Genomic DNA, 72089 nt, shown 5'->3' with positions numbered 1-72089 from the left:
CGTTGGCAAAGCTAAAAGGTTCCACCCTTTTGGCTCTGTCAGTGCCTTTTTACGTCGAGCCTGGGCAGCCATGTGCTGCTCTGCGAGGCATGCTGTATTCAGCTATGGCCTTGAAGTGCAGCCCACTCTCCGCCCATATTTTTCATTGGTGTCATTGTCCTTTGTAAACTGTGGCTTTTCATTGCTCAATAGGCTCAGTTGCTGCCTTGTCTTATTTTACAACCTTCCGTGAGGACACCACCTGTTACATGTGTAGTTCCTTGGTAGGTTTAAATTATAGCCTTCCAACACTATTTGCTTAAATGGCTTTCTCCTGCTTGCTGTTGCAGGCAGGATACGCTCACCCCATTGCTTGAATTTTTTTTCTTCATAGCATGGCATGCTCAATAAGAGGCGGCTGTACTTTTGGTTTATTAGCGGCACCAAAAGCAGGCAAATGTTCTTTTTTTCCGTATTTACTCTTTTGTTCCAACTGCCCCATGCCACAAATTCACTTTAAGCGCAGCCACGCACCGTTCTTCAGACAATCCAAGTCTGACGAAAGGGGTGTGGCTGCCATTAAAGTGAAACCGCGGCATGGGGTGCTTTTACAAAAAAAGCATTTGTTTGTCGAGTTGGCAAACAAATTCTATTTTGTAAAAGTGCACCACACCGTGCTTTCACTTTAATGGCAGCTACTCCCCTTTCTTTAGACACAGCTTGTCTAAAAAAAGGGCGCGGACAACATTAAAGTGAAAGCGCTGCTTGGGCGCTTTTACAAACACTTGAGAAAGAAGGGTGGGACCGGGAACCGATATTTACGCAGGTCCTGCACACAGGGCTCCTAGAGATCTGTGTTACGAAGAGGTATGCAGTTCCTAGAGTAGGAGGGGGAGGGGGAAAGACAGGTCTTTCTTCATGATGCCCTCACACACCCCGAGAGGTGTCATGCTTCATCATTGGACTTTGCTCCTCGTCGGGCTGCTGCTGCAATGCCCGACAAGCTCACCGTAAACGGGGCTCTTTGCTCAAGGTCTTTTTAGAAGAAGCCGCGGGGTGCGTGCGGGTAAGAGGGCAGGGGAGGTGTAGTGCACGTGAAGTGAATTTTAAAAAAGGTCTGGCTGAGTCTTATTCTCAAGCAATTTTAATGATTTTGATAGAACCAGCCTAATTAAAAATGAATGGACGCCCTGTGGGAATATAATGTTCCTAACGGACAATCACAGTGTGTAGGGTCGACATGTTTCGTGCCTAGTTGTTCATAAAGAGTCGTGTGGCACTGCTTCAGGACCTACGTGACGGTATAGTGCACAACTAATGACAGGCTCCTATTATTTTGGACGGTAGCCTGACGTGGGGCCCTAGTAGATCTGTACTGGGCGGTTAAAGACCCTCAGTACATAATCTACAGCCCAGCAGGAGTGTGACAGAGCACAGTGTTGCTCTGATCGGCTGGGTGGACAGCAACTTGCTGGTTTTCTACCCTCGCTGTGGGTCCCGCTTTTACAAAGAAGCATATGCAATGCAATAGTTGCTGCATTTATGAAAGTTTTGTACATGCAAGTCCTATTTCACTGCAAATGCTTTTTCTAACTTGGTTTCAGGCAGTATGAACAGTAGGCTGAGCCAGGGAAGCTCAATGTTTCTTGGAAAGTGAGAGACTACCTCTTCTGAGACTCTGAGAGAGTACAAGTACTTCTGGAGGTCTTGTTGAGTACTGTACCAGACACAATAGAGAAAGAGCTAAATCATTAAGTGGATCCCCAAACGAGTGCACTAGCCACATACAGCCCTAGTGTACTCTTGTAATCTTGCTTATGTAAAGATTGCAGCAACTTCGACATGGCTAATAAGAGGGATCATATCATTTGAAGTTACATAAAGGAATCTCCATTAAAAGAAAGCTCTGCTAGAACAGAAGAAATATTTTGTTCAAGACCAATAATTTTGCACCAAATCAGTCCAAAAAGATTCTTTTGAAGAATGATGCACAAAATTACTCTAGGATTTTCAGGTTGGAAAGCACAAGACAGCTGCACTGTGTATTCAGTGCAATGTGTTCTTAAGAATGTTTAATCATATTAAGTACTGCTGAGTGTAAGTATACTTTTTTGATAAATAGCTGCCAATGGTGAAAAAGCTTGGCTTGTAATCGATTAACACAATATCTGGAACATAACTGCAGACCATTTGCCAAACTAACAGAACAAATAGGGCTCTGGGATAGTATTTGAGATGTTAGGTTTATGGGAAGTATAACATTTTCAGTTACAATAGTAGGAGGAGGTTTGAGATAAGTAAAGGAGAGATGGAGGAGGGAAGAGTCTCTGGAAGTGAAATAGGGAAAGAGATGAGGTATCGGATGAGTCTAGGAGGGAAACATCAGGGAATGGTTTAGGAATCCTTGTTTAGGAGATCTGAATAGTAAATGAGGTTTGATATAAGGCAAGGAGGGGTAGAGGAGGGAAGAGCCTAGAAAGTTTTATTTTGGAGATCATAGTAGTAACATGGGATATGGGCATGACTCAGAGAGCATGTAGCAAGAGGATATATTGAGAGAGGTATTGGGTGATAAATAGGGTAGTGCATTTGACAGAGTAGTGGAAAGAGGTTTGGGATGAGTCAGAGTGGAGGTAGAGGATATATTGAGAGAGGTACAGGGTGAGCTATAGGGTAGTGCATTGGAGATTCCCAATTAGGAATAGAGAAATAAATATAAAGATACACACGGAAGGTACATACTTATAAGGAAGGTAATATATCTAGATCTAAGTTGTAGTTAATAAACTTTCATGTGTTGCTGTACTTTAAGCTAATTCATTTATTTTTAATCCTTTTTATTTCCTTTTTAACAATTCATTAGTTAAGCAATTGTAGATAGTAATGATAAACATGTTCTTCCTTATGCAGTGACCTATATACATGTTAAACATAGAATAATATAACCATAAGTAATATGTACATTTGTTAATGAGACCTAATGAATATTTATATATTTATAAACATAAGTATTATACACATTTATGCAAAGGAATAGACATATCTAGATACATACATATAATCCAAATGAATGCTTTTATGCACAATGATTTGCTGCATGTTTATGTTTGGGTATGGTGGTTATGTGGGGAAGAGCCAACTCTTGAGTAATCTTATGAAAACAAGAACTATTAGATAGTTATCCCTGGATCTTATGTTTGGGGGTAAAGAGTTCCATAGGTTGGCTCCTTGTACAGAGAAAGATGGGCCCCATTTGGTTTCTTTCTTGTATGGTGTGTTTTTGAGGCGAGGTGCCAATCTTGAGCGGAGGTTGCTTTGTTGATTATATTTGGTGATTCTATTCTTGATGAAGAGAAGCCCTGTTCCATGTACCACTTTGTGGGTGATACAAAGGAGCTTGAATGTGGATCTTCTGGCAACTGGTAACCAATGTAGGGGGTGTTCAAGGCAGGGGAGATGTGGGCTTGTAGCTCTGCAAGTAGGAGTGGTCTGGAAGCAGAGTTCCGAATCTGTTGAACTCTTTTCATAATTGTTAAAGATTATCCATGGTAAAGGCTTTTGGTTGTCGAGTTTAGACAGTACAAAAGAGATAGTAGCATGGCCCATGTGTAGAAATCCCAGTTGGGGGAAGATGCGTTGCAGAGATTTTATAGTAATCTTGCTAGTTTGTCCACTGGGGCATTCATTGATAGCTTGGAGTCCATGGCAATTCTAAGGTTTCTTACTTCTTTAGATACTTTAGGTGGTGTTCCCAGGTCGTGAACCCAGGTGGCGAGTGGGTCATAATTTTTCTAATCGCCACAAGTGAGTATTTCTGTTCTGAAGGCAATCAATTTCAGATGGCTCCTTGTCATCCACTGATCCTCGAGCCAGAGGCAACTGAAACATTTTGAGTTTCCATTTTCTTCAGTGCTTCCCAGTTTAAGGAGTATTTGTGTGCCATCTAAATAGTTATAGCATGTGGGTGAAAATGATTGATCAGAGCCGGTAATGACTTTGTGTAGATGTTGAAAAATATGGGTGCAATAACAGAGCATTGAGGGATACCTGCTTTTTAGAAGTATGGTTTGGATGAGAAAGGGGGTGTGTTGATGACATGTGCTCAGTTTTCAAAGTAGGATGTGATACAGTCAAGAGCAGTCCCCTCTATCCCGGCTTCATAGAACCTTTGTATTAGAGTGTCATGGTCAACTGTGTCAAAGGCTGCTGAGGTGTGCAAAAGAAGTAGTGCAGCAACCCTGTTCCGGTCAACTATGTTCCTAAGGTCATCCCGGATGGAAACGAGGGAAGATTCTGTGTGGGGCTCTTGGTGGCGCACCATCGTTTCTCCAGTTGGTGGCAGTTGCCCTTGGTGGTCCTGATTTCTGGGGTTTACCAGCCAGCATGTTTGGAACTCCTGTTGGTTTTGAAGGTTTCAGTTGGGCGACTCAGTCGGTGAACCAGGTGGCAACGTTCTGGATGGCCATGATGAGGTGTGTGAGGCCTCGGTTGGGAGGTGGTGAGGGTCTGTGACCACTGAGTCTCAGTGACCTTGCTCCAGCTGTGGTGGGAGGAGATCTGCTGCCTAGTGTTAGTGCACTGGGTATTGGTGATGTTGAAGTGTACAATGATGTGGTCAGTCCAGGTGAGTTCTGTGGTGTGGCAAAGTTTCGTTCTGTCACTGGAGGTGAAGAATGGGTTGAGTGTTTTTCCTGCTTTGTGCTTGGGTTCAGTGACTAGTTGGGTCAGGCTGATGTTGTTCAGGTTCTCCAAAAGGGCAATGGAGTTAGTGTCATTGGGGTCGTCATTGTCAAAGTTGAGGTCACCAAGTAGGACGTAATGGTGTAAGTCGATTCCTAGAGGGGTGATGAGGTTGGGGATGGTGTCAAATAATGTTGCTTGAGGTCCTGTGGGTCTGTAGGCGAGGGTGCCTCTTTTTGTAGTCTTCACATCAGTTTGTAGTAGGAAGTTGAGGTGTTCCATGAGAGGTGTGGGGTTGTCGTTGGAGATGGTGCCTCTGATGATTTACTTGAAGATGATGGCAATGCCTTCGCCATGTTTGTTGGTACGGTCATGGTGTATTATCTTGAAGCCTTCAGGAATGGCTTTGGTGATGTCAGGGTTCAAAGAGGGATTGAGCCATGTTTCAGTGATGAAGGCAACATCTGTGGAGAGGGTGGTTTTGGTGTCCCAGATTTTCATGGCATGTTTGCAGAGAGAGCAGGCATAGAGCAAGATGCAATGGAACAGTTGCGGTGTGTTCTTTGTCTTGTGGGCAAGCGTGGTGCTGGATATTTAATAGGTTCTGCTGCAGGAGAAGTGGCAGTGTTAGCAGGTGATTGGTCCTTTGGTGGATTGAGGGACGGAATGTCATAGTTATTTTGAAATCCAGGGTCCAAGTTCAAGAGTTTTTTGTTGGTGTACCTTTTGGGTGGGCCATGGCTTTGGGCGTTGTACCACCGGGAGTGCGTTGGCGGTGTGCCCACTGCCCGTGTTTATTGTGTGGTTGTACTGCAGACTCCGTTAGTAGTCCTGGTGATGGTACTGGTACAGGCGATGCAGGGGCAGCAGGCAGCGCAGGAACAGCAAGCAGGGTAGGAACAGCAGGCAGTGCAGGGACAGGCGGTCCACTTGTAGTTGGTCTGTTAAAGCAGTACTGGGTTGTTTTCTTTAGTAATGGGTGAATTTGTGCCTTTTTTAGTTCTTCTGGAAATACTGCTGTAGTTAAGGAATTGATGGTGATTCTTCTTACTGGTGTGGCAGCAGGCACAGTTAGAAGAATTTTCTTGAAGGTTTGTGGTGGACATGGGTCAGAAGGGCTGTCGGCAGGCTTGCTTGGTTTAATCAGATCAATGAATTCATTGTGTGATATTTGTAGGAAGGAATGCTGGTAGTTTTCCTTTGTTTTAAATAGGAGTCCAACACGTCTGCTTTGGTTCTGTAAGGATTTGCCAGTTTGTCCATGAATTCTTAAGTAATGGTATGAGTTCCTTCTAAGCAATTTGGTTTACTATATTCAGTGAGAATTTGATTGAATTCTTTATTTGCACATTTAGCATTTTGAATTCTGTTTGAATAACATCATTTTTCTATCTTTTTGGATTGTTGACTTGTATAATTAGTTACGTTTCTGTAGATGAAGTTTGTCTTGACTGGTGCTTGTTTGGACCCAAGTTTGTTGCAGCTTTTTAATTTGCTGTTTTATCTCTTTAGCTCTGTATTTCTCCACGGTGCCTGTTTTTGTCCTGTTTTTGTGTCCTTAGTGGTATTGGGATATCAAAAGCTTCCTGTAGCCACACATATAGTTTTTGAAGGGAATTTATTGTGCCTAGATCTATATTGGATGTTAGTTGTGTTTCTTAGTGTTCAAAATTGAGTTTGTCCCATGGTCGATGGGCGAATGCATGTAAGGTGGTTTTAGGTGTGTTGCTTTGTGTTGTTTTTTGTTAGAAAGCAAGCACATGGTGGTCTGACCATATGCCTGGAATCATCGTAACCAGTTCTGTATTTGCAAAAATTACATCAAGGATGTGTCCAACCATGTGTGAGGGTTTGTGGATGATCTGTGTGTAGGTGTAGGGCGTCTAGGCCAGTGATGATTGTTTTCTTACCCCCCCCTCCCCAGGATCCACTACCCAGTAACAGCTGTCATCAGGATTCTGCAATGTTATTTCCAAACTGGCATGAATTTCAAGTGGATTTTAAACAGTTTCTGCAACCTATTTTGTTGTGTTTCGATGCTATTGAACGTGAACTTGAAGTGTTATTAACTAACAATATGATGCAACATTCATTGGAGGGTGTAATTCACAATTTTGACAATTTCATCCATACATCCCAAACTATGGATAATCCACCCTCCACTTATATTTCTAATAATTATATGTCAATGGGTTGTAAACATAAGGCAGTTGTAATTCCACCTCATCAAGGCACATCAAATAACATGAGTCCCCCAGAAATTGCAACCTATCCAGCTACCATAGGTACTACACAGACTATGAGTACACGCAACCCCAAATGTTCCACTTCTTTAACAAGTAATAATTATCAGTTCATGAATTTTCTTCCAGCATCATGTCCTTTTGGACTTATTTTGGTAAATGTTCCACTACTTCTGGAAAAAAAAAGAGATTCAAACTCAGGTAGAGCAAACTGGGGTCTACTCACACTCATAGCTAATACCATTCCTTTTGAAAAGGTTACATTCATGAACACTTCACCATATTTTCACATGATAGTAGCTGTTGGATGACGGAAGACAGGCCTAACTTGATACAATTTTTATAATAACAACTTTGTCAACCCTACACTAGTGGCTGAAAGCTGAGAAAAACATTGAAGGATATGCTTTTTCATCACCCCGCAATGATATTTATTGTATTGTAGTAAATCTGATCAGCGTATACGTGGGGTAACCAATTCAAATTAGCCATTTTCATCATCGAAGTTATGGCAACACTCTAAACAGTCTTTTGTTGACCTGTGACTTAGTTATAATAAATTCATTACACCCCTTGAAGGGTCAAATGCTCCCACCTTTCCAACTGGGTGGAATTACTTTGACTGTTGATTTTATAGTTCTTCCTGATAATTTTAGGATTTGTACGAAGAATGTTTTGTGCAGATGACTTAATTTAGCAACCACGCTTTCGCATGGGCCTATTCTAATAAATCTAGTCTAATTTTGCCCCATAACTGCTCCTATCTAGGAAAAATGGTTACATCCTAAAATGGGAGAAAGTTGATCCACACTCCTTATTGTCTAAAGTTGTATCAACATCATTACCGGAGGTCCTTCTGGTTTAGATCAACAAACTAACAGTTATCAAGTTGTGTTAGATTTTAGCCAAATGTTATCATCTATTAGAACTCATCTATTTCGACCAGGAAAATAAAATACTCTACCGCCTACCAGGTGGTTTGACAAAAACTCCTCTCAGGCATCTAGTAATCTTCAAAAAGCCCTTAAAATGCACCAGAGAAACCAAATTCCTATAAGAAATTTGAGGGATATATACAAATCAGAAAGGGACGAGAGGAAGGCACACCTACGTGAAGAAGCATGGGAAAATTTGAGATAAGTCTCACAGAGTAAAGACAGTAACGCTTTCTGGAAAGTGACTAATGCACCCTTTTTGCAGGGGGAGGGTGGGTCATCTCTAGATCTCCATACAGATGAATCTACATGGCTAATCCATTTCCAGTTTGTAAATAAATCTAAAACCTTTGTTATGGTGGTTGGTGCTGAAAAGAAAAAACTAATGATGGCAGAGCTCTGGAACAAGTAGAGAATTCTATGTATTTGGGGATATTTTTGATGGAAAATTAAAGTGGTCCGCAATGGTGACAAATAGAGCAAATCTCGTGAAAAAGAGTACAGCAGCACTATGGAAATGTTCCTAAAATTTAGGAAAGAAACTGATCAAGGAAATGGTGGAAATGTGCTCGGCAAGATCAGTATCAATAGCTCCCTATGGTTCGGCAATCTGGGGTATAGCCCAAGTGGAAGCTCTGCAAACTATTGATGATACATTCATAAAAAGATTGATGTCAATCCCAGGTTCATGCCCGAATAAAATTGTCCATAAATAACTAGGTCTCCCCTTTATAATTGATTCCATTAAATTAGCTCTGCTATTATTATGGCTAACACTTTGGAAAAGGAATTCTGTCAAATTATATCAAATGGTGCTTGGAGGTGATGTTACTCTTGATTGAGCTTCCAGAATTCCATGGTTAGCATACGTGAAGCGGTCCTTTATAGATTTGGGTTTAGCAATTTTGTATGACTCACCATCTCACTGTGTAACTATTCCCAAATCTAGATTACGAGAACTTTTGTTGCCAAAAGCAATTATGATAGATGGCAGCAAAACCATTTTAAAACCTATCAGGCATTATCTCTGTGGCATTTCGACACACTTTTTATCTTTCCTTTGTTTCCAACAACATGCACCGCTTTTTACTGATAAGGCTCAGATTGAATATCTTCCCCTTAATGGTTGGTTACCCATCATAAGTATATTCTTTTAATCAGTTGTCTCTTTGTCCTTGTGATGAGCGGTCTACTCAATCTATTTCTCATATTTTATTCTTCTGCTTATTTTTAAAAACCGAGAGGAAAACATGTATTGCGCCACTGTTGAGAAAATTGAGTTTACACTCACATTCACAAGCTCTCACATTAATAAATACATTGGAAACTCCTTTAATATGTTTTATAGTATCAGGTTTCTTATACTCAGTCTTAAGGACTAGGAAGAGATCATCCTCTAGAGGGATAATCTTACCCAATTTGTAATCACTGGTTAACCCCTTCTACGCTCATGACGAGCTCAGCTCGTCATGAGTTACGCCTGTCGTACGCTCATGACGAGCTGAGCTCGTCATGTAACGCGAGTTTCCGCAAAAGTCAGCGCACAGCGGGAAAACCGCTAGCGCGCAATGGGTTAATGAATTCCTGAGATATGTAAGTTTATTGTTGCAGTCCATATGTTATTGTTTCCCATTTATGTTCTTTGTTTATTATTTACACTGCTTAGGTTACAGTATATGTAGTCTTTTTTATCTCATTTTAATATTTAATGCAAAAACAACAGTTGATGGACAGAATGCAGAACAATGTACTTCGACCCCAGTACAGAGATCTGGGCCTAAATCCTCATTGTTTTGCTAACCATGCCGGTCCTGGGCTCACTGTGCCACTGGAATCAAGCTATCCTGCTGAAGAGGGTGAAACCCCGAAACCGGTCCTAGGATCCTTGTTTCCGGTCCAGGGAGGACCTGGCTTCGCACTTCGGGCTGCACTGTTCCCATGAAGCACAGGGTCAAGACTGATTTGCATATGGCCAGGTCTAAACTGGGGTGGCATGGTGAGCAAAAGAATGATGGATTTAAACCAGATCTCTTGACTGGGGGTGAATGTTTTGATTTGTTCTGCATTCCGTCAATTAAATGTGTGTCTTTTGTTTTTAATATTTAAGACATTTATTAACTGATTTGTATTCCTATGTTGGTCCTCTATTATGTTGTATATTGTAATTGTTTATATGAACTTTTATGCATTTTTTTAAATGCAAATAAACTTGATAATGATGATGACAATGAGGTGTGAAGCACCTCCCCCCCAAGCCACCTTTGTCCCTGACCCACAGGAGCACAAGACTACCCACCTAAGGGGGTCAGAAACATATCTTTGTGTGGCAGGCTGGTGCAGAGCAGTCAGCTAGACACGAGGTAGTCAGTCCTTTTTCAGGGGGCATCTTCAAGATGCACTTTAAGTGCATTTTGTAATTAATCCACCAATGGCATCAGTGTGGGTTTATTGAGCTGAGGAGGTTGATTCCAAACTGCTTAGCATTCAGTAAAGCCATCATGGAGCAGTGGCGTTTGTAATGACACATTCTCAGCCCATGTACTCAATATGGCTCAGGTGCACTAACAATGTCTGTGAATGGCACAGACACTGTAGGGGCACATTGCTCATTCAGCTGTGCCCTCACCTATGGTATAGTGCACCATGCCCTAGGGCTGTTAGGCTGGCTAGAGATGTGACTTACCTATGCCACAATCAGTGGTTGGTGGGCATGGCACACAGGAATGTGTGCCATGTCAACTCTGATGTTTTGTCTGCACCAAAACACACAGTCTGCAATGGCAGTGTGTATGTGTTTGGTGAGGGGCCTCTGAAGGTGCAGAAGGTGGCACAATTCATGCTATGGAAAACCCTTGTTACCTCTGGTACATTTTAAAAGGGACTTACATGTGAGCCAGAGGTGTGCCAATTGTGAAAACAAAGGTACAGTTTTAGGAAACAACACAGGCACTGGGAATCTGATTGGCAGGGACCCAGTGCACACTCATTCAAAGTGCTTCAGATCAGGCAAAAGTGGGGGGTAACCATGCAAAAGGGATACTTTACTACAAATGGCACACTGGCTGGATGCACACAAAGGCTGCTAGCCAGTGCCACATTGTCAAACAATAACAATCAGCAAGGAGGCATGGGAAACAAAAAACACATGCAGGCCTATGCAACAGCAAGCAAGGTGGCATGGGGAACAAAAAATTCAATTTAGAATACGGAGATTTGTCCCACAGACCGTTATTAAAGGCTTTTAGTGTTATGACACCCCGCAAGTACTGTATGGAGCCGAAGTTCTCTACCTAAGTGGTAAAAGCAGATGAGACTTAGAAGAAGGAAAGTGTTTAAAAACCTTATTGTCATTGCTCTGCAATGATCCAGGCCATTAGAATTGAGTTAGGAATAATGGCATGGAGCATACAGACTCAAGTGGCATTAGTAAGGTTTTGGAAACGCCAGGACCCTGGAGTAGTGCAGAAGGTCTCACAATGGTGCAGAGAGGAGATTGAGTCTAGTAACCTAAAATGGGCTAAGGAAACCAACAATAAACTGCTCACTGTAGGCAAGAACCTAAAAGTGAGAATCTGTCAACATACACTGCATGCAGAATTTACTAAGAGCACACTCAGATGCCAAGGGCAGGAATTGTCCAGAAATGTAGACATGGGGTATCTGAGTATGAAGAAATCAGTACAATGTATGAGAACTCCATGGTTGAATGAAGCCTGGTATACTTACCTGTATACACTACCCAACTATTTGCTCAGATGTGAAATTTGAAGGTTAAGAATTGGCATCAACTCCTGACTGACAAATGAGAAAATAAAAGAAGAAATGATTCCGCCAGATGGAAATTTCAAATGTATGTTGGGAACAAAATATGACATCTTTCATATTTTGGTAGATTGTATTTCAGTTTTGGCACAACAGAAATTCATTGAATTGAATTGAATTGAAAAGGTTCTTCTATAGCGCATGGCTACTCGAGAGCATCCCAGCGCTTGATAGTTAAACAGAAAGAAAAGAGTGAGAGGAAATAGAGATCTGACGTAAACTAGGTGAGATTGTCTATGTATTGGGGAACAGAATAGTTTTTATCTTTTTCCGGAAAACAGTCAGACTGGGCTCTAAACGAAGTGGAAGAGGGAGGGCATTCCACAACCTAGCCGCATTACGCGAGAACAGGCGGTCCCCTGTTCGAGCTCTGTAGGTCCTGGGAATTGTGAGGAGGTTTTGTTGCTTTGAGCGGAGATCCCTAGATGGTATGTATGGTATGACCATGTCTTTTAAGATGGGAGGGCCATTCCCATAAAGAGTTTTGTGGACCAGACAGAGGGATTTAAAATGTACCCGCTCCTTTATGGGGAGCCAGTGCAAGGTCCTAAGTGATGGTGCAGCTGATATGCGGTGACTGGTTCCGGTAAGTAATCTTGCTGCGGAGTTCTGGGCGATCTGAAGTTGTCGTATGACTGAAATGGGGGCGCCCAGATAAAGTGCATTCCCATAGTCCAGCCTTGATAAAATGAGGGTCTATGGTTTTTTTTGCAGCTTCTGGTAACTGGGGGAGAATTTTCCGGATTGTTTTGGTTAGACCAAAGCAAGTGGCTACTGTCTTTCTTGCCTGGATTTTGAGAGACAGTTCCGTGTCAAGCCAGAAGCCAAGGGTTTTTACTTCAGATTTTGGAGTGGGCCCGGGGCCCATACAGGGAGGCCACAGGATGGTGTTGTTAAAAGTGGCCTTCCTTCCCAGCAGCATTAGCTCAGTTTTTCCCCCATTCAATTTCAGATGGGACGCATCCATCCATTTCGCCACCGCCTCCAGGCAGCTGCAGAGATTGTTTGGGGGGTGGTTGGCTCGATTTAGAGAGACTACTAACTGAGTATCGTCAGCATAGCTTATCAGCTGGATTCCAAAAGGGGCTACAACCTCCGCTAAAGGTGCCATATATATGTTAAACAGTGTGGGGCTAAGGGAAGAACCCTGTGGTACCCCACACTGCAGTGGCACGGGGAGGGAGCAGTTGGTATCCGAGAAGACCCTGAAGACTCTGTCACTAAGGAAGGACCGGAGCCATTCGAGGGCCTTACCCATGACTCCAATCCTCTCGAGGCGAGCCAGAAGGAAGCGGTGATTAACCGTGTCAAATGCGGCACTGAGGTCCAGGAGGATGATGGCCGCGCTGCCACCTGCGTCCAAAATCCTCCTGGAATCCTCGACCACTCTTAACAAGGCTGTCTCGGTCCCTTGTCCCCTTCGGAATCCCATTTGGGTATGGTGTAGCAGATCATAGGTCTCTAGGTATGAAGCTAGCTGTTTATTTACCCATTTTTCAGTAAGCTTACTGATACCGGGAAGGAGGGAAATTGGGCGATAATTTGAAAAATCGTCGGGATTAAGGTTTTTTTTTTTTAGCAAGGCCTTTACCATAGCCAGTTTCCAATCTTGTGGTACCACACCGGATTCCAGTGAGGCATTCACAAGATTAATGATGTGATTACTAGCATAGGGTAGGGCCAATTTCAGGATAGTCATAGGTGCAGGGTCGAGTGGAGAACCACTTTTTATGGAGTTGAAAAGAGCGGGAAAGAGTTCACTATTGAGCGGATGGAAAGATACCAGGCCGGGTAGGGTGGCATTTGAAGCATCCATCAGCGGCTGATTTGGTTCAGTTGCGGGAAGGGGGGGGGGGGGGAGAGAGAAGAATTTTTTTGATTTTTGTGGCAAAAAAACTTGCGAGTTCATTGCAGCGCGCACCAGATTCCTCTGGAGAAAGTTCAGAGGAAGGTGGGTCAGGGGCTTTTATCAGAGTTTTTACTATTCTAAACATCTCTCTAGGGGCATTAGCAGAATTTTCAATTTTTCCAGCATAGAAGATGGATTTAGCTGTGTTAAGGGCGGATTTATATTTTTTTATGGATGATCTATATATAATTTTCTTCTCTTTGTCAAAATGTTTTCGCCATAGCCTTTCCTCTCTTTTACATTCCTGCTTGAGTAGCCTAAGGTCTGAATTGAACCACGGCTGTTTATTGGAACTTTTTTTGTATGTGATTTCTTTTTTTGGGAGCACATTGTCCAATGACAGCTCAATCCAGCGATTAAAATCTGCGTTAGCCTTTTCAATGTTTTGATTAGCCAGAGGTTCGCTCTGCTTTTGCGATTCAATCCAGTCACCGGATTCCAGTTTTGTCCAGCGTCTATTTAAAATTTTATGGGAAGGTTTTTTGTGGCTGGGTCTGGTGATTTTCCATGAGAAAGGGATGACCATATGGTCAGACCAAGGAATCGGATATGGATCATCTGTGGACAAGTCTAGAACATTGGAAAAAATGAGGTCTAGGAGATTCCCTTTAAGGTGGGTGGGAAGCTGAACAATCAAATTGAGATGACAGATGGCTAGATCTTTAATTAATTTCTGTGCAGTAGTATCCAGGGGATTGTTAAAGTGAAGGTTCATGTCTCCTAGCACTATAAAATTGGAGACCTTGCTGGCCGCGACCAGAGTGGCTTCAATTAGCCCTTCTGCAAATTGACCTATCAAGCCAGGTGGGTGATAAATTAAAAAGCCAGAGAGAGAAACTTCTGGAGATTGTGCAATGGAGAATTGTATACTCTCACAATCTGGGATAGGGCAATCGATCAAGCGGCAAGCTAAGTGTTCCTTGTATAAAATAGCAATCCCTCCACCAACCTTCGGTCCTCGATCCTTATGTTGGATCAGATATCCAGATGGTAGGGCGCGGACAATATCGGGACCAGATGACGGTCCAAGCCACGTTTCTGTTAAAAAGAGAATATCCAAATTTGAATTTTCGATTAATAATGCAACTTCTGTGGCATGCTTTGGTAAAGAACGGCAGTTGACCAAAGCCATATTTAGGACAGCCTCTCCTTTCGTATTTTTAGTACTTAGAGTGGTGTTAAAGGTAGCCTCAGTTGCCCAAAAGGGACAGTGTATGCAGGAGAGATAGCCGGAATCGATGTTAACAGAATGGCTACAGTGGGATGGGAGTTTCTCTTTAAACGAAAGGAGTGTCGAACGGGAATATAATGGGGGGCATGTGGTGAAAGTACCAGGGGTCCTGGCCCGAGGTCCCGACAGGTCGCGAACAGGCATGACTCTGGCACGACTCCGGCGCAGGTCCGGCACGTCCGCAGTACGCGTCCGCTGCGCGGAGTCGTGACCATTCTTTTTATGGCGCTGCTAGAGCGCGCGATTGGCCTGGACCCACACCCAATATGGCCGCCAATACCGAATCCCAGCCCTCGGCGTCGATACTCAGCCGAGGGCGGTTCAGGGAAGGGGAAGTCACAGAGCGCTCAAGAGCGCTGAGGGGTCTCTTGGTCTAAGCGCTTATTAATCAAGCGCTGTCAGGCACACTGAGAACAGTTTAAAAGTGCTTTTTTAAATCAAGCACAAACAGTACAGACAAATTACACAATGTTTAAAAAATGCTTCTCAATCAAGCAGTAATATAAACAAAGTAAAACGCTATTTCAAAGGTGCCAAAGAAAAGTGATAGGAAGAGACCTCCCGGCTTTTCGCCTCAGGAGGGAAGAGTCCTTTCTGATGGTTATCATTCATACCACGAACAATCTTTTTAAAATACGAAACGAGGTCACGAGAACAGGCAGTATCCCTACTTACAGAGATGACTAATCTTGAGATTACTATTGCAATTGGGAACTATATGAAAGCCATAGAAAGTCTCTTTAGGGAGAATCGGCAGATGTTTTAAAGATTTTAATGATTTTAAGAATTAGGTTTATTAAAATGTATTGTGCCCTGTTTTAATTGAATTAAATGTTATTAATTTTTGGGGAACCAAATTGAACTGGACAAATTGATTTGTCATGTTATTGTGCCACATGTGTGGAATATCAGTGCTGTTACTATTCCGTTATAAGCTATTAATTTTAATGGAAATGCAGAAGAATTTGTAGCCGTACTGTTTTAATATTTACATTTGAGTTTTACTGTTATTTAAAGACTATGGTCTAAATAAACATTACTTTTTGAACTTGAACTTGAACTTGATTGTACTAGCACATATATTTCATGTTCAAAATGTTTTCGGGCTAATACTGTATTGTGTTGTCACCGTAAGTGATCTTTCACTTAGGACTACCTTGTAGTTCCTTCCTATCGTGTGATCACAATTGTTTAGTTTTTAATTCAGCAGAATCATGATATCGCAGGAACAAATGGATTGAAACGAATTACAAGATCTTCTTCTTAAGACTCAGTTTGGTGAAATAAAATACATTTCAATCAACAAGTTATTTTTGTTCCAACAAAAGAATTAGGATTATGAGGTGGAATTGTGCAATATTTAGTTAATATTCTGGCCAACTTTTCATTTTGATATTTACAAATATGCTCCTGTGTATGTTCTAATTATGCTCAGCATAAATCTTTCCAATCTATGCCTTTTGGATATTTAGAGACATTACTAGTGACATCTGAACCTTAGCAAAAGATTTCTACAGATTTTATATGCATACATGCATAAATAGAGGTATTTTTCAGTTGTAAATGTAGGTTAATGGCAGAAAATACATATGTGAATATGACCATCATATGTGAGATATAGTACTGAACAGCTTCTAATCACTTGTATCGGACTTGAAATAGAGAGTGTATTAAGTAAGCAATATGAATCAGGCTAAATGACTGACTAACTAGCATACTGATTTACTGAATGACTAACAACATTTGCAAAGCAGGTACTACCAAACTAGATCACTTGGTGTAGTCCAGGCCCCTTGATATACCTCCGTAAAAAACTGTTGTCCAGAGATTTTCATTTTTGTTTTGTATTCATTTTAGTTTTGTATTTTTGTATAAATAGAGAAGTAATTTAGCTTGGGTGGACATTGCTAATCCAGGCCGAACTTTTCTGGGGGACATTTTTAAAACTAGTGGATGTGTTACAGTGATGATGTAATATTTCAGGAACCATGAGACCTATATACTTCATTTTGGTGTTAAAACATAGGTTTTGGGTGGTCAAGTAGTCATATAGAGACAGAAAATAACTACTCAGAGCACCCCTTTCGCCATTTTCCAAAAATAGTGGTTCTACCATAATGTGTTTTAGCCATAATTTTGGTCATTTATTTTAATATTGTTTTTGTTTTAGGTTTTCCACTGATTCAAATTTGTAAACATGAGCAAAGCAGATGGCAGCAGTGGATCTTTAACTCCAGACAGTGTTGCTAACTCCAAACTCTGAGGAGTCCTTCAACAAATAAAAATGTGTCATATGCCAAACTAATCAGAAAGAAAAGCTCACAACAACTGCGGCTAGACAGAAGCAAACTCAAGATGCTGCAGAAATATGGCAAGATGAAGTTTAAAAAAAATTAAAACTGATGAGTGAAGAGGATCAAATATGTTATCATTGTAACAAGTTCTAATTTAAAAAAGCCTGGGAAAGAATTGTCAAAAAATAGCAGAAACCAGTGAATCACAACAAGAATCAAAGTATTCTGATAAATGAGGGCAACCAAACCCAATGCCCATCCCCTTAGAAGATTGATGGCTACCCCTCGTCCACATCCAACAACTGATCAGAAAGCAGAGGATCTTCTATGTGTTATCTGTGGTTTAGCCAAAACAAGGGCCACAGGGATTGATGAAAGAATAAAGTACAAAGTATGTGAGTCTCAAAGTGCAAACATGTTTTTATCAGCAGCAAGTTTCTTCCAAGAAGACGTTTTCAGCCAAGTAGCAGATCTAAACAGTAAGGTGAATGTTTTTGCTCTACATGTGGTGGTCCACTTGAACTGCATGCATACATTCAAAAATATGAATAGACAAAGAGCTCCCAGCAGCAATGTAACTGCCAGCCTTCAGATACATTTGCAATCTTTGAAAAAGCAAATGATGTTGTAAAGCCACTCTTCAGTGCTGACTACGGTTTAACACTCAGTGAGATCAGATAAATATTGGTAAACACTGATGAAACTGTATTGATCCATAATAATGAAATTAAGATTTTTCTGCTCAAAATGTACGACATAATTCATTTTTGTCAGTCTGACAAAAAGAATGAGCCACTTATGGTGTTCTCAACTGATTTGACTCCTGAAGTTCTTGCTGCTAAAATACGATCACAGGATGCAGTAAAATCAGCAGGAACCATTTAAAGAAAAATACTGAAAGATCTAGATTTTACCCCAGAGCTCGAAAAATCATGGGAGTCAACAAGAATGGCTGATGTTGTCTTAACATGTTTTACAACATTGTTAAATATCAGCAAAGCAAAACTGTTACAAGCTAAAATTCTTGAGTTCGGAACAGAAGCCGAACACATTGATGATGGCTTTGAAGATATAAGGGAAGAAGTGGAAGACAATCCCATGAACTGGCAGACTTATGCTGTGCAAATGTACTGTCTTTTCCAAATCATATTTTATTAATTACATCACAGCAAAAAGAAAACTCTGCTACAGATGATGACTACCCACGCAATCTATGACAAGTGCAAAAGTAGAGAGAGAACACTTCAATGAAAAGGATTAGTGTATCAACAAGTTATAATGATATAGGACAGGACAGGCACTTAGTAGCAGCTCATACTGTAAAATCTTGTGAATTCGAGAGCACACCACTTCAATTGATTTTAAAGACAGCTCTTCTTTGTCTAGAACATCCAGCACACACGATCCTGCAATGGTGCTTTTTCAAGACTTTACCAATGAAGTGGCTGCTGGAAAACAAGCTGTGTCAGCTGTATGCACAAACAAACAAACAAAGCAGCAAACTTATATCCCAACTGCCTTGCCAACGTGTGCAAAATCACTACAAACCATTAACGAGTCCCAGACTACAATAAAGTTTCAAAGTGGTTGAGGACATGGATCTTCTTCTACCTGATGCTGGGGTCCGCAAAGCTGATTTGACTGAATTTATCATATCGCTTATTCAGTGCAGGCTGAAGGATTAAGAACAGCTAGTTCCTCCGTGGGCTGGAATTCATGCTCTGATCTCCCCAAATACCATCCCACTGAAGAAGGTTGGGTTTTTACCATTAATACCATCTCCAGTCACAAACTACACAACAGTATACACAACTCTAGAACATTTCCAAACAATGTATGCTGAGCTTAAAGATCAGCCTATCATGCCAAATTTCTGTGATGAAGGTGTTTTTACGTATGATAGTTAAAAAATGTATGAGCAATCCAGTAGAATTTGATGATTTTTATTCAATGATGGGCATTTTTCACATGACAAAATTTGCCTTGTGATGTGTAGCAAGTTATTTCAATGGATATGGCATAGACAATGCACTTATTGAGGCTGAAATCTTTGGAAGCAAAACTGTCCAGTCAGTATTGAGTGGATCTCATTATGTTCATCTGTTACAAGGCATGCTCATCATATGAGGCTATAGAAACATTGTAGAGAGATTGATGGTGTCCTTCTAGTAGTTTTAAGTAATTTATTATTCCAGTGATAGAGTGTAGTGCAGTCTAATGAGTCCGAATACTACTTATTTTGTAGTTTTTTTATTTTATTTTACATCAGATGTTTCCATCATATTCATCTGAATTTCACAAATTAAATGGTTGTAGGAACAGCCGACACGTGTTTCGCCCCCCTAGTGACCAATTGGCCTGGGGCTTTCTCAAGGCTCTTATATTAACTTACATATGAAAGTTGTCAACGTTGCAATACCTATCTCCTGTGTTGTTTCTATCAGTGGAAATATAAGGATTCTTAGGCCCCTTTGGATGAGGTCATGTTCCAAATATTTTTTGAGCGAAGCTCCTTCCCACCATTTTGCGGTTTCTTTTTTCACTGCTCTTTCTAGGGCTTGAAAAGTGTTTTTGGCTGCAAGGGGATTCAGTGCACTTTATTGTTGAAAAGTGCCAGCACCTGATGTGTCACAAACTTCATTTGGTATTGTATTGCGTGGTGCTATACAATGGGTGTAGACTGCAATGTTCCTTTGGTAAAGTAAAAATTTTTCTCTTTTGTAAGGAGACTGGTGAGCTGATGTATAGCAGGTATTCTGTTAATGTCATACAGGCTAAGGGAGAGAGTCTGTTGTTAAGTTGCAATGTTACAGTTATAACTGTGACATTGCAACTATAGAAAAATTGCATTGAAATGCTTTCTGAAACAAGAATGACAAATTACATTTTGCATATCTTATCTCAGAAGTGAACAAGTGACAGGGTGCTCTTCATTCTAAAGTCATAATGCAAAGCCAGGCAATGTTCATTTCATTCAGTTCCAAATCAGAAAACCTCAAACCAAGTTTGTAGAGTTTGTCAAAGAATGTGAAAAAAATCAGAACGTTGCAAGTACTGTGGAAATGTTTTACACATGATAGCTCTAGTAAAGAACTTGGTACATGATGATCGGGAAGCTGATTGTGTGCTGCACATGAAGACTGCGGAGTCACTGATTACTGTGTTTCTCAAATTCGATTGCATAAACTACCTGAGATATGGGCCCTAGTATTTGGAAAGAGTGAAGTAGTTAGAGGTGAAAAAACCATACCTCTAAAAAAATCAATTCAAAGACATTTTGTAGTGAAAGACAGGGACAACAGGTTCAATGCTGTGGCTCCAGATATGAAACTGGAACAGACTATCCAGAGATCACAGAAAAGCTCCAAGGCAAGTGTTGGTCAGGCGCTTAAAAGTGAATATGTTGCTCAATAGCAGCTAGTTTACCATAAACTCTGCTGTCTTCATGTACAAAGCACAACAAACTCCTTTTTACTTGCAATGATTTCAGAGAAGTGACAAATTCAAAATTAAAGGGCCTTGGTGAAACCTCACCACAAACCTCACCACAAACTTGTGGAAAAGAGATGGGAACATTTTTAATAAACATGTTGACAGCCTTCTTCACTTCATGTAGCAGAAAGGGAACCCCTTTGAAATGAATGAGCCTGTGTAGCAACACAACTTTGTTACCAAACAATATGTGGATAACGATATAAAGACATGTCTCCTAGATGTCCTGGAAGATGAATCAAAACTAAACATAGAACTGAAGCAGGAGAGATTTGAATTGAAGAAAAAGCTGTTTGACATAGTCACTAAAGCTGAACGTCCACGCTTTCATTGCCATCGTAAGATTTTCATCCGACCAGCCTTAACAAACAGGTTACAAAAAACAACCTTTGCAAGCACATGGATGGATGCAGCGAAAGAAAGGGGCGACTCTATCAAGGACTTTCTGTCACATTATTTTCTTTCAACAAATGCATTATTTGATGGAGATGCCACAACTAAATTGTACAAGAGCTTGAAAAATAACTTGCACCTGAAGAATTTAAATTCGAAAAGGTGTCCTCCTTTAAAACTGCTGTTATTGAATTGAGAATGGTCAAGATTTCATCCGTGCCAAACTTCAGAGTGTTCTACCGAGATCAAGGTCAGTGTGCACCTTTTCAAGAACTTCACATTGTCCTAGACAGTTATCTTAAACTATCTGTCAAAGAATGTGAGAGAATAAGACAAATGTCTACAAGTGGAACAATTGCCCTTGCCTGCATCAGAAATTAGACTCCTATACCTGTGCAACTTGATAAATCCTGGTCATCAACATCAAACAAGATAAACTTGGAGATGTTTAATGGCCAAAACATTGCTGATGCTTCAGTGAACACTGAATTTCCCATTATTGCAAGTGGTATGATTGTCAATGAAGAGTTCCTGCAGAGATGTATTCAAAAGGTATGGGCCATATTGTTCAAGTACTTGACACGATGAGCAAAATTAGAACAAAGCTTGGAGCTTAAACTGCTGAACCTGTGAATTTCTAAAAGGAATTACTGAGACAGAAGAATAATGTGACTTTAAAGACGTAGAAATGTACCTTGTGCCTGTGGGGAAAATGAGTTCTGTGTGTGAATTTGGTTGGGAAGATATTGATGGGGTGCTAAAAACTACCTAATTTCTGAAGCCTCTGTAATGATTTCCAGGCTGGTTCCGCAGGAGCGTCAGGAATCCAGAGAATAATCCTCAGCCTTCCCCTACGGCCTTTCGACTCTATCAGACTCTAGAGTATCGAATGGATCGCCAGGGGAAAACAGGGAAACAAAACAAGGAAAGGTTGGGGAAAACAACAGGTCTTGGCAGTGGACTTCAGAGTGGACACTTGGTGAAAAGGCAGGCTGTAAGGGAAGGAATATATTACTATCTATACTTGGTAACAACACAATGTATATGCACAATGTCTATTATTTATATATACAACCATCACCTACCACAACTAATCGTCTGGACCTTGGGACATTGCTGGTGGGTAGAATAGGGTGTTCGCATTCTGTACACAACAAGACAAAAAGATAATAAGAACTCTATCCCACTCTATGCTAGCATGTGAAGGTAAGTGATATGTAAGTCTCACTCTGCTATTTTCTGGAGAAAACTGGAAGAACATCCGACTCTTCTTCAAGGCTGGATACGTGTGTGCGAGCCTCTACCTAGGAAGAATGCACAAGGTTATCGGCCATATGATATTCACAATTAGTCATCCACTCCAGTAACACCCCAACATATTGTAATAAAAGCAGCGCAAAGCGCTGTTACCGTGATTCTTTGTAGCTGAGCCTCGAAACACACCAAACACTGGTCCAAGCAAGTGCCCCAAATAAAAGTATACCACAATGCCAGAGGCTGGTAGGGTGATTCACCCAACGGGAGTCAGCTCCTGCCAGTGAACCAAAAAACTGATGCAACAGGCAGTGCCCTGCTGGGCGGTGGGGAAAGACCCGGCCGCCGTGCGGAGCACCAGGCGAAGGAGAGATTGGAATGGCTGTGCCCGGCTGGATGGCGGGGAAGGACCCAGCCGCCGGGCGGAGCACAAGGAAACGGGGAATAGAAGTGAAAACAAACACGGATTGTAATTAGCGTGTTTGTGAGGATTTGTCAAGAAAGCCACAGATTACGCTGACCCCAAAGTAAAGAGCGTCAGTACGAAAGCGTAACCGAAATAGTACGGCCCCAGAATAACAGCCGAACAAAACACCCTCACGGAGGAGGTAGGGAATCAAACAGGAAGCAAACATCCAAGTAACCGGAAGTCAGGCAAAACGAACAGGGACAGAACACACGGAAGTAAGGGTTAGACGCTAGAATGCAAAGCGGCGTTCCGTTGGTGTAATGCGTCTTTTATAGTGCCCAGGCAATTAGAGCTACAGCTCGAGTGGAACCTCGGGGCATGACAGCACACTCCCCCCACAATGCACCCCCCCGGGTTTGGGCTTATCCGGATGTCTCAGATGGTATAAACGTACCAATCGAGGGGCGTGTACGTTATGAGCTGGCTCCCAGGTGCGTTCCTCAACTCCATAACCTTTCCAATGAATAAAGTACTGGAGGTTCTTCCCCACTCTACATGAGTCCAGAATATCCTCGACCTCATATTCCTCAGGATGGTTATTGGAGCGGGTTTCTTTGGCAATTTGGTACCTTGTTCAACCGGCTTTAATAGTGAAACATGGAATACTGGGTGAATTCTGAATGAAGGGGGCAATTCTAGCTTCATGGCCACTGGATTAATCATCTTGATCACCTTATAGGGACCTATAAATTTGGGGTTGAACTTGCGAGGACCACCAAGCGAAATGTATCTCGTGGACAGCCACACCTCATCCCCGGGTGTATAGATAGGTTCCAATCTCCTATGTAGGTTCGCTCCCTCCGTGTATCTTACTTTAGCCATCTCTAGACTTTCTAGTGTTTTCGTATGCACCCCCTGTAGTCTCTCAACCAGATCAGCTGCTGCGGGGGTTGGGCTGTCTGTAGGGATCCCTGAAAGCAACAACTTAGGGTGGAAACCATAGGAACAAAAGAAAGGGGTGGCATTAATAGAGGTATGTGGACTATTGTTGTATGACATTTCAGCCACCCATACGAGTTCGTCCCAGTCTACTAGGGACTGCAAGACCTGATTCCTAATGTACTGTTCGAAGCATTGATTAACCCTCTCTGTCTGCCCATCTGACTGAGGGTGGTGGCTAGAGGACATTCTAACATCTATCTGGAGCAAAGAACATAAACTCCTCCAAAAACGAGACACAAATTGGGCCCCTCTATCTGAAACCAAGACAGAAGGGAAACCATGGAGGCGGACTACCTGCTGCATAAACACTGAAGCCAATTCAACAGCTGTGGGTAATCCCCCCAAAGGTACAAAATGAGCCATTTTCGTAAACAAGTCCACAACGACTAGCAAAGTATTGTTCTTCATCTTAGTGAGTGGCAACTCCACTATAAAATCAAGTGACACTGTATGCCAAGGGCCTGGCGGGGTAGCTAGAGGCATGAGTAGCCCTACTGGGTTTTGGTGGGATACTTTGCTCTGAGCACACACATGACAAGTTTTGACAAAGGATTCTATGTCTTTAAGCATAGTTGGCCACCAAATACGTTCGTGCACAGCTTTAGTTGTCCTCTTGATTCCTGGATGGCCTGCCATGGGATGTGTATGATACCACTTCAAGGCCTGTTCTTGCAACTCATGGGAAGGCAATACCACTCCTCTCTGTACACATACATAACCCTCTTTCGTTGAAGTTTCCTGAGAACCCACTAGGTCATGCATGTTCACTGTGGCTTGACTTGTCTTGACCTGCTTCAAGAATCCCTCTTCCGTGAGTACCCCTCCTATGATGTTCTCCCAAGCAATAATATTGGGCTGATCTATCAATCCTGTTGGGTGATCGAAACCCAGTCTGGACAAGGCGTCCGCCTTGCCGTTTTGTTTCCCTGGTGTATAGTAGACGGAAAAGTCGTACTCACTGAAGAATTGGGACCAGCGTAATTGCCTCATGGACAGAGCTTTGGATGACTTGTTATATTGGAGGTTACGGTGCTCTGTGTACACCACTGCTGGGTATCGAGGGCCTAGTAAGTATTGCCTCCACTCCTCGATGCCTTCTTGATTGCCAGGAGCTCTTTGTCCCCTACTGCATAATTGTATTCAGCAGGGGTAAATTTGTGGGAGTAGTAGGCTACAGGATGACACTCTCCTGACACCGGATCCGCCTGCGCTAAAACGCCTCCCACTGCCATTTGGGAGGCATACACCTCCACCACAAAAGGTAAGGCTGGATCCGGATGACGCAACACTGAAGCACTGGTAAAGGCGGTCTTCAGCAGCCGGAACGAACGATCGGCCTCACCGGACCACAAGAATGGAACACCCTTTTTCAACAAGGCCAAAATGGACGAAACCAGGGCCGAAAAACTCCGAATAAACCTTCTATAGAAATTGGCCAGACCCAAGAAACTTTGGATCTCCTTTATGCTACGGGGTGCTGGCCATGAAAGAACGGCATCTACCTTAGCCGGATCCATGCTGAGGCCCCAAGGAGAGACAACATAACCCAAAAAAGGGACCTTCTGAGTATGAAAAGTGCACTTCTCCAATTTACAATACAAGCGGTTATCCAGTAAACGCTCCAACACGTTTCGTACATGCTGCACATGTTCCGTCATAGAAGGAGAAAAAATCAGCAGGTCATCGATATACGCGATCACATAAACATCAAGCATGTCTTTTAGTACTTCATTTATAAAAAATTGAAACGCCGCAGGGGCATTACAAAGCCCAAAGGGCATCACAAGGTACTCAAAAAGACCGAACTTAGTACAAATGGCTGTCTTCCACTCGTCCCCCTCCTTGACACGTACAAGATGGTAGGCACCACGCAAATCCAACTTGGTGAAAAACCGGGCATTGCCCACTCTTTCAAGGAGGGAGGCGATGAAAGGCAAAGGATAACGGTTTTTGATAGTGACGTTATTCAGCTTCCGATAGTCAATACAACAGCGAAGACCCCATTCTCGCTTAGGGATAAAAACCAAAGACGAAGAAGCAGGGGAACGAGAAGGCCGAATAAAGCCTTTCTCAAGCATGGTGTCCAAATAGTCTCTCAAATACAAATTCTCCTTTTCTGTGAGAGCATAAACCCTACTACAGGGGATCCTTGCCCCTATCTCAAGATCAATCCGGCAGTCGTAGACCCTATGCGGAGGAAGAATTTCAGCTTCCTTAGCGTCAAAGACCGTTTTAAAATCCTGATAACAAGATGGTAAGTCTGAGATGTTATCACTATTCTGTATAGTGTTGGGTACCTCTTCGACAGCTGCCACTAAGGGATTTGGACAAGTAGCAGGAGGAAACGTCAATGTAGAAGTTTCCCAATTTATGTCAGGGTTATGAGACCTCAACCAAGGGATGCCAGGAGTACCGGAAATTGTGGAGAACAGATTAAATCAAATTCTATTTCTTCTTGATGATTTGGTTCTATCCTCATGTGCAGCTGTACTGTACGATGAGTTACAGGTTCAGAGACAAGATAGCTGCCATCTATCATGGTAACATTACTGATTATCTCCTACTTTGTACGGGGTATCATGTTTTCTTTTGTCCACTCCGTATCCATGTAACTCCCAGATGCACCGGAATCTATCATCACTAAAATCTATCATCACTAAAACATGCAGCCCATACTGCCCATGAGTAAGGTACGCCGACACATATAAATGATTAGTGGGTTTTATTTTGTAATCAGAGGAAGAGACTGTAAGGCCAGACCTACCCGGGATTCTCGTCTCACAGGACCCCAGGCTTTCTAGTTTCCCGAGTTCTTTGATTGTGTGGGTTTAATGGGACATAACTTTAGGAAGTGACCTGCTTTACCACAATATAAGCAGAGTCTAAGTGTTCTTCTTCTCTGTCTCTCTTCGGGCGTTAGTGGACCCCTTACTATGCCTATCTGCATGGGCTTACTGTCCTCACAAGTCTTCTCTGGATTACTCTTTTTCTCCTTGATAGTGACGTACCGAGATTCAAACTTCCCTCTCTCTTTCTTCCTTTCCTGTATTCGGTGTTCTATTTTAACAACTAAATCAATGAGATCTGTGCAGGATTCAGGTAAGTCAACTATTTGTGATAGAGCATCTTTCAGGTCGTCCCTCAGACCCCTGTAAAATAACGTACTGCGTTTCTCTTCAGGCCAGTTGGACTCAACCACCAACCTGCGGAATGATGTTATGTATGCAACAAGCTCCTGATTCCCCTGTTTAAGGCCTAATAACTCAGTATCAGAGGAATGGGTATGCCTATCAAACAATTTACGGAATTCCCTCTTGAAAGCTGGAAAACTATGCAACAGTGGATCATCTCTGTCCACCAAAGGAATGGCCTAATCAGCCGCAGAACCACTCAGGTATGATATGACAAAAGCAACTCTGGCCTGGTCAGATGGAAAACATTGAGCTTTACATGAAAAATGCAGCTGGCATTTACTAAGAAATGCTGCACACCGGGCTGCTTCCCCGGAAAACCTCTCAGGGGGTGCTAGAGGGATGAAGGGAGGTGTAGTGACCTGCACTACTGGTGGTCCCATATTCGATTCCCCTCCCGCGGCTCCTGTAGTATGTTGGCGCTGAAGTGTATCTACTCTGGTAGCTAAGGCCTGATTTTCAGCCTGTAAATTCCCTATCATACCGGCGATATCCGCCAGGGACACCGCTCCCAATTCCATGACGCTATGGCAGAACACACCACTTGCGCTTTGCGTTCTGTTATGATTTCCAGGCTGGTTCCGCAGGAGCGTCAGGAATCCGGAGAATAATCCTCAGCCTTCCCCTACGGCCTTGCGACTCTATCAGACTGTAGAGTATCAAATGGCTCGCCAGGGGAAAACAGGGAAACAAAACAAGGTTGGGGAAAACAACAGGTCTTGGCAGTTGGCTTCAGAGTGGACACTTGGTGAAAAGGCAGGCTGTAAGGGAAGGAATATATTACTATCTATACTTGGTAATAACACAATATATATGCACAATGTCTATTATTTATATACACAACCATCACCTACCTCAACTAATCGTCTGGACCTTGGGACATTGCTGGTGGGTAGAATATGGTGTTCGCTTTCTGTACAAAACAAGACAAAAAGATAATAAGAACTCTATCCCACTCTATGCAAGCATGTCAAGGTAAGTGATATGTAAGTCTCACTCTGCTATTTTCTGGAGAAAACTGGAAGAACATCCAACTCTTCTTCAAGGCTGGATACGTGTGTGCGAGCCTCTACCTTGAAGTATGCACAAGGTTATCTGCCATATGATATTCACAATTAGTCATCCACTCCAGTAACCCCCTAACATATTGTAAGAAAAGCAGCGCAAAGCGCTGTTACTGTGATTCTTTGTAGCTGAGCCTCGACACACACCACACACTGGTCCACACAAGTGCCCCAAATAAAAGTATACCACAATGCCAAAGGGAAGGCTGGTAGGGTGATTCACCCAACGGGAGTCAGCTCCAGCCAGTGAACCAAAAAACTGATGCAACAGGCAGTGCCCTGCCGGGCAGCGGGGAAAGACCCGACCGCCGTGCGGAGCACCAGGAGAAGGGGAGAACTTAGAATAGCAGTACCCGGCCGGACGGCGGGGAAAGACCCGGCCGCCGGGCAGAGCACCAGGAGAAGGGGAGATTGGAATGGCTGTGCTCGGCCGGATGGCGGGGAAGGACCCGGCCGCCGGGCGGAGCACTAGGAAACGGGGAATAGAAGTGAAAACAAACAATTAGCGTGTTTGTGAGGATTTTTCACGAAAGCCACAGATTACGCTGACCCCAAAGTAAAGAGCGTCAGTACGAAAGCGTAACCGAAATAGTACGGCCCCAGAATAACAGCCGAACAAAACACCCTCACGGAGGAGGTAGGGAATCAAACAGGAAACAAACATCCAAGGAACCGGAAGTCAGGCAAAACGAACAGGGACCGAACACACGGAAGTAAGGGCTAGACGCTAGAACGCAAAGCGGCGTTCCGTTGGTGTAATGCGTCTTTTATAGTGCCCAGGCAATTAGAGCTACAGCTCGAGTGGGACCTCGGGGCATGACAGCCTCTGCCCACAGAACTTGCACGTATATGTACTTGCAAAATCTGTGCTACATAAAGATGTCCCTGTTGATATGCTCTTCTCAAATGTTCAACATTCTGCAAATGTACTAAGAGCGATTGCCAAAACAAAAAAAGTGAACTATGAAAATGTGCCTAAAACAGAGGTAAAAAACTTTTTTTTTCCATATTCAGATCATAAACATACACATTGTTTGGGGTATGCATAAAAGGAGTAAAAAAACATTATTATTTGTTTCATTTCTATGTAAGTAAGTAAGTAAGACATTTATTTGCAGATTAATAAAAATCATTACAAATTTAAACCACATGGGAAGATAAAATAAGAACGAATTGCTAAAAGGAGATCAATGTTGATAGTGTTGTACTATGCAAAAAGGATGACTGCATTCATTACGACCGGTATTCCGTTAAACCGCTACGAGCCCGCGTGCTATCAGTATTTGCAAGTATGTATGTGCCAGCTTCAGATTGGGAGGCTTCAGCAAAGGTTTTGCAAGCTGGCATGGGTAGATTTGGCCAGGCAGGTTTGAGAAGACTGCAGCCTGTAGGTGGAGGGGGGCTGTATATCTGGTGATAATTTGAAAATGCCTCCTAAGTCAGCTGGTGTGTTACAGTTACTTCGCCTGTAGTGCCCCTGCTCTTGGGGGAGGCGAATTCCTGTCTAGTGTGACAGTGTACTGATAATAATTTGTTTCTATGTATATTTCTTCTTCCTCTAATTATAGCCGCCATTTTGGACTATTGGACCACAACACATCTCCCATTTTTAGGTCTCGCCTTGGCAGCGCATGCGCTGATTGCGCTGTCTCAGCGAGACAAAAAGTAATCTGTATGTTGGGTGAAACTCAGTATAATTTGGTATACCGCTTGCGATGCGCTTAACTGGGGGCATTGCTATTCTTATCTTGCTTTCTGTTGGCTGTTGATCCGATAGTAACTTCCGTGTAGTCTGGAAGCAGTTGTGCCTAAGTACAGTTTTCGTCCGCTCGCACTGGTTTAAACTAGTGCACAGGATGTTGAACTGAGGTCGGGGCTCGAACACAGATCGCAGCTCTGACTGCTGTGCCACATTCTCTCGCTCTGGGGATCCATGCTGGAGTCTCCCTTTGTTTGCCTCAAGCCACACATTTACAGCAGCTCGCTCTCTGGCTTTTTGTTTAATTTTTGTAGCGATTCTACGAACACCAGTAACATTACACAATGACAGTTTCATATTTTTTGTAGACACAGGGAGATTAATCAGCAGCTTAGGACATTACTTAAATGTCTTTAACAGACCAGCCGATTAATCGATCAGTGTCTACAAAAAATATGAAACTGTCATTGTATAATGTAACTGGTGATCATGGAAAGCGCTGTCGGTCACCATTTTAAACAAGCAGTATTAGTGGCAGCAAAGCCTGTGCCACCGGCACAGTATGTGTATTGCTGCCAGCTGATCGTGGCACAGGCTTTCCTGTCACTGACAAGAATGCCTGTAAACTGACTCCTCCAGTATGAGTAATCAGATGCCTTTGAATATAAGCATGGTCGCCAAAGGTTCTTTCTGAAACTGTTTGCTGTCAGAGATGGCAGGATAAGCTCTTGTAATCCTAGCTCTGGAAGCATCTATACTGCAGCTTTCAAACTTCTGCAGGCAGTGAGGAAGGGATTTTTGGAGCCACTTTAGCCTGTTTCTGGCTCAGTGAAGTGAGAAATATAAGCAGAGATCTGCTAGCCAGCTTTTATTGACACTTCTGGAAGCCAGAACCACTGATTCTGGTCGAAAGCCCACCACTGTGAATAAATATCTAGAGACGGGCTAATTAAAATGGCTGTGCTCATTCGTTAAGCCCATCTGCCACCACATGGGATAGTTGCATTTGTGTACTTTTGGAGATGGATGAGGGTGGGAGTACAGAGACCCGTGCACATCCAGGCTTGTATAATATCATATCCATCACATTCCAGTGACACCGTAAGGTGTTTTTCTGCTCTATTTCTATAAAGGTGTCAACTTTTATTAACAAGATATTTGTCTTTAGCAAGAAAACGTGTTAACTGGAGGACCAATACACATGGGTTTCAATTACGATCGCTAGTTCCACAGGAGCTCAAAATTTCACTATTACTACACCTCCTGTTACTGTCACTCAAAAGGATGTGGCCTCACGGCTAGAGCTGCCAACTTTGGAGCTGGGGAACCAGGTTCAAGCCTTGGCGTCAGCTCAGCACCCTGTAATTCTGAGCAAATCACTTAATCTACGGCGCCTACCTTATTTGGAATTATTTATTTATTCCATACTTTCATTTCAGTTTCTTGCAAACACTATTTAACATAGCCTTGATAAATTTCTTTAGATTTATTTAATTGGTTTCTTCAAGGATATGTTGTTTTCCTTAAAACAAACTCTCTATTCCATTTTTCCAAATATTTTTGTCTATAAAAAGACAGCTAACAACAGCCAACATGTTGTGTTACTTCTATTGGAACTACTTCAGTTTTGTTAATTAAAATGATACACAAATTATAAACCTATTTTTGGGAGTAAATATTACAACCAGCCATCTTAGTCATTTTGTTTGTGTCTATAAAAAGACAGCTAACAACAGCCAACATGTTGTGTTACTTCTATTGGAACTACTTCAGTTCTGTTAATCAAAATGATACACAAATTATTAAACTATTTTTGGGAAAAAATATTACAACCAGCCATCTTAGTAATTTTGTTTGTGCATACAGTCATTGTTCAAAAACATAAAAATGCCATAGATAATAGCAAATGAGCAACATATGTCAGCACCATGATGGCACTGCAGGTTTAGTCTCAAATTCACATGACATATTGACCATGGCTAATGTATGCTTATTTGGTACAGAAAGGTAATGTTAGAATTAATCAATACATGTGGACATGTACCTGGACATTTTTTATTTACCGACAAGGAGGACATGAATTGTTTGCATATTGCACCCTATTTAATACAATAAATCACAATGCAATAGGTCTTGCATTTGTCAGAGTTTCAGCTATTGGCATTCTAAATAACAATGCCGTTTATTTATGTGTTTTAAAAACCAGCAAGTGGTGTGTAACTTTTTACTTATAGTTTTCGCTTAGCGGTAGCAAGGTTGGCAGTAAATGCGCCTCTTTTACTGTCAGCCTTGCTTCTCATAAGCAAAGACTATAAGTGCAAAGTGCATGTTTACGCACCGCTTGCAGGTTTTCAAAACACATAAATGAAAGTCATTGCCATTCACAACGCAAATAGCTGAAACTCTCGCAAAAGCGAGACCTTTTGCATTGCAAATGCTTATTAAAGATGTTGTCCAGACAAGTTTGGACAGAATCAGCAATGTCTATCAAAGTTAAATTACTTCTCTAATCATCAAAAACCTCAAATCAAAAATGAAAATTTCTTGACAATTGTTTTATGGAGATATATCAGGGGGCCCGGATTATGGGACAGAAGGCCACCTTTGAGACAGGTGTTGCAGTTTGCTATTATTCTCGTTCTACTTGTGTGAATTGTTCTCAACTGTAAACAAAGGTACAAGCAATACTTGTCAAACATGCATCCCATGGTTGACACCAACAATGCTGAAGAATTTGCTCTTTTTAAATAATCAACTTGAATAACACTATTTGTTAGAAATGGGGGTCTATAGTTGGCAGTGGCTTGCACCCTGTCAAAGTAGAGACCCTACCTTCTAGTCAGAGTAAGTGGATAACACACCCAGATAACCCATGCTCAGCTACTTGGTAGCCTGGCACAAGCAGTCAGACTTATTTCAAAGGCAATGTGTAAAGTATTTGTACAAAACACACAGTAACACAGTGAAAACACTACAAATGGGCACCACACCAGTTTAGAAGAAGCAAGTATCTTTATCTAAACCAAACAAGACCAAAATGACAAAAGTCCAACATACACATATAAAAATATTACTTTTGAAAGGTAAAAATAGCTCACTCCATATAAAAACTATGGATGCGTCACTTTTTGTTCAAGGTACCTGGGATGTGTCAAAATCAAAGGCAAAAAGAGGCGCTGGGGAGGTGAGGTGCCAGAAAACATAGTGATGCATTGGTTCCTTAGACACGTGGAAGGTGATGCATCAGTTCCTTACTCGCAGGGAAGGTGAAAATTGGTTCCTTGCTCCAGGGGAGATGAGGAGCTGGTTGCTTCCGGCTATGCAGGGAAGGTGATGCATCAATACCGTACCTGGCGAGGAGGTGATGCATTTGTTTCTTACTGCTCCGGGAGGAAATGCGTCTGTATCCTTCTGTGCAGAGAGGTGATGCATTGATTCTCCGGACACACAGCCTCTGTTCCTTACTGTAGCCCAGTGTCAAGGCAGACTTGGCGGACAGGTGTGATGTATGCAAAGTCCTGACGCTGCGGGTCGATGCCCCGGCGAAACAGGCACTGCGTCAATTTCCACAGCTGCAGACAGGTGATACGTAGATTCCTTCAGCAGCACAGCAAGTCCTGCATTGTAGTCAGGGCGGTAGTCTCAGACTTCAGAAACACGGTGCGCTGAACTCTGGCTGTGGTGGTTTGATCAGTTGCAGGCAGGCGATGCGTCGATTTCTTCAACCGCACGGTGCTGTGTTGGAAATAACAGACATTGGAATCACGATGCATGGATTTTCAGCAGTAGTAGCAGCAAATCAACAAGGACCCAGAACTGGAATTGACACCACAAGGCAGGTCAGAAATCCCAGTAGTGGAGTTCAGGGATGCTGCAAAGGAAGTCTTTGATGGCCGTGAGCTGAGACTGCTTAACAGGAGGAAAGCACACACAAGCCCTTGGAGAAACATTTTCAAGCAGGATACACAGCAAAGTCCAGTCTATTTTCCCTTCCAAGCAGAAGCAGCAACCCCAAGCCAACTCAACAAAGCAACACACAACAAAGGGTTGGTACTCCTTCTTACAGCTCTTCAGGTCTTCTCCTTGACAGTGGTTCCTCTTGATCCAGAAGTGTTATAAAAGCCTGGGATTTTAGGTCCAATACCTATACCTTTTTTGGCATTTGAAGTAGGCATACTTCATAAGAAAGTCTTTGTTGTTCACAAGTTCCTGCCTTGGCTCCAGACACACTCCAGGGGGGTGGAGACAGCATTGTGAGAAGACGGGCACAGCATTATTCAGGTGTCAGTGACAATTCATTCTGCCACTCTAGCCCAAGAATACCCATCAGCCTGATGATGGGCCGTCAGGATATGCAGGCCACACCTCAGCTCTCTTTTTGTGACTGTCTAGAATGAATGCACAAGCAGCCCGTCAGTCTAAACCAGACGTTGATTCCACAGGCAGGCAGAGACACAGAATGATAAAGCAAGAAAATGCCCACTTTCTAAAAGTGGCATTTAAAAAGCAACTTCACTAAGAGATATATTTTTTAATTCTAAGCTCAGAAAGCCCAAACTCCAAATCTCGGTCTCTTCCCAATTGAAAGTAACACTTGTAAGGCATTACAAGGCAGCTCCAATTATATCCTGTGGGAGAGACGTTTATTGCACTGGTGAACAACAAAATTGCCAGTATGTCACTATCAGGACATGTAAAACACACAACATATGTACTACCTTTCACATGCACTGCACTTTGCCCACTGGAGTACCTTGGGCCACCCTTGGGGGTGTCTCACATGTAGTGAAAGGGAAGGTTAGAGCCTGGCAAGTGGGTGTACTTGCCAGGTCGATATGGCACTTTAAAATGGCACTGGCAGACACTTCAGCGACAGGCCTGAGACATGATTACAAGGTTACTCATGTGGGTAGCACAACCAGTGCTGCAGGCCACTAGTAGCATTTGATTTAGAGGCCTGGGCCCTCATAGTGCACTTTACTAAGGACTTGCCAGTAAATCAAATATGCCAATCATGGATAACCAGTCAGAATCACAATTTACACAGAGAGCATATGCACTTTTGCACTGATTATCAGTGGTAGAGCGCCCAGAATCCTAAAGCAAACGAAGAGAGGGTCAGAAAATAGGAGACAAAAGGCAAAAAGTTTGCAGATAATCCTGCAAAAAGGGTCAGGTCCAGCAATACTTATAATTACAAATACAAAACAAAATATAAATAACAAAAACATATATATAACATGTATTTCTAAAGTGCACATTCACCCAGAAGGACCACTTGGCGGTGAATAACAGATGTTTGCTTTTACCCAACAGTACTCATTTTATCAACCTCGGAAGGATGAAAGGCTGAGTGAAACCGCCAGGATTTGAACTTGTGACCATGAGATCAAACAGAGGCCACTACAGTAAATGCATTAGTCCACTACGCCACCGGACCCGGCAGCTCTCACATAATTTTTCTATATTGATTTTTAGTGTCCCGTAACACTGCTGATAGATTCATAGCACTTTGGGTCGGTAAAAGCCTCATCACTGATAAATCTACTATTCCAAAAAAGTTTTCAAAGGAAATACAAATTGTCTATTGACAGTGTTAGAGCTTTTGTTAACTAAAATATATGTGTTTAATAATATGAGTAATTTGCAATTGAAACGAAAGAAATGTGATGTGTAAAACTGATTACATAGGCTAATGCTAACTAGGCCTCGACTCCATTCTTGAAAATAAGGCTGATGACTTTATAAAAATTAGCCTGCATTTGTAGATCTCATTCAACATTGCACTCAGCAAAATGTACACTGTTTATTTTGTGTACCATGTTCTTCTGGAAGAACTCTCTGGAGGAAGCCTTTGACACATTTCAATGATCTGCCTGTTAGCACTGTAGTGTATTCATTCATTGCTTTTCTCTGTTGTTAATGTAACAGTTTTTTTACACCTCCTAAAGACATTAGGTCAGAAGCGGGGAATCAATATTCATGTAGTGGGGTGGTAAGATTATATGAAATGTTATTTGTCAAAATAATTATTCTTTTGCTCGCACCATGCTGACATTGCAATTTGTATAATTGTTTATGCTGAAATTGGCTATATAGGTACAGAGAGAGGTGGCCCCAGCGCTTAGAGACCTTCTGGTATTAAGCGCTTAACAAATCCAAATTGACATAACAAAACAGATGCAATTATTATAGCGCGAAATTGAAAAGAATGAAAACCATAAACTAAAATAGAAAGTACATTTGTTATTTAATCACAAAGTACTGCATGTGAATCTTAGCACATACAGCATAAATGCACAAATCAACATGTTATAGAGCCCGAGGGGAGGAGGGGAGGAGAAGGGAGTGTTTGCGTACTATTTCGCTATACCGAAATTATGAACCCTTGCTCTACCCCATGGCCCATGCCCCCCCCCCCCCCCCCCGGGCTCCGAAGTGGGCGAGTGATACCAAAACTGGCTGCAGCTGCCCTTGGATATGAAATTTAACAACCAAATGGTGCGGACTTCTGCAGCTAACACGTGCCACATCGGTTAGATAAATGAAGCATCAAAATGTCTGTTCATCCACAGGTATCTTACACCTAGGCCTTGCTTTATCACCACCACCCCCATATGTAGAAAGAGGGTCCCTCGCGTACAGAAATTGCAGGCACAGTGACTGAAGCGACAAACGACGATGTCATTGATTAAACAACTAGTGCTCCAAAGGTGATCAGGGTTATCCAAATGTCCAACTACTTATATCACGGCTAACTAGTGAGCACAAGTAAAGGCTGTATGCGAAGCAAATGAAAGAATTACTGTGTGGTATTAGGTCTAATAGTACCCATGAAGTAATACCGAGAGCATACAGACTTATTTATTGACACACAGAAGTACAGTAAATGTAGCTCACACCATCTCAAATCATTAGTTTTTTTATACATGGTGACTGCAATTCCCATACATTCCACCCTGAACGACTACTGCAGACATTTGCCTGGAGCTGGTGTTGCCATTTGCCATCCTTCATTTGACAACCTCTAATAGTACCAACTAGTTTGGATTGTTTTCCTAAAAAAGCAAAAGATTTAGAATCGACTAGGTAGTGCACATTTTCTTTTGACTGTTTACTATGTTGAAAGAAGGCTGAAGTTATCTAATTTGTCAGAGACAAAAGTCTGCTTTCACCAGCAGTGTATTCACTACAGTCAGAAGACCCAGAGATACCTGGCTGCTGAACATCCCACCCCCATAGTCACTCAGGGCCCATACTGATAACTGGTAAATCATTTCCTCTGCTTGATTAGTTGAACTCTAACATTCCCCATTTCAAGGATCAGCTTCATGTTTGCTAGGCTAAAATCCGGGGGAAAAAAAACTAAAACTACTATATATTTAAATGCTTTGCCAAAGGAATTACTGCAGATGTACGGCACCAGTAGATAGCGCACACACAGGGTCACTGTTGCCACACGCAAACTACTTAAAATGTACCCAGTATTATTTACCAGTCTTCCTGGCGACTTGCGTTTATCTACTAATGTTTGTTCCCAGTAATGTCCCCTGAATACACACAAACGTTGTTTGTTTTTTAAAAAAAGCTTTAAAGCGCTAAAGGAAATGTATCGCCTTTTTAATATTAAAATTCTGTGGGAGGACAGAACATTCAAGATAGTGAAATTTTTGTTGATATAGTTACTGCCCTCTAGGTGAGAAAAGTCACTCACAGGATAGGGCAACATTTCCCTTTAAATATATCCTGCTTGAATTAAAAACAAAGCTAAATTAATTTTGAGCCTTTACCATTTCAATAGTGGAGAATTTTTTTCTGGATTAAATGTTAGGGTTATTTTGTTTTGTCAACCAATCCGACATGGTTTTAAATGTAATACGAATTAATTTGGAGTTATGAAAAGTTAGTATTTTCTTTTATTGCGCTATCTTCATCAACAAATCACCACGCTCTGGGGTAACCATTCCTTTTGCAAGGTAATGCATCTTACAAGCTTGATTCCACATTCCATCCGTCTGCCGTGGGTGCCTGAATTGTTATTGGCATGCTCATGCTAAACTAGCGTGCATTTCCAGATGACCCTCTTAAATTTAGGCTCAAGTGAATTCCGTATTTTACCCTTGTAATGTGGAGCAAGGCGATAGGTAATAATTAAACCCATTATTACTTCAAGCAAGGCCACAAGACATAGCCTATCATTTCGAAGTGGATCAAATGAGTGCTAAGGAACTCAGTTCATTATTTACTTCTAGATTGCATGTGTAAATTTGGGCTTTATTTATTCTGCTGGCAAATAATTGGTCATTGACATCTATTTTTATAATCAAAGTGTCAGTTCAGTTGTCCTGCTAGGATCGACCCAGCCAATTGCATGTCACACACACTGGAAGGTGGCACTTATACCACATATCACGTGCAGGTTGTTGGGGGGGGGGGTGGGGGAGCAGTGGCAGGCTGATGTCTAATCCACTTGGCAGTAAAGCTTGCACTATTTGAATAACCAAAACACATGCGAAACTATTAATTGGAGGCACTCATGGGAGCTGTTTGAATAATGCAAGTAATAACGATAGTTCACTAGAGGTAGCAAGTATCATAGATCTGCATATGTGTAGGTATTTTGTACTCCAGATAGCAGATGATCACCAGTGTGGTATGTCTGGTAATGTTGGTGATGATTCTGGTGGCTAGATCACACGAGTAAAATTCCATATGGCTCTGTAAATATGGATTATCTGATTATTTTCTTTAAATAATCCGGATAAACATAATTTTCATAAAGGATCATAAGATTTTACTGATACTTTGACATATTTGTCCTTCTTGAAAAAGTCGTGAGGATTGGCAATTTGTCATTTGAACCCAGGTTTTGAAGTTAATATTTGATCCGAAGCACCAATTGCAAGAAAGATAGCTCTGTGGTGTTTGTGTTTTCTACACAGACCTGCGTTTAAAATTAGGCTCAAGTGTTCAAACACCACAACGGCCAGCAACACGTCTAAAAAGTCAATAAAAAGGAGATACACTTCCATACTATGATACAAAATCCTAATTTACAAATGATTAAAAATATATATATATATATATATATTACTTTTTAAAAAACCACACTGAACACTAGTTTAATTCCATTTATTTATGTAGAAAAGTAAAAAAAATACAATTTTTAAGACACTGATGACTGAATTAAACTTATGAATTATGCTTAGATCTCTCACAGTTTACAAACATTGATAAAGTGCATAGCATACTTCGACGCCCAGCTACCACAAGGCACTGGACAATGTGCACAGATCATGAATCTGATTTCTTTCCTGATGTTTTAACTGACTGCATACATCACTGACTGAGTCAAAACCGGTTCACTACGAGTTGAACAATCAAAGTCAAACGGAACAGATGAGCGAGAGTAGTGAAGTTGTGTTAGATGAGCTTCAACATTGTGATGAACAGGGCAGCCGTGAAATTGAGGACGAGACAACGAATGAATGAGAAAAAAAAAAAAAAAAAAAAAAAGAACGGCAGCGTATTTGAGATCTCTTGAGTTAAAGAGGGCAAGAGACAGGAAGTGAGGTCAAAGTATTAACAAATAAGACGGCAAGGATAAGATGGATAAGCGAGTTAAGTTTGGGAGGGAAAATGCATACTGTATTTTGGAAGTGATGTTTGCTTAAACAGACTGAACAACTACTTTAGGATAAAGAAAAAGCCAACATTCAGCATATTCTAGACCTTAGGTGTAAAAAGTGAGGTCATCGAAACCTCACAGGTGCAGTAAATTACTAGCTGTAATGTAAATATTCATCAACAAGTTTCAGCCACTTTCAAGAAAAAAATCCCGGAGGTTTTTGCAGGAGCATTCTTGCTGAATGAGGCCACATGCAAAATGCAAGATGTAAGATCACAGTTCATTTTGAGGGCAACTGATTGCTTTGCCTACAGTTAATCCATGAATTCTTTCAGTGGACCTATATGTAAAACACCACATGTTCAGCTTTAAAGTCAAATTGTATAAATCAGACATTGAGCTGAAGCATCTCAAAGCTGGATTACTAGAGTACCACACTGTTGCCTGCTCCAGTTCATTTCAGAGCAATTTTGCTTAAATTTCCTTTGCAATCAACACATATTTTCTTTCCTTCTGCAGTCACATGGAAATTCTCGAGACATTGAGGAACTGAATTTGTTCAACTTGGTCTGAGTCAAAATCAGCTTCGAGCACTGCAAAGAAGAAATAAACAAGTTTAAAAAAAAAAAAAAAAAAAGGGGGACAATTGCAACAATGAAGACAAAGAATGGATTTTTACACAAGCGAAATCGTGTTAGGCTCACCAGCCACAACAGCAATGTTTCACAGCAAAGGCAAAGGATTGGAGTTCCTACATCATGTTTTCTGTGGCACACACTAGAACCCAGTGGTTGAAAATACAAACTTAAAGCTTTGGACAAATTTATCGCATGAGGCAACCAATGGCATGCCTTCCATTCTACCAAAACTACCCCAACTGACAAATGGAAGCTAATAGAGAGCGAAACATGACACAAAATGGACTAGCTATCATTCACCACCTTCCTTCATGATTCCAAAATAATTGTATTCTTTTGCATGGCACACCCCACAAATCAACATGCCTCTGGGTGTCTGCAAACAGTACTGTTCTAACTGGCCCACAATTGAGCTTTATGCAATAAAAACGTCCCAACAGGAGACAATTGAACAATGTCCGAAATCACAGATCAACCTTTAATGACCCTCGCTATTGACAAAAGCCCATTTTTATTGTCAGGGTTTCATTTCTCTTAAGTTATTGAAAGAAGAAGCACAGCACTTAATCTCCCAAATGAATACAAATGGACAACCAACAACGAATTATGTTGGAGCTAAATATTATGCAGATCCGGTCCATCAACTGTTGTTTGTTAACAATAGGGGTTTTAGAGTTTTTCTGAAACACGTTAATGTGAGTTCATTATTTTAAATCTTTACATTAAATCATTCCAGTTCTGTGGCACAATTACAGAGAATTAACTAACTCTTTTATTACCTGCAAATTTTCAGAAACCGTAGAATAGGTAATCGAACAGATCAGATGATGTGATACCTATTAAATATTCCATGTAGGTGCTATGCCATGTGCAAATCAGGTGTACTTCAGAAAGTGATCTCTTTGGCCATGGGAATAGCACTTTTGAGCCTGGAGAGATACGATCAGATCTATTCACTATTAAAATTATAGGGGCATCTAGGTTTTGAATCTGCTGTAAACAGACTATTTGGTACTGGGTAATTCTCCCATTGAGAGCACTGATAGAGTCTAATTTTGGTTTAACGAAGGACTAAATTGTCATTTTATGGTGGGCTCAATCAATGTGTTTAGTTTAACTTTTACACTGTAGAATGCCAACTGAGCGGAAAAGTGTATTAAAATGCTAATTCAACACGCCATATTAGCCAAACATGTAGAGCCTATTTGCCAGAGAGAATCAGCAGCCCAAACTACTCTGTGGCTTAGGGCAGGGTGATGGTGTAAGTTAGTGGCTCCCTGCCATGGGTTTTAACGTTGAATACATCTGTAGAACTTCAGTCTTTGGCCCCTTCAAAGTTTGCCAGCTATTATTTACCTAAATAGTAGATTCCATAGTGCATTAGTAACAAAACTAAAAATCAACACAAACAGTACTGTTGATAGTGGAGATTTGTAAGGAATACCATATTCGATTCTTACTGCCTAAAATCGGAAAGGGCCTAATTTTTAACATTATATAATTACAACAACTTGAAGGTCATTACAAAAATGGTCAATTGCTACTGCTAGGTGGCACTTACTGCCCATTAAAAAAACCAAATGGTAATGTATGGGGTATTCTGGCTGCACCAGACTTCCTCCAGTTGAAGTCCCAGCCAGACCTCTGCAATGCAGAGCACCATTATTGCGCTGAGCCACACTCCTAGCAAAAGTTGTCTGTCCATGATCACAGTCGGTGCTGTACCTACACAAATTTGGACTAGCATTTTGCTGATCATATTTTTAGCCCATGGCCAGTAGATTGACCAGAGAACATATCACTGGCCAAAAGAGAAGTATTTCTGTATTGCAGCAGGTCTTAGCAATAAACCACCTGGGTTCGATGTGGAAGGCTTGGCTCAGAAGACAGTAAATACTGCCTGGAGTTGCTGGTATTCCACTACGTTTTCCACGTTAATCATGCCACCAAATGAAATGCAAGTTTTGAACTGTGACCTTTTTCATTTCAGTCTCCTCCTGTAAAACAGACTGTTTACAGGGAGGAGAGAGCCCATACAATTCAGTGGCTCCTTCGGTGCTGCTGCTATACAAGACCTCCTCTGTTGAGATCCAGGAAGAGAGAATGCAAAGCAAAATGGTTTATTACATTACTTTATAGCACCAGGAAGCAGGAAAGAGGTATTTTCTGTTTTGTTGTAATATTCTTGTTCAGAACTACTTCCAGTGCCCTCCAAAGTGATGCCAAACCACTGATATAAGTCCTTGGAGTCCACTCCTTATTACTTTTGTCAGATTCCAGGCTGAAGTGCAATGAAAAGGACAAAGCACACATACCTGGGGAAAAATAAAATGGCTATGGTTTCTAGATAAATGACGCAAACATTACCTCTATTCACAACTCATCGGGGTTATGTATAGAGAAAAGCAGCAGCCTGAGCAAATATAGATCAATATATATGTGACAGTAGGCCAGATCCCTTTCCACTCCTGCCTGCTCTTGGTACCACAAATGTTGCTTTGTTTTCAGCTTTAAAATTTGATAGATTCTCAGAAAATATACTGCTCTTGCCATCTCATCAAGTACATAGCATGCAAGTTTTCCAGTTCCCATGAGTGACTAGCTCATCCAGTACAGATTATTCTATACATTTTTGTAGTTCCGTTTCTCAGATTAGAAAATTGGACCCAGACTAGAAAGAAAAACCTTATCTGATGAACCCAGCAAATTTAAGAGCAAATTTAAGAGCTCGGTAAGTACTACTCATTAAGGGCCTTATTACGAGTTAGGTGGTCTTGAAGTGGGCCGACACACCAGTGCCCCACTGCGAGACCGCCAACCCGTAATCACCCCGCCAGCCAGTTTAGGATTTACATTTCTAAGGCTCATATGTAAGCCTTAGAAAGGCAGTGCTGTGCGACTGCCAAAGAACATTCCAACAAGGAAAGGAAGGCACCATGTCACGCATTCATTTCTTTGTTGGAACTGGGGGTGCATACATGCCGGTGGGCACACTTTGTGCCCCCCTGCATGCACCCCCATGCACAGGGTAATAAGGGGCTCTGCAGACCCCCTTAGTTTCCTCACCGCCACCCTTTTCATGGCAGGCTCACTGCCATGAAAAGGAGGGAAGTGAGGAAATCAAACTATGCTCCGAGTTGTGGACTGCGGCACCGCCAGCATATTCTTCCCAGTGAAAGACTGCCGGGCCAGCAGGATCCCTGATCCTGGCGGTACAACTGCCGCAGTTTTAATTGTGGGCGGTCCCGCGATGAGGCAGTCATCAGACTGCCACCACGACTACGACGTCATAATAAGGCCCTAAGTTTGAACATTATAGTCATGGGTAAAAATTCACAAATCTCACCTTTCTGTAGAAATATCTATCCTGGTAGACGTTACAGGGACTTGTTCACAGTGGAAAAAGTTTTTCAGCCACCAGCATTTCTCAAACATTTCTGGGAGCCCTATAATGGAGACACCAATGGTCAGACAGCAGGTCTCATTTAATCAACAATGCTAAACTGAATGCAGAGGTTTGTTAAGCGACATGATGGCTCATACCATGGCTGGCTTTTTCTTGTTCTCCTGGGTGTCCGGAGTCGCAGTACATGGAAGATGAACTGCTGGAACAATTACTGGATTCAGAATTCTGACGAGCTAAGCATGGAAACAAAATGGATGCTTTGAGAAGTTGCCTATTTACAACTTTAATCACAGTACAACTGATTTAAACCAATAGGATGTGAGTAGACCAGAACAGTCTGATTACGTCTGTGTTTTCACAAGAAAATGTTTAATTGCTCATTTGAAAGGATTTGTACACACATAGTGTCTCCTACAATGCGAACACTATTTGCTAAAACAACTGATGCCAAGGCAACTTTCTCAGTGCTTCAAATGGAAATATAGAAGTGTAAATACCCTATACCCAGAAGTAAACACCCTATACCCAGAGTACCTGTTTACTTTTTAGAAGTGCTGCTACTCTCCCATTAAATGTATTGTGCAAGTCCTGAGAGGTGCTCCTTTTCAAATTAACGAAGTGCAATACCTACCCATTTAAAGTACTACCCATTTAAAGCACTAAAAACTTACTTCTGTGGTACTGATTTTTGGCCATCAGGCAACTAGTCGATGGTACGGATGCCATGTTCCAGCAACTGACACGTTAACCAAGTACGAGATTTCTGGAAATTAGAAGCAGACACCTGGTTTAAAAAAAAAAAAAAAAAAAAAAAAATCTCATTAATTGACGTAGCAATCTCATTCTTTCTGCAGAATTCATTTTAGCGAGGATGATCTATAAACAGCTTTTAAAAAGTCAGAAATCTACCTCTGAATCAAGATTGGGCATTTGCAACCCTAAACAATGGTTTATGATGTTAAGAATAGATCTGAATTAGAATGAATGAGTCCAACGTAAAGAAGATAAGCCTCCTACATCACAGGATGGATTTATCCTTAACTGCATGCCACGTTCTCAATTATTGTAATGCATTTCATGGAGATTAGTCATTCTAGTCTCCCTTTCTAGGGGTTTCACTATTTACATAGTCTTTTTCCTGAGATATTTGTTGAAATATCACCACTTTCAGGCATATTTGGTGTGTGGTCCAGTCCACAGCTTTCATTTAACACCTCAGTGCACTCCAGCCATTGGAGACTTCCTTTGCCTCCATGGGGTGCACTTTTAACTAGCACACCTTCACGTAATAGGGCTTGCAAGTTTCCCGGTTCCATGCACGAGCAGCTCAGCCAGGCCAGGTGTTTTCTTTGGACTCCGGGGAGGTGTAGTCACTGTTTTACAATGAAATAAACTGGACTATTGACCCCAGGATGCACCACAATCCTGGTCTAGGCTGAGCGATCCATTCAACTAGATAAATTAAGAGCCACGGGGGAATGGTTTGCACACGGACGTTTACGAACGGAAACATGATGTTACGGACGGTTTTTGTGCTACGTATATCTTATCAGTCCGGTTCCCAATAGTTTACACGTTTTTGTGGACGAAAGACGTTTTAATTATACGAAGTTGCTAAGAAGCCCCATGACGTTTGTGACACCTGTAATTGTCTCTGGCAAACCGCAAACGACATGCTAAAGGGGCAAAACTCTAAGTGATTTACATACAGTGGGAACATGAGTTTTCAAATCTGCCCGTGATGAACCCAAATTCAACTTAACGGGAAAAGTTATTTAAAAAAAATCATGCTTTACCTGCTTCGTAAAAGGCGGGCGTTTCTCGCCTCGTTGAGTCGCTCCTACTTCTGACGGGCGATGACTATTCCAGGTTGAAGGAACCCTACTCAAGTGCAGAGGGCTCCGAGTAAAACAAACGACTCCAATCCTTCTTTGCTTTCTGTGTTCACAGTTCAGCGCGCAGACCTTTATATCACAGGCGAGGGCAGTCTCAATTAGTAACACCGAAGAAACCTGAGAAGCCTCGCGCACCGCCCATGTCCCCGCCCCCTCGAAGACACGGACTGGGCTGCTGATCGTGCACGTGTCCGCTTATGTTTTGCCAGGAAGCTAGTTAACTGTGAGCCAAGAGTGTCGAGCAAACATAAGCATTGCTGTAATAACAGAAGTAAGCCAGTGACAGCGAGGCAGACATACATCATTGCTTTATCCACATAAACCCTTCACAACATTTGCAACCGAGCCATTACCTGGTGCAAGGCAAATGCGCTTTTCCCTTTAAACAATTTAAATAATCATAGTTTGTATCACAGTGTGTATTATTATTATTATTATTTCCCAGTGAAGGTCTTCTTGTACTTTGTCAGATGAGAACCATTGAGTGAAGCCGGGTCGCAACTAGCCTCAAACTTCTGGTGGGGCTAACACATGGAACAGTGGAGACAAAGACATCATAAGAGCAGAATCAAAACTAGGGGGGGGGGGGGGAGCTCCCACATATCCTAGCTCTACAGCACAAAGAATGTTGAATATATATTATTTGGTACTTTGTGACAACGCCCACCAAATATTTTTGAATTCAAAATGCTTGGGAAGTAATTTAGCAAGACACACAACCCATGTTTGATAAGATTTGCTCTAATAACATACAATAAAGATAGAAACTGAGCACACAAGCTTGATTATAGATGACACCCCCACATCACAGATGGGTGTCAATCTGGGATTACCAAGGGTAAGAAATATTGACCTAGTTTTCCATTTGACACTCATCGCTCTGCATTCAGTACCCCTTGTCTAAGTTAAAGGATCATAAAATAAACAGAGCTTTAAAAGTCTTATATATTGCTTACATTCCAGTCCTTCTACCTAGCCATCAGGTAGCAAATAAGAAGGTGTTGTGGAGCTAAGCATCGGTGAAGGGATCAACCTTTGATGTACAAATGGGATCAGATTATTAAAAAGCAATAATATTTGTGAAAATAATTTGCAATAGTGCTCGAAGAATGAGAATGTATTTACTTATAACAATGTTTGCAGATTTCTATTGAATTCTTGTGTGAAGCACATGACATATGAAATATGACTTCTTGAGTGGAAGTTTAGTAGCAGTATGATGAAGTAATTCCAGAAAGAACTTTGGTTGCATGAGTCTGTCTTTTAATAAGAATGTTGGGGCTAAATTAGAACAGTTGCATAACATTTTGGAGTAACCAGAGTGTGAGAAAAAGACTGGACTGCATACAAACGAGTCTTTGTTTTGTTGTGGCAGGTATGAAATTAAGAACAAACGCTAGGCCCTGCAAACTTAATCCCAACCTCATTTAAGTTAATATATTGGCTCATCTAAGCAGGAAGCAATTACTGCAGAGACAGCAAATACCTTCACAAAGTATTATCTATTTTATTCACCCCCCCCCCGCTAACATAGCCTTCTGCCCAATAAACTATTGCAGAAGACTAGACAATCATGCCAGACTCTGTCCTCAAAGAAGTCATCTCTCCATTACACATTCCCTCCTGCTGTCTCCTTGGCTAAATGTAATGATTATAACAAGGATCATGAGAGGTCTGCCTTGAGGCCCTATGTAGAAGGTGGGCAGCTCCCACTTCCAATGGGTTCTTTTTGGCCTGCCCTATTATCACCTGCTCCCAAAATACTTGGTCAGATGTTGCTCTTTAAAATCACTTTTCATTACCAACAGGGGAATCTAAACAAAGCTTCACTGATAAACACAAACTAGAACTCTGGCCTCAAAACTGGCATCCCAGCCCTCATTTGTTTCCTTCAGGAAACTACACACTTATGAACTTCCTATTCTGTCCACAAAGCAACATTTTAAAACTCATCCTTGCACAGATAAGAAACATGGGAGACATACCTGAGTTCCAGTAGCTGAATCCAGCCGTGAGGGCAACGGCTTTGCGGACAGCACTCTCTCCTTGCTGCTGTGGGACGGGCGCGTCCAGCGGCTCCATTTTCGCGCCGTGAGGGAAACGGCCACGTGAACTATAACCCCCAGGTGCCCCGGGACCCGCGTCGCACTTCCGACGCCACCACCTGCGACCGGAGGCGCTACAAAGCACCAGAGCGCCTCCCGTCCCGCGGGACGCGCGCGGGCAGCGCCGGGCAAAGCCCGGGCAAAGGGCGGGCCCTCTACGGCCCTCATCGGCACTAGGAGGCCAGGCTAGGCCACCCCTCTTTATATTAGTTTGCTGTGCAACAGGGGATCATCCTTAAAATTGTCCACGGCAATTAGTGTTGCTCCTGATGCTGGTACAGTCAACAACACTGATGATACTGTAAAGGAGTCTGCTGGATATCTGCACGCATTTGAAGTAAGCCTTTTTTTTGTTTTAATTTTGGGACCAACACTTTGTCAATCAATTGAGCAGTGGGCATAAGACTTTCACATTTCTTTGCAAAATATGCGTAAAAAAAACAACACTCATACGGCACCCGACACACCAAAGAACACCATGGAGAACTATCTTGTCCAAGTGGTCAGTCAAATTAACAGCAAACGCAGACAATCGTTAGGTCTGTCCCAATCACCAATTCTTCACCCCATGAGCCCACCTACCTCCTCACAAACCAATGAATCCCTGTTAATAGACCTGAATATTGATCTTCAGGCACCAGTTTCTCCAGAGACTGTTAATATTGATGCGAGTACATTGAATGCGAGGGATACTGATCATCATATGGTTAACGAATCTGATGCACAGGTTATCATTGAGGTTGAAGGAACTAATGACAATGATAAAGAAGATGTGGAGGATGACTCATCGGCCAAACCGTCCTCCAGGGCAGTTAGAGCCTCTCGCAGATTACAAAACAAACGTGGGGGGGCACGCTCTGGAAAAAACAAGGCTACATCACCACCATCAAAGGAAAAAAATATATGCAAGCACAATGAGAATTTAAGGGACACTCTGGACGAGGACTTAATGTCTAAAATTGCGGAACTGTTAGAAATAAAAATACAGACAATTATCAAGCCACTTATCAGTAAGATTGATAAACTCTCCGCAGAGATAAAGAAGCTTGGGAGTGCGCAAAACGGCCTAGCAGATGCAATAGGCAATGCCCTTAGCAATGTCAATAAAGACAGTGATCTCCCAGAGAAAGATCACGCACCCAAGGTAATGCCAGACACTATTCCTCCAGTAGTAATTCCTATAGAACGCCCACAAACCTTTGGCAAAAATACTACCAATTTGCCATTAGAAGTCCCGACTGACCGACCAACTGACTCCATGCAAACTATAGTGCACCCCTGTTTTGATGAAAATCAAACACAATTTGCAGTGGAAGCAGCACCGTTAGTGCTGGTGTTAGCCAATACTCCAACCCTATTACCAGACCAAATTGAGTCAGCCTCATCATTAAAAAGTAAGGCATTACACTGGCTCTCAAATAATATGCGGCTAGCGCAGGGGGGTGAACAGCGGTTGGCCGATGAAATTAAAACAGCAAGGAGGGTTGGATGGATAGGTAACAAGCAGAAAAAATGGAAGGGCGACTGTGTGATACTAAATCTCTCATCTGCAGCTGCTCTTCCAGAAATTTTACCAAATATCCTTCCACCACAAAAGAGAAGTAGCTCTATAATCCCCCTCACACTAGAATTTTTCTATAATGAAATAGAAAAGGCCAACATTCAAAAACCCCGGAAGCCAGTTTGGTCAACAAGAGCGCATGGTTGGGGAGGGGGACCATCAGTTTCTGACATGATTTATGCTCCCCAAAATAGGGTGGGTCAATGGCCACCAAACCAACACAACATCTTTCAAAACACTACCTTAGGGCAAAATTGGAATCAGATGGCAAGACAAGGGCCTGGTATAATAACCAATAATTGTGGCCCTACAGGAAATGCTAAATATAATGGAGGATGGCTAGGTATGCAGCAGAATATACGGTACCCTAACACCCCAGTACCTATGGGCAATACTAACTTTAATGAAGGATGGCCGAGCTCCTATCAGAACCCACCCTTTCCCATTACTCCCGCACCTGGATGGAATGCCCCCTTTAACGACTGGGGTTTTGGGGCTCCATCTTACAATTGGGGAGTTAGCACTTCTAATAGGTTTGAGGCCCTAGCTGGTTTAGCTGACTGCGACTGACTTGAGAGAGGGGACCCGATAATGCCATGTAGAAGAAACTACATATATCGTAGGTTGTTGCTTAAAGCTAGAACAAACCAGACTGTACCAAACGAAATCTTGTATCAGCCATTACATCCTGCTGAAACAGTAGCGCAACAATCGCACTTAGAGATATCTAGGGTAAGCACACCATGTCAGGCAGTAGAAGTACTGGGGGACCTAGGAAGCATGAAAATTATCTGCTGGAACATAGCGGGTTTGAAAAAAAACCTCTCAGACCCGTCTTGGCATGATTACCTGATAAATGGGGACCTAATCATGTTCCAGGAGACATGGGGGCTCGAAAACTACTTTAAGGTGGATTATAGATCTTTTTTCATACCCGCAGTAAACGCAAATGGGGGGAGACCCTCTGGCGGACTAACAGTCTGGGTGAAAATCACAAGAGGCTTGTCCTTTGAGCAAATTGATTTGAACAATCCCGACATTTTATTACTCAAGCTAAAAAACACTAAGGGCTGTAGTACTTACGTGATCAATATTTACAATAGACCACATCGATCATGTAAAGAATCAACAGTTGTAAATCATCTGAATGGTTTTTTGGCGGGATTTGATCAAAATGCACAAATAATTATAGGTGGTGATTTTAACAGAGGCTTTGAACCTATAATAGGTTTAGAAGACATCTATAAGGATGAGGACATTGCCAACAATATCCCCCTAGTAGATACAAACTATAAAGCACCCTGCTCTGTGAGCGCCTTACAATTATTGAACATGACATTAGAAATAGGCCTACGTGCATGTAATGGGCGGTTGTCATCAGATTGTCCTAGTAGACCTACGTTTACTAGAGGGGCAAATTCCAGCCACTTAGATTATTTATTAGTCTCCCTGAACTTGTGGCCTATGATCATCGACCTTACTGTGGATGATCGCATGGAAAGTGACCATTATCCTCTGATTCTATCTGTTCAAACCCAGATTTTTTAAACCCTTGATAAAAGTGCAAATAGCACTATATCTTTGCAACAAGATCCTTTAGTGGCAAATAATCGTAGATCCCTGAAATGGCCAGTAGTACTAGGCAACTCCAAAATCATTACTCAAATCTACAATGTATTTGTGAGTCATATGTCTTCACTCCTAGGTAATAACACTGATATCCAAAATATTAGTTTGATAAAATCCCATGAGCAATTAACTAACCAACTTGGCGGGATCCTGACTAGGGCAATAAAAAGATCACATAATGCCCAAAAAAGTAACCAAACAGGGATTACCTGGTATAACCAGGATTGTAGAAAAGCCAAGTCAGATTTAATTATAGCGGTTAGGGGGGGCTCGTTGGATACTGTGAGAACCAGGAGAGTACAGTATAAAAGAACTCTATCAAAGGCCAAGAGAGAGTGGGACGAAAGGGTGTGGTCCGATTTATTGGACGCATGTAAGCGCAAAGATCAGACCACTTTTTGGAGCCTCATTGCTAGAGGCACCAGGGGGATGATAGAATGTAAGGATAGATTTTTAGAGGAGAAGACATGGGTCGAGCATTTTACTATGTTATACTCATGTACAAGTTCAGGTCAGAGTGGAGGCTGGGATAGTCTGCAGGCTCCATTGGTAGCGTATGATGCACCTCTTGTTTTTTCTTTAACAGAAACTATCTCTGCAATTAAGGCAGTGAAGCCAGGGAAAGCACCAGGCCCTAACAAAATACCAGGTGACCTCTGGAAACACGAAAACTATATTTGGGCTCCCTACATCAATTTATTATCCAATGAAATTGCTCAAGGAGCTCCTATTCCGGAAACCTGGAAAGGGGCAGAGATTGTGACTCTGTTCAAGAAGGGTGATAGGTCAAATCCCTCAAATTACCGACCTATCAGCCTCATTGACGTGCTACAAAAATTTTTTGCACGGCAGGTCCTTGGTCGGCTCACTTCTTGGATTGAAGAACACTCTATTTACACAAAATATCAGGCTGGTTTTAGATGCAAGATAAGTACAGTAGACCAGGTTTTTAGATTTTTATGTTTAGTCTGGAAATATACCATTATAAGGAGTTCCCACATATACGTGGCCTTTGTTGATTTAAAGGCAGCTTTTGATATGATACCCAGGGCAGCCCTCTGGAAGACATTAAATGAAATGGGCGTCCCTGGTAATATCCTTCAAATTCTAATTAAACTCCATGAGAACAATTATGCACGTGTTAGATGGGGTCCGAATGGAGAAGTCACTGAAAAAATACAAATAGCAAAAGGGGTAAGGCAAGGGTGCGTATTGGCACCCACCTTATTTTCTTTATATGTCAATGACATCCCTGATACTCTTTTGGGCTGCGAGCATGACTCTCCCAAATTGAGTGGGCAAGCCGTTCTGGCACTATTATTTGCAGACGACACAATTTTAATTTCTCAGACACCTAGGGGGCTCCAAACTCTTTTAAATACATTTAGTTTGTATTATCATGACAAGAAACTAGAAATCAATTCTTCAAAAACAAAAGTTATGACAATCAACCCCCATAAAGGATTCAATAAGGTTTTTAAAATAAACAATGAACCTATTGAAGAAGTTTCTAATTTTAAATACCTGGGTATTATTTTAGACAGTGATTTGACATGGAAAACACAACTGGAGAACTAAAAACTAAGGTTAACCGAAAATCAGGTCCCAATCTTAAAGAAGCATAAGAATAGCCATTTCAAAGCGGTCTCACCAGCCATTGAATTATTCAAATATAAAGTGCAATCTTCTTCTCTTTATGGCGCGGATCTCTGGGCAAATGCTTCAAAGGATACCTTCCGAGTGAGGGAAAATTCCTTCATTCGGCAATTGTTGGGGATACCACGGTCAACACCATTGACACCTGTATTATGGGATCTCAACTTCAGGCGTACTGACGACTATGCTTCGCTTCGCCCACTACTCTACTGGGTCCGTTTATGGTCCACTGAAGAGCTGGTCGATTATAGAGAAGCATTGCAGGAGATACTGGCCATAAAGAACATTACGCACTTGCCATGGCTGGAATATGTTAAAAAATGGCTTGAAAAATTAGGTCTATGTGATTTTTGGCTTGACCCTGATTCCCTTACAAATAGCTCAAAAAACATCTTGAAACAAAGGTACTGGGACTATATTAGAGACTCAGTGTTTGCAAATCCTAGAACAGGGACTCTGACCTCGAAGTTCCTTGAAATTAAAATGAATATGCAATTAGAGCCCCTCATGGACGAAATTTACCCACCATTGGCCAAAAGTCTATATTTAAAGTTCCGGTATAGCATTTTGCTTTTAAAAGATAGAACATCTAGCTGGAAATGTAACAAGGGGTTGAATGGGGTCGATGTCTCTAATATATGTGAGTTTTGTCAAATGGGGATGAAAGAAGACGAGTCCCATGTCTTGTTCACATGCCCAGCATACCTTAAAGCAAGGAAAAAATGGCTTAAGCCAATTTGTAACAGATTAGGCCTTAGGCAAATTAAGGTTGGACTTAGGATATTTAAAGGAGATACTGCACAACCGATTGTGTTTAGCCTAAGTCGTTTTCTCCTGTGTGTTGCCCTGATCAGGAGAAAGAAAGATCAGAAACTTTGAATGTAATGAGCTATTTTCCATGTTATCAATTGTTCACTAATTAAATTGCAGCCTGTTTGATCGCTATGGTGTATATTACTTTTTTAAACAAATAGAAATTAAATTATTATTTTATCATTGTTATATTTATCTAGTGTTCTCAATAGAAGGGGGACCGACCAGGATCTAGGTAATTTCACTCTAGATGATTCATGCGTATTTTGCACAAATAAGATGTGATGATATTTTTGCCCACTGCTGTATTGTTATGTATTACAATGATGTGTATGATTTGTTTTTTTGTTTGTTTTTATGTATTGTATCTTACAAGGTTTTTTAAACCGAATAAAGATTTAAATGGTAAAAAAATGGTAAATGATAAGAAACATCCAAAACCACCTCAGATTCAGGGATGCAGTAAAGACCTGGCTATTCTGTGAAAGGTGACACCCCTACTGCACAGGAGTCCCAAATCCTAACTGTAGGAAGCTGGCTCTGTATATACTACACCAAAGTGAGGTATGGTGTGCACGAATATATGATGTTACCCCACATGTCAACACCATGCATACCATCACAATGCATTTGTAACATTGTAAGTGCTGTTGCAACGTGTTTACATCACAACGCATACTTATACATTGCATATACCTTTTACCATGCATGCCATTACAACGCAAAGGCATGCGTGGTAAAGGCATATACTCTGTAAACGTGGTTAAGGTAAGTATATATATATATATATATATATATCTTCAAAAAAACAGCGAGGTCCTTCCAAGAGGGGACGACCAAGAGGAAGAGGAAGAGGCAGGGGAGATCATTCCGGAGAAGACTCAAGCTCCAGCAGAGGAGAAGAAAAGAAACAAAAACCAGTGGGAAACAAAAGAAGTGGTTACAAAAACAGAAAATAACTATGGATGTACAAACGGTAAATAAAACTATCATTAACCTTTCTTCTAGAACCCTTACCCACTCCGAAAAACAAACGTTATGTCTGGGTCTTACTTTTTGTCCTACTGAACTCTTCAACTATGCTGATACAAGGGTGGACATATTTAAGTTCACTAGAAAACTCAAATTGAAGAAATGGCACTTTCTGAGGCAAAACCAAGATACAATGTGCGTAGATGGTGGGGTTGCCTTAGGTGAAAGCATGCCAGGAGAGGATACAAGCGATATGATGAACCTGACCATATGGGAAAGTCAAGGAGATGTCAGTAACTCGAGTATGGGAGAAAGCAGAACTGATAGACCAGCATGCTCCTCATTTAAGCCCAAATCTATTTTCTGCCCGATCATGCCCCATGATGCCATAGACACTTTTCACGAAGTGGTAACTAAAGAACTCACCAAACTTAAACACACCCTGGGAGGAGGGGGGAAAGGTGACTTTAATCTCACCAAAAATCAAAGGAAATGTATGCTCTCATTGGCAGAAGACACCAACATTGTACTGAGACCTGCCGATAAAGGGGGAAATATTGTACTTTGGGGCAGAGATATGTATGTTACCGAAGCATTTCGACAGCTGAATACGAGTAATTTCTATGCGAAATGTACAATGGTGAACTATAATGATAGCATAATGGAAACGTGGGGATTACTTAATGAATGGCGCAATAAGGGTTTGCTCACATGGCAAGAATTTTGCTTTTTGAAAATAGTCTACCCCAAGTTACCGATATTCTACCTTTTACCCAAGGTACATAAGGATGCCAGGTTTCCTCCCGGCAGGCCTATTATTTGGTCCATAGGCAGCGTAAATGAGAATCTCTCACAGTACATTGACCATTTTTTGAGAGAATATGTCAGCGAGTTACCAGCGTATAGCAGGGATACCACTGACTTCCTGAACAAGATAGACACTATATAATGGGTAGAGGGCTCTCTTCTCATTACTATGGAGGTCAATGCCCTATATACGATCATCGATCATATCCAGGGCATGGAAGCTAGCTATCACTTCCTTGGGCAGAGAGATGTATGCTATTTAGACCACACCCATATGCTTATTGAAATGATGAAGATTTGCTTAAAAAATAACATCTTTATGTTTGACGGAGCCATATACAAACAAATACGTGGCGCCGCCATGGGTTCTGCATTTGCGCCTAGTTTCGCGAATCTGTTCCTAGGTAAATGGGAGGAGGAAATCAGATGTGATATGAGCCTTATGGAAGATTTTGAGAAAGTCTCCACTTGGGTTAGATACATTGACGACTTGTTCGTCATATGGCGGGGCACACGTGAAGAAGCAGTCCTGTTCATTGAGAAACTCAACATTAACAGCTATAACATACATCTGACATATAACATCAATGAGAAACATGTAGAATTCCTTGATACTGTAATAGAGGTGATTGATGGTAATCTCACTTCCAAATTACATAGGAAGGACACGGCAGGAAATACCCTGCTCCATGCCCTCAGTGCTCACCCGGATCCCCTTAAATGGAGTATTCCGTTTGGGGAGCTACTGAGGGCAAAAAGAAACTGCAGTGATGAGGTTAGCTTTGCTGCCGAGCAAGATACCATGCTGAAAAGATTCAGGGCAAGAGGGTACCCAGAGGGGGTCCTCAAGAAAGCTGTTCAAAAGGTGTCACTTATAAATCGCAGTGACACACTTAACCCGACAGCTCCCAAGGATGAGAATGATACTGAGCTAGGCACTCGTGTCATAACTACATTTAACTAGCAATCAGATAAGATCAATAAGATCCTTGCCAGAAACTGGAATATTCTCAAGGCAGACAACATAGTGGGTCCTAATCTCAAAGACAGACCTCAAATCACCTACAGACGTGGAAGGAATCTCAGAGATGTGTTGATCAAGGGGGACATAACTGAAAATAAACGCCATGTACAAGGCCTAAAGGGGTTTTACCCCTGCGGGCACTGTAAAGCCTGTACTACCAGCATCATGGTCAAGTATATTGATATACCAGGCAGGAAGGAACTCAAAATGATCAACCAGTTCTTGACATGTACAACAACCTTCGTCATTTATGTACTGGTGTGCCCGTGTAAAAAGAGGTATGTGGGTAGCACCACATGCATGGCTAAGAAGAGGATACAAGAACATCTCAGGGCCATCACACATGCAGATAGCCATTATCCCATTGCTAGACACTTTCAGAAATACCATAATTCTGATAACTCCCTTTTGAGATATTTTGTAATTGAGCAAGTGAATATCGGGAGAAGAGGGGGGAACCGTGAACTAGCGTTGAGGAAGAAAGAATCACGCTGGATCATGGAGCTCGAAACCAAGTTCCCCGGGGGGCATAATTGGGATGAAGAGCTTGCGACTCATCTACATGAGGACTAGACATCTGTATGAGATTATTTGTGCCCACCATGAGGCAATGACTGATTGTGTACAATTAGATTAGAAGAGAAACGAAGATACTTTGTGTTATGTAGAAGTTAAAATGTCCAACTGATTTTAATGCATATTTTAACTGTAAGTTTTTATGTGTTTTTTTAGGAGGATTGGAAGATCTTTCTCACTCCTGTCACATCTATCTCACGGTCCTCGGACCTGTCTGAATCCTGGATGAGAGACACTAAGCACCTGTATGAAAGTAGAATTTTCACTTATAATAATTTTTGTTGCACTGTTCCCTGCAGGACATAGGCATGCGTACGTCATTCTGTTCTGAATGGGGGACCCCCACTTGGATGATTGCATTTGGGCACTAGACCCTTCACTCGCTCCAAGTAACCCGGTTTTAACACGGACAGGTTATCCTAGGCACCTTCCAAATTTACAGACCTTTGGTATGCGGTTATTACCCTGGCACTTGACCGGTAATATCCACATTGGAAAATGATTCCTTGTTGTTTTTTTGATTTTGCAATGTTTACAACATTCAAATGTGAACTTGGGTGTCAACACAAGGTGACATATGAGCTATTTAAGTTCATCACGCTTTGGAATATACATACCATACAATCCATTCCAAGATGGCGGCTAGATTCAGCTGGGAAGCTGAGAGACAATACCTTTCATGGTTCCATGTTTATGGATTTATACAGATTTGGTATATCAGATACAGCATGCTCTGAACGGGGGATCCCCACTATGATAATCGTATATGGGCACTAGACCTTTCACTTGTGCCAAATAACTTAAATAACTTACTTCCAGGCATGGATGGGTTATCCGGGGCACTCGATAAATTCACAGCCTTCCGATATGCGGTTAATAATTTGGGCACTAGACCGTAAATACCCGCATTAGAAGATGATTCTATGATTCTATAATTTTGGTATGTTAATAACATTCAAATGTGAAGTTCGATGGTAACACGAGGTGATATGTGAGTAATCATCGGGCAATATGCTTTGTAAACAGATACGTTGTGAACCATTCCAAGATGGCGGCGAGAATTAGCTGTGAATGATAGAGACAGAACATGTTATGTTTCTATGTTTATGATTTTGTACAGACTGTGTATATCATGCTTTACCCTGCAGGGGTTTCTTCACGTGTGATCAAGACAAGAATCATTGTCGAAACGCGTAGCGTGTTAGCTGGGCAATAAATCTGTCAAGCTGCATTATTCCTGAGTGCGTCTTTTTTGGTTTGAAGCAACTTGTTGGTTATATATATATATATATATATATTTTATTCACCAAGTTGCTCCGCTACTGAAGGCACACCATTTAACAGCCGGTGAGAGTTCCAGGGACGGGCTTTCCCTGCTCGTAAATTTCTCACCAAAGAATGATTACTCGCACTCCACCAGGAATATAATTTCTTGCAGGTTTATAACTATGCCATTACAGCAACAGCTTTACCAACGCGTTTCACAGCATCCGCTGCTTGATCACGGTTACAAACATTCGTCCCTTGTCTGTTTTTACTTTTATACTAGTAATTCACATTTGCCCTGTTATGAGGCATTGTGGTACTTGTAGTTACTTATAGCTTTTTATACATTTTCCACTTAAACAATGACGTACTTTGCTTGCCTACATTCAATCATAAATGTCACGTATTGCTGGCATTGATTTTCACATCGAAATACTATTTTTTGTGTGCGATAGTTTGGGAAATGTTCACAGTGAAACATACAAATGCAATTTGTTTAAATACCATATTGCCTGCAACTAAACAATTGCCGCTATTTACTACTACTATTTGTTAGTGATAGATAGGGACTTAGTGCCCACCCATTTTATGCGGCTTGTATGATATTTACAAACAATATTATTTGTGGTGGATTTATGATTACTTTTAAGCATTTTGTTCTCACTCATATTTTGGGATTCAGTGCCCTGTGATTTTCACACACTATTCGCACACTTCAATGTTAAGTATTTTTTATATATATCAATCGCCAGTCTTTAGCCTCTTAGAGGTGCACATAAAGTTCCTCGTCTCCATTGAGACCCCCAGGGATCTTGTTTTTAAAACGAATGATTAACCTTGATTCCATGCGCCGTAGGGTCATCAGTCTATTTCCCCCTCACTCCTTTATTGGCACTGTTACCAAGCCACTATATGTAATGTCTTTCCAAGTCTTTTTGTCTTTTTCATGGGTCAACATATGTTTTGCCATTGCATAACTTTGGTCATGATTCTCTATGGCTCGGATATGTTCTAGTATCCTTTTATGGAGAGGGCAGATGGTACTTCCAATATACCTTTGGCCACAAAAGCATTGCAACAGATAAACCACATGAGTTGTTTTACAGGTGATTGTACTTTCTATTCTGAAGGTCTTTCCATTTGGATCCTTTAATTGGGTAAGATTGCGTCCCACTTGGCAGGCCTTGCATTGGCTGCATTTAGTAAAGCCATTTCGTCTTCCCTCTAGCCAGTTTCTTGATTTCTTCATTCTTTCAAAATGGCTGTTGACCAATTTATCAGATAAAGATGGAGCTTTCCTGAATGTTAGCTGTGGGAACTTCCCAATCTCCTTCCCTATATCTGGATCCTTTTCTAAAACGTGCCAGTATTTTTGTAGTACTTTACGTATTTTGTGACTTTCTTTGGTATAGGTCAAAATCATTCTGATTGGTTCCCTGGTTGTCTCATCTGATTCTTTTTCTTTTTTTTCTTTTTCTTTTTTTGGAATCAATGTTTCAAGTCTACTTTTTTCTCTTGCTCTTCTCTCGCCTTGGTCAATGTCGTGCTGTTTATATCCTCTTTGCCTGAATCTGATAGCAGTTTCTTTGAATTTTTTGTTCATTTCTTCTTGATTAGAACAATTTCTCCTCATCCTTATGAATTCACCATAAGGTATATTCCTTTTTAAAGTTGCCGGAGGAAAGCTTTGGCCATGCAACACACTGTTCGTGGCAGTTGTTTTTCTGTGGACTGTTGTCTCCAATTGACCATTTTCAACATAGATTTTAGTGTCCAGGAATATTATTTCACTCGTGCTGATATTATGAGTGAATTTTAATCCTTCATCATTCTCATTTAGGATTTTAAAGTACTCCAGGAATTCTTTATTTGATCCGTTCCAAATTATGAAGAGATCATCTATAAAACGCAGCCAGAGAATCACTCTGGCTGCGTGTTGGTCATTTCCTTCTCTCCAAGCTACCATTTTCTCCCACCAACCCATGACCAGGTTGGCGTAGCTTGGAGAAAAGGAAACTCCCATTGCTGTTCCACACAGTTGGGTGTAATATGCCTTGTCAAAAAGGAAAACGTTATTATTAAGGCACATTTCCACCATCTCCATGATCATCTTGCAGTGTTTCAATTGTTCTATAGGTTGTTGCTTCAAGAAGTATTCTGTTGCTTTCAGTCCAAGTTTGTGATCTATCGAGGTGTAGAGAGAAACTACATCAATGGTTACCAGCCGGTAGCCATCCATCCATTCTATGTTCATCAGATGTCTCAAAAAATCCCCAGTATCTCTTATATACGAGGGTAAGGAGGGTACGATTGGGGCTAAAAAATGATCTACATAGTTTGCCACATTTTCATACAGCGAGCCACAACTTGAATTTATAGGTCTCCCAGGAGGTCTGTTCAGTGTCTTGTGCACTTTCGGGAGAAAGTACAGTGTGGGGGTAATCGGAGTTTGATTATTGAGGAATTGTACTTCGTTTTCACTTAGTAAATTCTGATCTTGCCATTTTTTTAGACGTTTTTCCAGGTCCGTTATCATATAATTCATTGGGTTTTTGTCCAACTTCTTATAATTTTTGGTGTCACTCAATTGTCGCATTGCTTCCTTCATATAGTCTTCCTTATTTTGGATTACTATATTTCCGCCTTTGTCTGCGGGTTTTATTTCCAGGTTGTTATTTGACATTAAAGATTCCAATGCGTTACGTTCCTCGATCGTAAGATTTTCTTTTTTATTTATTTTGATGTTACTTAGCTTGTCCAGTTCCTCATTCACCAGATCATAAAAGAGGTCAATTTTATTACCTGGGTGTAGTATAGGACAGAATTGTGATTGTTTTTTAAAATCTGTCCTCGGGTGTTTGGAGATTTCATGTCCCATTTCTGTTAGAATTTGGGTGTCTGAGATTGTTTCTTCATTTACCTCATGTATCAATTCATGAGCTGTTCTTAATGCCGGTATATCTTGAATGTTTAGAGCTTGATTTTCCACATTATTGGCAGTAGTCGGTTCTTTTTTTCGTCTTCCTTGTTTTTTGAAGAATTTGGATAATTTCATCTTTCTAACATATTTATAGAGGTCAATCTTGGTTTCCACCAGATCCCAATGTTTTTCAGGGCAAAATGTCAACCCTTTATTCAGAAGTGTTTCTTCTGCTCTTGTTAATATGTGCTTCGAAAGATTGATTATCAAATAAGGTTCTTTTTCTTCCTCGTCAAGATTTTATACGCATTTGTTACTCTGTTTCTCAGATTGTATCCCTTGTTTCCTCCCTTTGCCTCGTCTGGTTTTGCGTTTTGTCCTCCTGATGTTTGCGATCCACTTCCTCTCCCCCGTCCTCTTGAGAAGCCCCTGCCTCTGGTCCTGCCTCTTCCCTTTGGTAATTGCTGATCGAAGTACACCAGTTGCATTTCCTCTAAAAAAGACTTTTTTTTCCTTGCGGTATCAGGTCTTCAGTGTCGCTAAAGTCTGTATCGGATTCATTCGGGGTTATATTCAAAGATGGATTTAAAGCCATTTTATTTGTTTTAAATTGTTGTCTTAAATTTGTGAAGCGTTTCGCAAAGGTTAAGATTGTTCCTGATGCATAGTCGTGTTGATCTCTTTTATACTTTCTTTCTTTTCTTTCTTCTACTTCTTTTTCATGTTTGTCTAAATTTCCTTCCATTGTTTTGCGTAGTTTTTTTGCTTCCTCATCTTTGTTAATTTCCTGTATTTTTGCTTCGATTTCTTCCACCTTTGTCTTGATCTCATCAATGTCTATTTTAGCGTGCTTCGTGATGATCATCATCATGTTGTAAGAGCACTGCATGTTGTTATTCCCCCAGTCAATTAGCATATCTGGTCTTGTATCTGGGTGATTCGGAAGGGTAAAAATTCTTAATCCCCTTGGGACCATTTTTTGTTCTAAGTATTTTTCCATTGTCAATATCTCCCAGCTTTTTGTTATGTCTTTTTTTAGAAGTCTTTTCAACTGTAGAAATAATTGTTTTAAAGTAATTTCTCCTTTAGTACTCGGTACTTCTTCATTGGTTTTCTCAGTTTCATTAGATGACACTTTCTGAAACATTGCCTCCGCTCTCTGCATCCGTTTAAGGGCTTTTTCTTCCATGTCAATGGGCAAGCTTTTCTGACACGTTGCAACAAAGTAACTTGATTCACCAACAAAACGCTGTTTCTTCTGTGAATTAACTTTCACAGATTACCCCGCTTATTCCCGGTGAGTTCAGAAGTATAATGGAGCAGAAACGCCAGAATACGATTTCATAGTACTATCGCTTCACGCTGCCCCCAAGCCTTGCTGCGACTCTAGTGTGAGGAAGTTCAAGTTCAATGCACGTTTAAACGTTGCGCTCTTACCTTGTTCTCAGGTGTGAGCCCCGTTATGTCCTTCGTGCCTCCGTCGTCGTTTTCGAAAAAGTCCTCAACACTTTCTTATCGTCCGAATTCTGCCTCTCAGTATGGGATATTTCCTGTTTGATTTGGAATTGCGGTTTCCGTGGTCACGCCGAGGCGTTTTCCGATACTTCCACAATTCTTCAAATATCCCAAAACGGCAGTCAGACGAAAGGTGAGTCGGGTGCACTTCGGTATTATTAAAATTTATTTACCAAGTTGCTCCGCTACTGAAGGCACACCATTTAACAGCCGGTGCGAGTTCCAGGGACGGGCTTTCCCTGCTCGTAAATTTCTCACCAAAGAATGATTACTCGCACTCCACCAGGAATATAATTTCTTGCAGGTTTATTACTATGCCATTACAGCAACAGCTTTACCAATGCGTTTCACAGCATCCGCTGCTTGATCACGTTTACAAACATTAGCCCCTTGTCTGTTTTTACTTTTATACTAGTAATTCACATTTGCCCTGTTATGAGGCATTGTGGTACTTGTAGTTTCTTATAGCTTTTTATAAATTTTCCACTTAAACAATGACGTACTTCGCTTGCCTACATTCAATCATAAATGTCACGTATTGCTGGCATTGATTTTCACATCGAAATACTATTTTTCGTGTGCGATAGTTTGGGAAATGTTCACAGTGAAACATACAAATGCAATTTGTTTAAACACCATATTGCCTCCAACTAAACAATTGCCGCTATTTACTACTACTATTTGTTAGTGATAGATAGGGACTTAGTGCCCACCCATTTTATGCGGCTTGTATGATATTTACAAACAATATTATTTGTGGTGGATTTATGATTACTTTTAAGCATTTTGTTCTCACTCATATTTTGCGTGACTACGGAAACCGCAATTCCAAATCAAACAGGAAACATCCCATACTGAGAGGCAGAATTCGGACGATAAGAAAGTGTTGAGGACTTTTTCGAAAACGACGACGGAGGCACGAAGGACATAACGGGGCTCACACCTGAGAACAAGGTAAGAGCGCAACGTTTAAACGTGCATTGAACTTGAACTTCCTCACACTAGAGTCGCAGCAAGGCTTGGGGGCAGCGTGAAGCGATAGTACTATGAAATCGTATTCTGGCGTTTCTGCTCCATTATACTTCTGAACTCACCGGGAATAAGCGGGGTAATCTGTGAAAGTTAATTCACAGAAGAAACAGCGTTTTGTTGGTGAATCAAGTTACTTTGTTGCAACGTGTCAGAAAAGCCTGCCCATTGACATGGAAGAAAGAGCCCTTAAACGGATGCAGAGAGCGGAGGCAATGTTTCAGAAAGTGTCATCTAATGAAACTGAGAAAACCAATGAAGAAGTACCGAGTACTAAAGGAGAAATTACTTTAAAACAATTATTTCTACAGTTGGAATGACTTCTAAAAAAAGACATAACAAAAAGCTGGGAGATATTGACAGTGGAAAAATACTTAGAACAAAAAATGGTCCCAAGGGGATTAAGAATTTTTACCCTTCCGAATCACCCAGATACAAGACCAGATATGCTAATTGACTGGGGGAATAACAACATGCAGTGCTCTTACAACATGATGATGATCATCACTAAGCACGCTAAAATAGACATTGATGAGATCAAGACAAAGGTGGAAGAAATCGAAGCAAAAATACAGGAAATTAACAAAGATGAGGAAGCAAAAAAACTACGCAAAACAATGGAAGGAAATTTAGACAAACATGAAAAAGAAGTAGAAGAAAGAAAAGAAAGTATAAAAGAGATCAACACGACTATGCATCAGGAACAATCTTAACCTTTTCGAAACGCTTCACAAATTTAAGACAACAATTTAAAACAAATAAAATGCCTTTAAATCCATCTTTGAATATAACCCCAATTGAATCCGATACAGACTTTAGCGACACTGAAGACCTGATACCGCAAGGAAAAAAAACGTCTTTTTTAGAGGAAATGCAACTGGTGTACTTCGATCAGCAATTACCAAAGGGAAGAGGCAGGACCAGAGGCAGGGGCTTCTCAAGAGGACGGGGGAGAGGAAGTGGATCGCAAACAACAGGAGGACAAAACGCAAAACCAGACGAGGCAAAGGGAGGAAACAAGGGATACAATCTGAGAAACAGAGTAACAAATGCGTAAAAAATCTTGACGAGGAAGAAAAAGAACCTTATTTGATAATCAATCTTTCGAAGCACATATTAACAAGAGCAGAAGAAACACTTCTGAATAAAGGGTTGACATTTTGCCCTGAAAAACATTGGGATCTGGTGGAAACCAAGATTGACCTCTATAAATATGTTAGAAAGATGAAATTATCCAAATTCTTCAAACAACAAGGAAGACGAAAAAAAGAACCAACTACTGCCAATAATGTGGAAAATCAAGCTCTAAACATTCAAGATATACCGGCATTAAGAACAGCTCATGAATTGATACATGAGGTAAATGAAGAAACAATCTCAGACACCCAAATTCTAACAGAAATGGGACATGAAATCTCCAAACACCCGAGGACAGATTTTAAAAAACAATCACAATTCTGTCCTATACTACACCCAGGTAATAAAATTGACCTCTTTTATGATCTGGTGAATGAGGAATTGGACAAGCTAAGTAACATCAAAATAAATAAAAAAGAAAATCTTACGATCGAGGAACGTAACGCATTGGAATCTTTAATGTCAAATAACAACCTGGAAATAAAACCCGCGGACAAAGGCAGAAATATAGTAATCCAAAATAAGGAAGACTATATGAAGGAAGCAATGCGACAATTGAGTGACACCAAAAATTATAAGAAGTTGGACAAAAACCCAATGAATTATATGATAACGGACCTGGAAAAACGTCTAAAAAAATGGCAAGATCAGAATTTACTAAGTGAAAACGAAGTACAATTCCTCAATAATCAAACTCCGATTACCCCCACACTGTACTTTCTCCCGAAAGTGCACAAGACACTGAACAGACCTCCTGGGAGACCTATAATTTCAAGTTGTGGCTCGCTGTATGAAAATGTGGCAAACTATGTAGATCATTTTTTAGCCCCAATCGTACCCTCCTTACCCTCGTATATAAGAGATACTGGGGATTTTTTGAGACATCTGATGAACATAGAATGGATGGATGGCTACCGGCTGGTAACCATTGATGTAGTTTCTCTCTACACCTCAATAGATCACAAACTTGGACTGAAAGCAACAGAATACTTCTTGAAGCAACAACCTATAGAACAATTGAAACACTGCAAGATGATCGTGGAGATGGTGGAAATGTGCCTTAATAATAACGTTTTCCTTTTTGACAAGGCATATTACACCCAACTGTGTGGAACAGCAATGGGAGTTTCCTTTTCTCCAAGCTACGCCAACCTGGTCATGGGTTGGTGGGAGAAAATGGTAGCTTGGAGAGAAGAAAATGACCAACACGCAGCCAGAGTGATTCTCTGGCTGCGTTTTATAGACGATCTCTTCATAATTTGGAACGGATCAAATAAAGAATTCCTGGAGTACTTAAAAATCCTAAATGAGAATGATGAAGGATTCAAATTCACTCATAATATCAGCACGAGTGAAATAATATTCCTGGACACTAAAATCTATGTTGAAAATGGTCAATTGGAGACAACAGTCCACAGAAAAACAACTGCCACGAACAGTGTGTTGCATGGCCAAAGCTTTCATCCGGCAACTTTAAAAAGGAATATACCTTATGGTGAATTCATGAGGATGAGGAGAAATTGTTCTAATCAAGAAGAAATGAACAAAAAATTCAAAGAAACTGCTATCAGATTCAGGCAAAGAGGATATAAACAGCATGACATTGACCAAGGCGAGAGAAGAGCAAAAGAAAAAAGTAGACTTGAAACATTGATTCCAAAAAAAGAAAAAGAAAAAGAATCAGATGAGACAACCAGGGAACCAATCAGAATGATTTTGACCTATACCAAAGAAAGTCACAAAATACGTAAAGTACTACAAAAATAATGGCATGTTTTAGAAAAGGATCCAGATATAGGGATGGAGATTGGGAAGTTCCCACAGCTAACATTCAGTAAAGCTCCATCTTTATCTGATAAATTGGTCAACAGCCATTTTGAAAGAATGAAGAAATCAAGAAACTGGCTAGAGGGAAGACGAAATGGCTTTACTAAATGCAGCCAATGCAAGGCCTGCCAAGTGGGACGCAATCTTACCAAATTAAAGGATCCAAATGGAAAGACCTTCAGAATAGAAAGTACAATCGCCTGTGAAACAACTCATGTGGTTTATCTGTTGCAATGCTTTTGTGGCCAAAGGTATATTGGAAGTACCATCTGCCCTCTCCATAAAAGGATACTAGAACATATCCGAGCCATAGAGAATCATGACCAAAGTTATGCAATGGCAAAACATATGTTGACCCATGAAAAAGACAAAAAGACTTGGAAAGACATTACATATAGTGGCTTGGTAACAGTGCCAATAAAGGAGAGAGGGGGAAATAGACTGATGACCCTACGGCGCATGGAATCAAGGTTAATCATTCGTTTTAAAACCAAGATCCCTGGGGGTCTCAATGGAGACGAGGAACTTTATGTGCACCTCTAAGAGGCTAAAGACTGGCGATTGATATATATAAAAAATACTTAACATTGAAGTGTGCGAATAGTGTGTGAAAATCACAGGGCACTGAGTCCCAAAATATGAGTGAGAACAAAATGCTTAAAAGTAATCATAAATCCACCACAAATAATATTGTTTGTAAATATCATACAAGCCGCATAAAATGGGTGGGCACTAAGTCCCTATCTATCACTAACAAATAGTAGTAGTAAATAGCGGCAATTGTTTAGTTGCAGGCAATATGGTGTTTAAACAAATTGCATTTGTATGTTTCACTGTGAACATTTCCCAAACTATCGCACACGAAAAATAGTATTTCGATGTGAAAATCAATGCCAGCAATACGTGACATTTATGATTGAATGTAGGCAAGCGAAGTACGTCATTGTTTAAGTGGAAAATTTATAAAAAGCTATAAGTAACTACAAGTACCACAATGCCTCATAACAGGGCAAATGTGAATTACTAGTATAAAAGTAAAAACAGACAAGGGACTAATGTTTGTAACCGTGATCAAGCAGCGGATGCTGTGAAACGCGTTGGTAAAGCTGTTGCTGTAATGGCATAGTAATAAACCTGCAAGAAATTATATTCCTGGTGGAGTGCGAGTAATCATTCTTTGGTGAGAAAAAAAAAAAATATATATATATATATATATATATATTACCTACTGGCGGTCGCCAGTAGGTAGTTATAGTTAGGATTGGCTACCATAGGAAATCCGCAACATTCTATTGGGAATAACTCTGGCGCTGGTTGAGGAATTTGCGTGTAATTTTCCAAAATTTTGGCCAGCTCCGCACCGCTCCTTCCCTGGAAGTTTCGGGGGGATTCGTGGAGTGGGGGCTGAGAAAAAAGGGGGGTCCCAAAACGTGTTTTCCCCGTGTTAATTTCCATAGGACGGTCTAACAAGTCTACAGCCCGAACCGCTGAACGGAATTACGCCAAACTTGGCAAAATTGTAGGGACTGGTACGCAGATGTGCCTTTGCTATATTTGGTGAAAATTTCTCCAGTGTTTTTTTTGAAAATTAACTACAAAAACACATATATATCCATAGGCGCTCTCCGAGCGCTCACAGGTGCGCGTACAGGGGAGCGCACCCGGCGCGCTACGGGAGTGCGCGAGCGGAAAGCTGATTGGCTGTCGGGTGTCTGTCAACATTCTAAACAGTCCGGAGAGTCCGCCATCTTGTGTCTCGGTAGAATCGAGACACCAGAGGTGAAAAAGAAAGGGGGAAATAATTAAATGGGGGCAGAGTAGACACCCCTTGACCCCCTAGGTTTTCTGAGGGGGGTCTAGAAGGACCCTGAAGGGCAAACAAACATTTTTTTTTTTTTTTTCGGGGTAAGCCCTGGGTGCGTTCCCAGGTGCGCGCTCCGGTACGCGCACCCTGAGCACACCACAGGGAAAAACAGCCACACTCCCTCACTTATGGTTTCTTTCCTCTCTCAGTCAGGGCCTCATTTATGAGAAATGACGCATCGCTGTGTGAAAGCAGCGATGCATCACTTCTCAGTGCGCTCTCCTTGCGACATCCCTGATGCGTCATATTTAATGTATGATGCATTATGTCGCAAGGAGTTATATATACGTCAGTATTTCTGACGTATCTGTAAGCGCAAAAGTGATGCATTGCTGGAGTGTGTCACAAAAGTGACGCAACTCCAGCAATGCATCCTGTTACATGGGGCCAGCCCCATGTGAAAGGGCCTGCGTCAGTCTTACGCCTGCTGTGAGGCAGGCGCAAGATTTTGACGCAACGGTGTCCTAAAAGTGACGCAGTGAAATCTCATAGATTTCACTGCGTCACTTTTACGACCCTTTCTTGCGTCAATACGTCCCCATTGCATACATTACACCTGGCGCACGTATAACGTGGTGCAGGGGTTTACAAAGTGACGCATATACCTAGATGCGTCACTTTGTAAATATGACTCAACAAGATGCATTTTTTACAGCACTTGTGCGTCACAAAAAGGGATGCACCGGCGGCGTAAAAGTGACGCATGGCCTCATAAATGAGGCCTTCAGTCTTCTACTCATGCGTCATATTAAATGTATGACGCATTATGTCGCGAGGAGTTACAGATACGTTAGTATTTCTGACGTATCTGTAAGCGCAAAAGTAATGCATTGCTGGAGTGTGTCACAAAAGTGACGCAACTCCAGCAATGCATCCTTTCACATGGGACCAGCCCCATTTGAAAGGGCCTGCGTCACTCTTACGCCTGCTGTGAGGCAGGCGCAAGATTTTGACGCAACGGTGTCCTAAAAGTGACGCAGTGAAATCTCATAGATTTCACTGCGTCACTTCTACGACCCTTTCTTGCGTCAATACGCCCCCTTTGCATACATTACACCTGGCGCAGGTATAATGTGCCGCAGGGGTTTACAAAGTGACGCATCTACCTAGATGCGTCACTTTGTAAATATGTCTCAACAAGGTGCATTTTTTACAGCACTGGTGCGTCACATAAAGTGACGCACCGGCGGCGTAAAAGTGACGGCCTTCAGTCTTCTACTCTTACTTTTCTTTCACTTTCTCTGTCTCTTCACTGCCTTACTCACCTTGTCTCACACTCACTTGTCTTTATCCAGTCTGTATCTCCACTCTTTCCTAAACATCACTGCTCTTTTCTTACCCTTCCACACCTCCGTTCCTTTACTTCATTTTCTTCACTTATCCTCATTCCCCATGTTCACTCTCCTTCTCCTCACTCTCCTTCCCCACACACACCTTCTTTCAGTCCCCCTACTTCACTTCCCTTCCCCTCTCGTCCCTTTCTTTGCTTTCTCACTCATTTTCCTCTCCTCTCTCACTGCACTCCACTTCAGTTACTCTTTTTCATTTTTTTAAGAATACAGCTCTTTGATGAGAATTGGAACTTTTTTTCTTCTTCTTTTTTCCTTGTTTTTTAACAAAAACAAAAACAGGGAATGGGAAACTGCTCAACAGGAGCAAAAAAAAAAAATCAAAATTAGGGCTGGGGACGGCAGCGGTGGTTCTCTAGTGCTCGAACGTTGAGCATAACACTTTGTTCCCCATAACAAAGTAGCTGATCACATCGTCTGCATTTAATTGTGGCTTCATAAAAGCAGGCTGAATATTAGGGATCAGCTCTTCTGGTCGCCCCCTCACCGATGCAGTTGCTCCTCCAGTTGAAGTAGAGGCACCATCTCTTGGAGCCTCTCGTGCCAGAGCCCTCACACTCTCCCGGGCATAGTTCTGGGTATGCCTTCTCTGGACGTGGCGAATCATGGTAGAATTACCAAAACTGTACTTTCTTGTTGGGTCTCCTCGGGAAAGTACAGTATGGCAGATCTTACACTCCACCTTTGGAGCATTTACTTTCTTACGTCCCTCAGGTATATCAAAAAAAGTTCCAGATAAAATGCTCCTTAACTCTAGGCTGAGGAACCTCTTCATCTATAAATCCATCTGTGTCATCACTGCTGCTGGATGCTCTGGCAGCCATGATAAACCAAAAAAGATTAAGGTGGAAAAAGACAGGTCTTGCACTCACAAAAGTGAAAGAAGAAGTGAAGGAAATGGGTGGGGATTTCATTCTTTGTAAAAAAAACTGTTAGCAACCAATGAAAAGTGTTATTTTAAGGTCGCATGACTTGACACGCTTACGCGGGGCGCTTACGCGGCGCGCCTGAGTGACGTTTGGTAGCTTTACGGAAATGCAAAATCATTTTCATTACGTAAATCAAAAATACTGCTTTTATAAGTATGGTACTGAATGTCTTCGATTATTATTTAGTTTTCTTACATATTTTTGAAGAAATAGCGCTCTCGCTGCGCTCTCGGGAGAGCTTACCAGTGCGCGTACCCTGAGCGTGCCAAGACAAAATGATACGGGTAAGCTTACCAGTGCGCGCACCCTGAGCGCACCAAGAGAAAATGATAAAAAAAATAAAAATACAGTGAACAAATAATTAAAAAAAAATTAATTATAATTAATAGTTATAAAAAACAGCGAATTAAACAAAAATCGTAGGTAACAAAGTTGATATACAAAGGAATTAACTTTAAAAAAACTATGAAATTCACTGAAAAAACCATAGGTTTCACACTCGTTATAGTTAGGAATTAGCATTTAAAAAAACCTTTCAAATTCACTGAAAAAACCATAGGTTTCACACCAGTTATAGTTAGTTGAACATTTTACTCATACAAAACCATTGAAATTCCCACGTTATAGTTAGTTGGACTCACTATAACTCGCGCGCCCGCAATCCACTGCTGATGATGTCACATATTACATCATTCATGACATGGTCAGTGACATCACTGATGACATCACTGATGACATCTCAAATGACATCACTGATGACATCACTGATGACATCTCAAATGACATCATTGATGACATCACTGATGACATCATCCATGTGATAATACGATGAACCTCCTCACACTCTAATCTAACCTTTGATACACCCAGTGTTAAATACAAACTACCATTCCTGAAATTATTGACACACCAATACCAGTAACTACATACGCACTCACTAATTTCTAGGTGTACACACACATCCACTCATTCACCCATACAATCACTCATACATACGGTCACTCATCAATAGAACACTATCATATCCAGTCATACACCTATACAGACACTTACACACTGACACTCATCCACAGAGTTACTCAAACACCTAATCAGTTATGCAGAGAATCAATCACACTCCCATTTCCTCAACTACACAGTTATACACACTAAACCTTACTTATTGAAACATATAGTAACACATACTTACTCTCTTTTACAATCAATTATACAAGTACACATTGATCCATACAGTCACTTATGCAATCACAAGCGCTCATGTATAGTCATTTATATATGCCAACTCTCATATGCACTGTGTTTTACATATGTACTTACTTGGACATGGAGCACTGAGATATCCATTCATTCACCAACACATCCATGCAGACAGTCAACCCCCCATACAGCTCTTTCCACATGCCCTCTTGAACCCATATACCAAGTGAATCAACTGCTCACACATATATGCACAGAGTCACACACCTCCCAGCCACCCACACACACACTCACCCTCACATACAAATACTTGAACAACCAATCAATAACCCATATAGCCACTCATATAGCTATTGATCAACACATGCAGCAGCTTACACAACAACAGACATACTGATGCACACATTCAGACAGTTTAGTCACTAACCAATGCATTCAGTAGGACACATTTAATCACTCACTCATACAGTCAGTCACGCACCTACTAAATCCTTCATCCAGACACTTATACATCCACTCATTGTTCAATATGTAAAACATATTTTAACTTTACAGAAACACACATTCACTGGATGATGTCATCAGTGATGTCATCAGTGATGTCATTTGAGATGTCATCAGTGATGTAATCATTGATGTGATTTGAGATGTCATCAGTGATGTCACTGACCATGTCATGAATGATGTAATATTTGACATCATCAGCAGTGGATTGCGGGCGCGCGAGTTATAGTGAGTCTAACTAACTA

The 72089-nt window shown here is 41.4% G+C and overlaps 1 protein-coding gene across 2 annotated transcripts; it reads right to left on the bottom strand.

The window, feature by feature from the left end:
• Positions 1 to 38714: 38714 nt before the first annotated feature.
• Positions 38715 to 45267, bottom strand: PPDPFL (pancreatic progenitor cell differentiation and proliferation factor like). 2 transcript variants are annotated; one of them, XM_078687316.1, is made up of 5 exons: positions 45066 to 45267; positions 43941 to 44053; positions 43407 to 43502; positions 43210 to 43309; positions 38715 to 39818 (listed from the first exon to the last, which is right to left on the bottom strand). In XM_078687316.1, the coding sequence occupies exons 2-5, from the start codon at positions 43993 to 43995 to the stop codon at positions 39806 to 39808; spliced, it is 264 nt and encodes an 87-aa protein (XP_078543442.1). In that variant the 5' UTR covers positions 43996 to 44053; positions 45066 to 45267; the 3' UTR covers positions 38715 to 39805. The 2 variants fall into 2 exon arrangements, with proteins under 2 accessions (XP_078543442.1, XP_078543443.1); XM_078687317.1 differs by having other exon boundaries at positions 43941 to 44032; positions 45066 to 45211.
• Between the last annotated feature and the right edge of the window lie 26822 nt (positions 45268 to 72089).

Source organism: Lissotriton helveticus, chromosome 4_1, assembly GCF_964261635.1.
Source record: "Lissotriton helveticus chromosome 4_1, aLisHel1.1, whole genome shotgun sequence".
Classification (NCBI taxonomy): Eukaryota; Metazoa; Chordata; class Amphibia; order Caudata; family Salamandridae; genus Lissotriton; species Lissotriton helveticus.
This window is presented reverse-complemented; position numbering and strand designations above follow the sequence as displayed.

Bases quoted from the DNA above. Each gene is read 5' to 3' on its own strand.
- PPDPFL (XM_078687316.1), bottom strand. From the start codon at position 43,995: ATGGCATCCGTACCATCGACTAGTTGCCTGATGGCCAAAAATCAGTAC. The intron at 43,503-43,940 runs GTAAGTTTTTAG...TTCCATGCTTAG, and splicing joins CAAAAATCAGTACCACAGAA to CTCGTCAGAATTCTGAATCC. The intron at 43,310-43,406 runs GTATGAGCCATC...TCTCCATTATAG, and splicing joins ACAAGAAAAAGCCAGCCATG to GGCTCCCAGAAATGTTTGAG.